The following is a 72,089-nucleotide window of genomic DNA, read 5'->3' as shown; positions in this document are numbered from 1 at the left end:
TGCTAAACCCCACCCACCCACGTCGCGGCGTTTGGGGCGCGGTAGCGGGCGAAATGGCGGTTTTGTTTGTTTGTATTTAGATTTACGATTAAATAAACGACTATTTTGCTGCTATAAGATAGTCATATGAGAAGTACACAGACACAATTTTTAATATTTAATGTTTATTGCGCTGATGGGAATAGATTGTTTTTTTTTTTTTTGTCTTTTTTGTGGTAGGAGATACAATTTTAATAAACAATTCAATTTCGTTTGATTTCAATTTCAATGTCAATGTCAATTTAAGTTTTTTTCAGTCGTGGGATCCACCTTCTTAATGTGACCAACCGTTTTGTATTCCAGAACGATTTTGATTTATTTTAGTCAAATCAAGCTCGTTTTGTTTACATTTCATAATATTTATCGGATCTTTTACATAACACAATTTCAAACTATAAAGATACATAGGTATGCATCTTTCAGTATAGGTAGTTGAAATGATTGAAATCTATGTTGAATTGTTGATGTCAATAACTTAAGACTATAAAGACTTAAGCTAAGGTCAAATTTGGACACTGTCTTTTCTATGAGAGGTACCCCAAATTTTCATCTCTTTACTTGCAATCTTGCAATAAGGCAAGTTTAGGATTCGTTAAAGAAATAAAGCCTAAACTACTGAAGCAGTTTTCTTTAAAATTGGTAGTTATAATTTTCTGAGATTCCTTAGAGGAGAAATTGAAATTTTATTTTTAGGACCAAAATTAACGGTATCAGCAATAAAACAAAAAAAAAAATGACTTTTCTCAAAAACGACTCTAACGATTTTGAATTGTGGTAAGGTCGTACTTTCAAAAAATATTTTTTGATTTTTTGAACTGTACCTCTCATAGAACCGTTTTCTGTATTTCTAAATTATACTCGTTAACAATTCAATCACTTTCAACGAAAATATTGGTCCAAAAGTGTATTTGGAACCGAAAACTTAAAATAAGTTAAATTTTCAAAAACACAATTTTGTATTAAAAAAAAAATTTTATTATCTGAAGTTTTTTGGAACTTTTATTTGTTAAATATGTTCTTTAAAATGGAATAGGTACAGGTACATACCAACTTTTTTTTTTCTTGAAAAATGTAAGAAATGTTGTTTCCCTACTTTATAAAAAAAATATTTTTTTTTAAAACAGTTCTTAAATTTTTTCCAAAACTTCTTTTTTGTATTAGAAATTACAAAAAAAAAATTTTGTAGGTTGATTTTATTAAATGGAAGTTTTTAAAATATCCACTGGTTCTTTTCATTCTAAGGCTGTCATTTCGTTTCCAGCTGTAAAAAAAGTCTACTTAAAAAAATACAAATTTTCTGGACACCAAGTGCCGTTATACTTTTCGTATAGATTTTAACCCGTAGAACTCTAAGATTGTGCCCAATTTTGTGGATACTTTTCCGAGATATGACTTTTCAAAAATTAGTTTTTCGTTGATTTTACAAGTATAATTAATATTCGAGTTATTTTGTGAGTTATAATTGATAAATCTAAACAAAAGAACCGATACGATCAATAAATAAGCAAGAAGCACTCCACGTCTGTGTTTCTAGAGTTCATAAGTCAGATATGATTCATAAAGACGTGTTTCTAAAAACTAAAAACGTGTTTGCTATACGAAAATATGGCTATAGAACATAATTTATTCATGAATATGTCGGAAAAGAAGAAATACTTTGCCAAACTCCAAAAAAAATTGAAAAAATGTTTAAGCAAAAAAAGTTATTTCATAAAAAAACATTTAATTTTTTTTTATTTTGGGAGAAGTTTTATGTAAACTTATAGAAGAATATTTTTTTAAGTACGATACACAATTATAATATAAGTTGGTACATAATAAATTAAAACACCATTAATAGTACTGGCGCGCGATTGAAAAAACAAATCTAGGCAAAATTGTAGAGGCATCAACACTTGAATGCAGGATAATAAAAGAGGCTTGATTATATGTTTTGTCTTGTATGGCTTTCCTCGGCCGGCCGTTTAAAAAAAAAAAACGTTTTGATCAATATCGCGAAAACGACTCCATCTTACCGAAAATTTGCAAGGACGTTTTTGACAGTAAATTTAAATATCTTTTTTAAATTCGCAATTTCTATAGAATGAATACTTTTTTAATAAGAGACCCAACAATTTTTATAATGTTCATATATGATTCATTGGACTTGTGACGATCAAAATCAAATATCATACGTCCATGAGTCATATATATGAGCACAAAACTAATCGCTTTTTTCGCCATTACTTTCTAATTACTCAGATAAGAAACCAATTCTAATTGCATTATTTGTAAATAGTAATGCTTATTTTTGAAAAAAAGTACTGGACGTAGAGATGATTTTTAAGGAGTTTGTATAGGGACAGTAAATTCTATTTTATGAAAATATGAGTATGTATCATATATGATTCATGGGACTCTAGCGGCCAGGGAAAAAATAAATTATATAAATCCAATGTGCTTCATGGGACGTAGAGTCGATGAGATGAGAATAATGCTGGTTCTAAGGTTCTAACTTAAAATTGTGTATTACTATTTCCATGTAAAATAATGTATTCAAAGTAAAATAAAAATCATGTATTTATTTAAGTACTCTTTCGTTTAATAAAATTTGATCTTTAGATTTGACTCGAATTCTAAAAAATCATAACTTATAGATTAAAAAAAAAAAAAAAAAAAAATCTTTAACCTCATTAACCTCAATCAATTATATGATAATAAATCAAAAGTTTCTTTTAAATTAATATTTTAACCTTTCTATGCCAACCTGAAAATTTTTTTGAGAAATAAAATCTTAATATTTCCACAGAATTACAAATATTTAGCCTTTGGGCACGTACACATTGAATGATTTACCCACTGGAATTAGATAGTAAAATAATTAAAAATATCAAAAATAGTATTGATCATTTTATATTTTTAAATTTTTAAAATTAAAACTATGAAATTCCGTTACAATAATTTAGCACATAACTTTTAAATGATGCAAGTTTCAAATATTTTAAATTCCTTATACTGAATTGTAGCCGCTCTACCTCCTCAGGAAAATCAATTCAAATCATCAATTTGTGGTTGTTTATTTGTTTCATTTCTCATTTTCGTGGAGAACTATACACAATTTTGTGAAAACCGCTCACATTGTAATTTGTTATTTATATCGAATATGGTATAATTATCTTGAAACTTGACAAAAAGTATCCATATCTTAATCATCAACGTGTTGTTTCGGTTCACTCGTTTATCGGTGAGCCCAAAGCTTCCGTTTAGTTTTCTCAAAGAAGAACATAAAGTGTCTCATTCTAATTCAACATCAGAGAGTTGACACCATGGGACGATAAAAACACTTTATGGTGATATGAATCACCTATATAAAGAATTCCCTTATATCCTATGTGTCCAAAGAGTGTGTAAGAGCATTCATTCAGACTCTAAAGAAAAATAAACCAAAAAAAAATCTAATATGGAACAAAGAAAAAATGAAAAAAAAAACTCTTTGAATCTATATTTACAGTGGTTTTTTTCGTTTTCCACTATCGAGCGGCTCTCATAAAGATAGATAAGCCGATAGATACATACATCTCGGTCCCGGGGGAGGCGACCATTTAATATAGAACCAACAAAAGAACGAAAAAAAAAAACACACACACAAAATCTGAATATAATGAAAGGCTTCTTCTATCTGGACCAAGATCATGATGATCATGCCGCTCGCTGATCGTTCTTTATGGAGGTAGCGCAGTGGCAGCATCCGTCCATCGTCGTTGTCGCCGTCGCCGGCAAATACGTGCGTGGTCGATCGTCAGCAGCGTTCGGTGGCTGTGTGAACTTCTGTTACAATCAGAAAGCATACATCTGTATCTGATATGTGATTTGGCATCTTCCGCCTTAGCCTTATAGCATAAGAGCAGCGGTGTGTCACCGGCTTGTTGCTACAATATACCTATCTTTAAGATGATGTCGCCTGCGTATGCTCCTTATCGCTCACGCTCCCTTCCGAATCGTAAATACGTTGGAAGATGTCTATATTTTGTATTTTTTTTTTTTTCTATCTCAAAATCAGATTTTTGAGATAAAACTTTTTTTTTTTGAGAGACAATTTTCTTGCCATTTGATTTTTCCAAAGAAAAATCATCTAGTCTTTTGCTGATCGTTGGATGGATAAGTCCAGGTAGCTTTTTCTATAAATTTTAAAAAAATTAAGTTTTACTCGAATCATAAGGTTTTAGCGTGGCCAAGTTATATTTTTTTTTTCCTCTATGATTTATTGACCGTTAAGTGAAATGTGTAAATTTGTCTCTTGTTTGAAAAAATAAAATTAATGATTATACATGAGTTCTCCGCATATATGATTCAAAAGTGATGATGGAGTTTTCGAAAGAAAAATATGTTGTGTTTTCTATTAATATTCTATACAATTAGCTAATTTTTGAAAAAAAAAATCATAAATTTTCAACATACTTTTTTTTCGTGAATAGAATATTAAAAAATTGTTTTTTATTTTTTAATTTTTAATTTTGCAAAGTGTAAATAGTTAACAAGTTTAATGGATAAATATTTTTTCTTTTCGATAAAAAAGGATACAATATGACACATCAAATATTATGGATAGTTGCACTATCTTTGCTGAGTGGTAAGTTCTTCTTGCGAATTCATCAATATCGTTTAGAAAAAGCTTGATAGTAGATAGGTAAGGTATAATCGATTTTTAAATAACACATATTTCAAAAGAACAGTATTGTACTTGCTGTAGATATGAAAATGAAAAAGGCAACCTTCTAGTCTGTCCAATTTAACTAGTGGGTCAATTTTCTTTATACTTGGTACCATGCGGTGTTTGTCCAGTCTCCAAAGGCCTTTTTAGATTTTTTGTTGTATCTTAAAATAACAATGCCTACTTCTTTACGCTTATACAAACTATTATTTTCTTTTTGAAAATTATAAAAAAGAATGTTTTGTAATTAACTTTGGCTAATACCTACATGGAACGTTTAGAAACCTCAGTAGACCTCAAATGCAAATAAATTTATAAACAAAATCATCAGAATAACATTTCAATTAAATGTGTACACCTACACTACCTACAGAATTATGCACAGTTACTAAAAAGTTTCTGTCTTAGCAAAATATTTTTTCTAGTTTTCTTAAACATAGCATTGTTGTCGAGTGAAAATTATTAAAATGACTTATGTTTAATTTGGGTTAATAGAGTAACTAAAGCAAATTATTAGGGAATCCGGCCGAACAGCTCTGATTTTGACGATTTTTTTTTTAAACGTAGGTAATTAAAAATACTTTAAAGTCTATAGATTAAAAATTGCCGGTGTTGCCGTATTGTTTTTTAAAATTAAAAATACAATTTTTTTTAACAAAACCATTTTTTTTGCTTAAATTTCATAAAACAAATGATAGCAAAAGATTCTCTAGGTAATTTAAGGAAAATATATAAAAGGCAGTAAGGGACAATCTTCCATCGTTTAAGCTATAAATGCAATTTTCTTACATTCTGACCTCAAACACAAAAAAAATATTTTGAAAACAACGGCAACACCTACAATATTTTAAAATACATTTTTAAAAAGCCAGAAGCTCATTCTTATCTCTTAAATTTAAATCCACTAAATTTAATCAAGACTTTTTGAAAAAATGGTCCTCAAACTCAGAATTAAAAAAAAAATGTTATTTGAAAAATTTAAAATGACTTTTTTCCAAACTTTGTCTAATAAAATATGAATTTATTTAAAAAAAATGTTTGGCCATAAATATTATCAGTTGAATTTCAAAGCAAAAAAGGTAAAATATATCACACTTTTGAAAAAAAAAATTAAAAATTACTTCAATTTCAATGGTTTTTTTTTTATTAAAACTGAATTTTTGCATTGCAATAATTAATTTTTTCAAAGACTGTGGTAAATAGGAACTTTAAATTTTTGCTATTTAAATGAATACAAAATAATTTTATGTTTAGATGTTGAACTTAAAAAAAAAAATAAGTTACATTTTTTTTCAAAACTTTTATTAAAAAAAGTTCTTTGAAAATGAAAAACTTTTTAATTTTTTTCATAAGCCGTAATACATATTGACATTTCCTTTTATAATTTGAAATCATAATAAATGCGGCCAAAAAAATTTGAAAATAAATGCATTTTATATTACGACCAAGTTTAAAAAACGACATGTTAAATTTTTTTCAATAATTTTTTTTTTTTTCAAAAATCTGAGTTCAATTACCATTCTTTCAAAAGCCGTTCTTTCAATTAACTTAATTTTAATTTTACATATATGACTAAGCTTCTAGCTTTTAAAAAATGTATATTTGAATATTGTAGGTGCTGCCGTTGTGTTCAAATATTTTTTTTTGTGTTTGAAGTCAATTAATAAGAAAATTGCATCTATCGCTTGAACTATGGAAGATTGTCCCTCACTCCCATATATTTTTTTTCCTTGAATTTCCTAGGCAATCTTTTGGCATCAATTAATTTATGAAATTTAAGAAAAATTTTTGAAAAAAATTTGTTTTTGTTCACAAAAATCTTCAATTAAATTTAAAAAATCAAAACGGCAACATCGGCAATTTTTAATCTATAGACTTTAAAGTATTTTTGATTACCGACGCGACGTTTGAAAAAAAAAGATCATCAAAATCTAAGCTGTTCGGCCGGGTTCCCTAATATTGCCAATTTTTGAACTTTAGTTACTCCACTATTGGTGTTGAATTATATATGGGTCATTATAAAGCATTTAAAATACTGTTTTAACTACTGTTTTTTTAAAATTCTCTATATATACAAAACGCTACATGTCCAAAATGCTGTAATGATAAACACAAATCATTTTGATAAGGTTAGCAAGTGCGGACTTTATCAAAACAATTTTTAGCCTATTTACAGTATACAGAATTTTAAAAACATATTTTTTCAAGACTTACATAGTTATCATTGAAATTTTACTCTGACTTATGAACTTCACATAAACAATTTGCAAATAAAAAATAAATATTATTGCATTATTTTCACACACAACATTTTTTTTATAGTTTCAAGTTTTCGAATTTACAGTAAATATTTTGAAATACACCATATTATACAAAATTTTAAAATAAATTTAAATAGTCTGTTTTGCTAGAACTTGCATAATCAATTGTTTATTTATTTCCTATAATTTAAAGTACAAAAGATGAGTTGCCGTTTATTATTATTTAACCTTTTAAGTTTAAAGTTGTGATCAGGACCCTTTAAATAGCATTGTTATTAAAAATTGTCAAAGTTATTTAATAGACTCATTTTTAAACATATTATTTTTTCTTCATGATTTTGTGTTACTTGCAATTAAAAAATTCTTATTTAAGAAAAGAATCAATCTCAATATTAGCTGTGTTTTATTTTCAACGTGATTCAGATCAGATCATTACATTTATTTGCTTAAACAACAAAAGCTGGATTTACTGTAACGCTAATAAATACATGATCTGATCTGAATCACGTTGAAAATAAAACACGGCTATTATGACGATATGAAAACACGATGAAAAAGGTTACAAAAATTTGTATTCGATTTTACTGTATTCGTGAAGTAGTTCTCGAAATCATAACATATTGCAGTTAATTTATTTATTTATATGAACAAACAATTAATTTTTGCAAAATAGAATTACCTGGTAACACAATATTTTAGTATTGGAATCATCGTTTCTCAATGTTAGAAATAATTGAAACATGGAATTTTGGCTTCAAAAAAAGTGAAAAATAAGTAATTTTAGGTTAGCTTACAATTCTGTGGCAATAAGGAAAAACAACATCAGTCAGTTTTTACAACTTTTCAGGATAGCGTTTTGAAAGTTTGGCATCCCATAAGAAGTCAATGCTAATGTCATTTTTCTTTAACCTGTAATTCATAAGCCGCTTAAGATAAAAAGATAAGATAAAAATAGAAAAAAAAATATGGTAGATAGAATCGCTTATTGTACATCAGATTTTGTGAAAATCTCAATTTCGACATAAGTTGACTTATGTTGTTATTCCTTGTTGCCACAGAATTTAAACTTATAGTCTTACCTACAAAAATTAAAAATTCTTGGGGTTACCAATACTTTTGTTTTTTCATTGAAGAAAGATAAAAAAATCACATATTCATTTACTGACAAACAAATCAATTCAATGAATTAATAACGACACTTTGTTATTATGATCAAATGCAAACAACTCACAAAAGCAATCAACTCACCAGTGGCGTACACTAACTTGGGGCAAGCGGGGCTGTGCCCCGGGGCCCCCGACCGACCCCAGGGCCCCCACTGGAGACAATGCAGAGAAGGAAATTGTTAGCATAAATTGAGTTACGAAGTAACCAGGGAGACAAATTATGTCATTCAGTGTAATGTATAATGCATTGGTAGCCACACAATATATGTTTATTGATTTTAAAAAAAGGTTTCCCCAGGGGCCCCAAAAAAAAATAAACTGCTTTTTTAAAAGAAAAATTATAATTTTATCTTAGGGCCCCAATAAATATTACTTGAAAAATCTTTGCCACCACAAATAATACATCAAAAGTGGTTCAAAACAATCAAATGTTCAAAACAATCAAATGGAAAATTAAATATAAATTCAGGGGCCCCAACATAAATACATCAGGGCCCAAAATAAAAACATTACGTTATTGGTGGCATTCCGAATATTACTTCAGAACAGAGGCCCCAATACCTATTAATTCTTGGCTCCAAACAAATTATATTATATTTTAGGGGCCTCTAAGCACTTAATTTTGAGGCTCTAAAAATAATTTTTCAGAAGCCCCAAAATAAAAAAAATTATGTCTGATGATGGAAAATAAAATATGTATGTATTTATTACTTCAGAACAGAGGCCCCAAGAACTATCAATTCTTAGCTAAAAAAATTTTATTTTAGGGGTCTCTAAATATTTCATTTTGAGGGCCCCTAGTACAAGTGTTTACTACTTTTATGAGAGACATTTTAAGTAAGTATAGCAAAGTGCATTACGAACATATTAAAACATTAAAATAAACCTAAAAATAAATAAGCCATACAAAAAAAAAACGTATGGCGTATACGTAATTTTTTTTTTGTAACTAAGGGGCCCCCAAATATCAAAAGGGCCCCAAAATTTAGTCTTACCCCGGGGTAATTTTTAAGTGGAGCTAGCAGGTGGCATTTAGCAGGTTTGCATTTCAAGCCGATATGGAATTTCTTACCCAAATCTATTTTTCCTTTTCATTTCAATTTTCAAAAGTGTCGCAAAATCTTTTGTTTCAATGTTAAATGCGAAAAATCTATGTATGTTTTCGAAATTTGACCTTGAATAACTTATGGACGTGGCATTTAAAAATCTTCAGTTGCATTTTTTTTTACAGCAAATGCCTTGCAAAAGCTATGTGTAAAAATGTGTATATTCTCTGTGGATTAATTTGGAACACTAATAAGCCTTAGGAGAAGAAAACTTCTTTAATATTTTTGTAACGAAATTTTTAAACTTGCAAAATATTTCAATTTGTGACAGTTTCGCGCAAAGATTTCTTAAGAGCGATTACATATTTTTGATTTTTATTTCACACTGTTACTATTTTTCTTTTATTTTCTGTAATGCTGTTTAAAAATCATTTTATTAAAAGATTCCTTTATTCTTCCTTTTTCGGAGCTGTTATGATCTCGATCTCAAGGGGATCATTGTTTAGTATATGTATGAGCATTTGCCAATTTAACATTTCACAGCAAATTGTGTATGTGCACTTATTTTAGTTCAAAATATGTACCTATAAATAGCTTCAATTGTGGAATTAAAAATTTATTATGAGAAACAACTGGTTACAAATAGAATTTTTGTTGTTACGGAACAAACCATAAAAATGTGTAAGTTTTTTATAATTTATGTTTCCAAAGATTTCTAAACCAAACCAAAAAAAAAAATCTACATCAATAAATTTAATTTTAATATCCGACAAACAAATACCTGAATTTTGTTTCACCTATAGAGAATATTATGTCAATTGTCAATTCAACTCTTTAAATTTGTTCTATCCCTTCCAAAGTACCAATTCATTTTCAAAAATATTTCAATTCTAATAATAAATATAACCGAGAGAGACAAGTTCCCTTAAGAAATAAAATAAATCTCATGTCATATTCTCAAAGTGCCTATATATTTTTTAATAACACAATTCCTCATCAACTCTATATGAGTCTATGAGGAGTATAAAAATGTTCCTTTGGGGCAGAAAAAAAAAAAGAAAACCATTCGTTGTCAGATTATATCAATAAATTGAATGAAAATATATAACACAAAGTGTTCTTCTTCTTATTATATTTCTTCTGATGATTAAGATAGAGGTGTGTATTTTTTTTTACATATGTATATTTTATTTATTTTTATAAAAATTGGTAGGCGTTTTGCTTGACTTGATATTATATTTATTTGTGAAATAATTTTTTTTTAATAATGAAAACAAAAAATTAAGATTTTTTTGTTTAAATTTTAATAAAATTCAAAATATTTTGAAAAATCATTCAGTTCATTCATCTCGAAATACGTAATTCTTCCATGAGTCATTTAAAATGAATAATATCAATTTTGATATGCTTTGATTATTTCCTTCATATTTAAATAAATAAATAATTAAAATTGTGAAACTATAAATATAGAAAGATTTTTATTTTAAATCCATAAATTCATCAATGACAAACTTTGTTTTAGAAATTTATAATAGCGGCAGATTGGCTTCATTTATCATCGAAAGATTCAAATTGTATCTTTTTTACGCAGGGCACAAGTTTAGGGCCCAGACTTTTTAGCTGATTGCAAATACTTAAAAGACCTATCGACTGACCCAATTTGGGACTTTGGTTTCGAAATCTCTTTTCATCCTTGAAAAAATAAAAGGTATTGATTCAATTCTATTAATTGATAAATTTCAAAGCAATACAAATATTGATGACTATTTAAAAGCATAACATTACTCAATCTTATAGTCAATAAAAATAAAAATAAACTTTTTGACACAAACTAACTAAAAGATACATTTTAAATAAACACAACAAAACTTAAAAGCTTCCTCATAATCTGTTTCTTTTTTTCTTCATTTATTTACATCCTGTTGGATTTAATACAAAACAGAAAATAACATTTTTGAAAGCCAAAAGATTTCCTGGTATTTTCACACTCATGTCAAGAATGTCAAATTTTAAAGCAAATAAAAAGAAAATATCTTCATTTCTGTGTAGGAAAATTTTAGAGATGGATGTTGACATTGGTGAGGGGGTGAGCCATAGGCGGATTTAGGGGGGGGGGCACGGGGGCACGTGCCCCCCCCCAGAACTTAAAGTTCATACTTAAAGGAAATCAAACTATAAGAGTTTTAAAAATATATGAATAATAACAGAAAGAACTTGAGTAAAATTCTTGTCTATTTCTGGCTGAAAATGCGAATTTTGTTGATTGTTTCATCCCTTTCCCATGAAAAGCTCCACCTCACAAATAAATAAACGATTTTTCGATTTAAAAAAAAGTGAATTTTCAAAGTGATTTTGGTGAAAAATTTTGATATGGACATCGAATGACATTGAATGATATAAAAAAAATAATTGTACCTATATGCAACTCTATTTTTTCATACAGAGGGGTTAAAAAATTTGCACTTTTTTCGTTGTTTTTTTTCAACATTAGTGTTTTTAAAATAGCGGAACACGTCACAAAATTGCATAAACTATACATTATAGAACTAAAATATGTGTAGAACACACTTGCATTTCAGAAGTTTGCCCAAGTTTGCACCCCGAAAATAAAGACCCCTTGAAAAAAAACTCCTCAAAAGCGACCCTTACTTATAGATTTTTATAAATATTATTTTATTGAGAAAATTTCTCCAGGGATACCTCTAAAAATATGTAAAAATAATAGTGTTCCAAATTTCAAAAGAATCGGTGCAGTAGTTTTGAAGTTATGAGGAGCACCGGCGTTGAAAACATTAGTTGTGGGCATAACGATTTAAAGCTTTGAACTCTGGACTAAAAGACTAAAACGTTCCTAAGGGTAGTATTAAAATACTTATAACTTGGTCAATTTGGCTCCAAGAGACCTACGATTTGAACACAATATTCTTGAGGTATAAAACAATTTAACCCCTTGTAGCCCCATGTGACATTTCTGTAACAAACCGAAAAAGATTGCATAAAAGCTCTACAAACTATTTTTTTTTTCTTTTGAAGCTTCTAATATTATAATCTTTAAGTATTGCTTTATCGAAATAGTACTTCAAATTTCTAATAAATAGCACCAATAGTTTTTAATTGACAGTTAATGTTGAAAGTTGGGCTTTTTTTGAAAATAAGCAAATTTGTATAAAAACTACGAAATTCAGAAAAAAAAATAGTTTTTGTTAGTAAACCCCACGGGGTTTTATTTTTGGATATTAGGAAAGTGCCTAAAAATTAATATTAGATAGTTTTTTGCTTGAATTTTTGAATTTTTATATAAAAATAAATTATTTAAACTTTTTTTTACTCCCAAAATATCGAAATAACTAAGTAAATAATGACTTTATTGAATTTTTAAAAAATACTTGTTTTATTAAAGATAAAGGCCAATCGATTGACTTATTAATTTTTAAATTTACGACCTTGGGTTACAAAAGGTTAATGCAAATAAAAAAAAAAAAACTGGGTTTCCCGGCAAAAAAGTAGGATTCAGTTTTTTTGTTATTCTTAGGAACTTTAATATTTATTAGAATGAAGTCTTTAGTATTTGACTAAAAACTACTAGGTCATTAACTAAAGGTATAATTATGTCCATAATATTGCAAAATTTTATACAAAATCAATTAAAAAACGTAAACATTTTTTTTTTTTTTCAAAATTTCATCTTTAAAACTTAATTTCTCAAAATCTATTTGGTGAAACAACTTAAGTCAAAAAATTAAACAAAGAATAGATTACTAACTTTAATATAGCACAGAATTGTACGTGCATTTTCTGATTTTTTATATTTTTTTTCTTCCAGCTAATCCAGGAGTAAGAGGGTTAGCACTTAAGTGGCTTTTACTGTAACAAGAAAATGAAAATTTTTCCTTCCGAATAACTTTTTGGTCAGTTGGTACCTATTTGATGTGGGAAATGTGCCTAAATATTTTTGGCCAGGTTTTAGACCACTGTGGGTCGTTAAAATTTTCTGCTTGTTAGTCAGTCGTATGGTACTTCACTTTATTTCTAACTGTTATTGCTGTTTTTTTTTGCCAATCCGTCCCTTGTGCCCCCCCCAGAAAAAAATCCTGGATCCGCCCCTGGGGTGAGCTATATCTTTATAATTGTGTGCAGCCTAAAACAATGTTACCATTTGTTTATTATGGCAACATGTGCTATATAGGTAACATACCTACATTCATATATAGAACGTGCTTCTTTGATAAACAATTAAAATAAACAAGACCAATTTTTTGTGGTTTTTTTTTGTTTTGGTTTTTATGTTGATTGGAAAATGCACTCTTCTCCAAAAAAGTTGACATTTCTATTTTGATTATCACAACATGTGGTTTTATAGGTTTTGGTTTGTAATAATAAAACTTTATAAAATTCGAAAAAGGTGTGTATTCTATTTTGAGATAATATATTTTCAAGATGAAATCATTTAAAAAATATTATAATTTATACATTTTTTCTAGATATTTATGGAATTTATGTTTTTTTTTAGTATTCCCTTAGGACAAGTGAAATGTTTTTGTAAAAATATATTGTCGAAAATTTGATTAAAACGTTCATAAAAATATTAACAAGTCGTAAACTTTTTATGACTTTAAAGCATTATAATCCTAAATAATTTGAATCGGATGGGAAATTTGAATTTATTTTGAATAATGATTCCCCGAACAAACTTGAGTATTTCAAAGAGAATCAAAAACTCGGAATCTCAATATAAATAAAATATAAGAAAAAACTTCGCTTCTTATAGCTACATTTTTATTCACTTTTCCTAAGAATTTTTGAGCAAAAAACAAATAGGTATAAACTATATTAAGTTTTTAAGAAATACCCTTCAATTTTCGAAAGTTTCTTCATGAAATGTTCTATCACCAAATATTTAAAACAGTTTTGATAAATCAAATTTTTGGAATTTTTTTTTTTTTTTTTCATTTTAGAAAAATTAATTTACGTAAATTAATTAAAAATAAGTTCTTAAAACAGAGCTCGCATCAATTTTTTAAAAATTCTTTAAACAATTTTCAAAAAAAAAAAAACTAAATTTATAAAATAATTTTCAAATTCTATTCACAAATGATTTTTATAAATAAATAATTGTTAAGCACATTTTTAACCGAAATACTTTCAAATTAGAGAGTTAGAGGTTTTCGTCTTTCACATAATTTTATGAAGAAAGAAATGACTTGCTATTTCTAAATCAAACAAAAATAAAACGGACGACTGGGTTCAAGGAAGTCATAAAAACATGCATGCAAAACTAATTTTTTTTATTTTAAAATAAAAATTGAATGTCTTATTGTGAGAAACCAAAGCCTAAGACATTTAAAAAATAAAATCCACGACCGGGTCGCACGAAATTGCTCTTAGGGTTAAAGTTGCTAAAATGTTTAAGAGTTCTTAAATACCTATAAATTTAGAAAATTTTATGAAAAAAATAACAAAAAATTCGTTTTTCAAAGGTAAAAAAAACATCTGAAAACAAATTGAGCTCCAAAACAAGTATGGAATTTGATTTCTCTTATTAAAATGCATCTTTAGAAAAAAATTTTCAAAATCGTTACAGTCGTTTTTTAAAAAAACTTTCTTTTTACTTGCGATATAGGTACTATAGTTCAAGTTTAGGATTCTTAAAAAAAATCGAACTCGAGATAACAATTTTACATGACATTACGATGATGGAGAATGCCAAAAAAGTGGGTCCGGCAATTCTGTCTGTCTGTCTGTGTGTCTGTCTCTATCTGGAGCTGCAGCCTACACGAGTGAAGTGATTTTCTTCAAACTTGGTAGTTAGCAGTTTTTGGTGATTCCCTAGAGGGGAAATTGAAATTTTTTTTTTTATGACCAAAACTAACGGTACCTGCCATATAACGGAAATAGAAAAGTTAATTTTTTTCAAAAATGGCTCTAACGATTTTGATTAAAATTTTTGTGTGTAGTACTACACATAAGAGTCAACTTTTTAAATAAAAAAAATATTTTTTGTACCGTTATTAACGGTACCTGTCATAGAACGGTTTTTTTCGTTTCTGAATATCTCGTACAACATTAACCCGATTTAAATGAAAATTTATATACAAACGTGTGTAAGTAAAGATAATATTAAAAATTTAGAAAATTTTCAAAAAACGCAATTTTGGATTTTTAAAAAATATTTCAAAATTTTTTTTTGAAAAATCAATTTTTTGAAAACTTGTAATACATGTATAGTACCTATATCGCAAGTAAAAGTTTACGAACAATTTATTTAAAAAAAAATACACTGAGTAATGACAAAATTATATAGGTACAACTTTTGCAGATAAATTAAAAGGTCTAAAACTCTTATTTCGATCATTTTCTTACATAACCATATTATTTTTATTTATTAGGTATTATCTATAAAAAAAAGTTTTGGATTTTGATAAAATTTTGTGTAAATGAACTTTTTTATGTTTCAAGTAAGCTTAAATTTTATTTAAAGCAATATATTACCTAGAGTTTAGTTATACAATTATTTTGGGATAGGGTTGTTATTTTTTTTAACTAGGAAGTAAATACGGATATAGATCCTTATTTTGAAGTTACATATTTCCATTATACTTTTAAGAACTTTAGTGAGTTTCATATGTCCTTGGACTTGTGTTTGCAATATTAAATGGTAAAAGAATTATTGATCTCATGATAAAAAAAAACTTAACAAATTCCGTAGGTTTTTCTAAAATTTTAAAAACAAAAATCTTTGAGGACATTGAATTGAAAGGGTATTCACTGTGTATAACTCTTATCACGGAATGACTTGGTCGATCAAATTTTGCATTTTGCTTCTTTTAAATGTAAGTTTATCATGAAAATCAATAAACCTTTTTTTCTTTCAATATAATCAAGGTTGAGTTTTATTTTTTGACTTATGACAAAATTTGCTCCTATTTTTTAACAGTATCATTTTTACTACTACCGATGCATCATTACTCAACCAACAATTTTACTTCTTTGCGCTTGTTATTTGGGTAGGTAGAGTTTTTTTATAGAAAAGTTAAAAGCGAACAAAAATATAAAGGACATTTTAAGTACACTTATTTCCAGACATTATTGTAATTCCGATTGTTTTCCTTTTCAAAATTCAATCTCATCTAAAGTCAAATTTATTTCAAAAACTTAAAAAAGAGCCTTTCCCTTAATTTATGTTTCTTTATCTTTTAATTTTTGGTTTTTCAGGAACCCTAGCTCAATATGAAAACTGCGAAGTACCACCTACTGTGAACTTTGCAACAGTTCGCATGGAAGATGAAGACGATAGTGTACGAGCTATTTATGCCTGCAATAGTGGCTACACTTTGGAGGGTGAAACGGAATTAATATGCGATTTGAATACCGATGAATGGAATAAAAATCCACCAAAATGTGTTAAAAGTAAGAAGAAATATACCTGAAAAATTAAAATAAATATTAAAAAACACCTTACTAAAGATTCTCAAAGAATAAATCAGTCTTATAAATTTTTGAAACTTTTACCTAAAACTTTTTCATAAAAGATCTTTTCATCTTATATCCCCACTAGTCCAATCCGAAGATGATGCTGATGAAAATGACGAAAAAAACGACATAGATGATACCAATTCCCAAGCAACTAGCCAAGAAAGAAAAAAGAAAACTCAAGACATACAGGAAGATCCTTACATCACATCGGACTATGCTGAAAACTTGGATATGACTTGCGTCAGTGCCAGAGTAAAGGCACCAGAAATCCCAAATGGATTCGTGCAGAAATACGATAGGTAAAAAAAAAGTTTAAAAAAAAAAGAAAATATAGGCTAATTTTAAAGTATCCTTTTGAATTATTCATAACCACAAAATGTGTGTCTGTGTGTCTGTGTTTCTGTCTGTTTTTGGTTTGGGGGGCAAAATTCTTCTTAACAATTTCAGAAGGCGCAAAGGCGAAAGCACTTTCATAGTCGCATTTTACTCGTGTAACGATAACTTTGAACTGGAGGATTCCGAACGAAATACCGTCTATTGTAGTAAAAAGAAATGGATTGGCGAACTGCCAAAATGTATTGCCTTGAGTGACTACAATGAAGAGGGTAAGGCAAATTGAAAATAGCTGCGGCTGGCGGCCACTTTATGGGCAGTTCCTTTGTTCCTTTTTATATATTTGACTTGGCACATATTTAGATTACGAGGAATATGATGATGGTGGTGAAGAGGAAGAGGATGAAGATGATGAGGAAACAGTAAGGAAACCAACACCGCCCAAGACTGAAACGACAGCCATCACTGAGCCTAAAGTTGAGTATACCGTTAAAGTAAGTGGAGAGGTTCTAGATGAAGTATCCACTGCAGCCACAAAAGTTGATGCAGTTACCGACGTCAATATTGTCGTTCAGCCCACTGTGGATCCTTATACTCCGAGGGTGCTGAATCAAAGTTGTGGACCGGAAAAGGGGGGCTGTGACCATAATTGCGAGATGGTCCTTTATCCGGGAGAGAATGAGCCAAGGGTTGTGTGTTCTTGCTATTCGGGATTCACATTGGATCCTTATAACTATCGAGGATGTCACGGTAAGAAAAGAAGGTTTTCTCGTTTCGTGCATAAGGTTTTTCTCATTTTTTATTTTCATTTCCATCAGATATCGACGAGTGTAGTATCAACAATGGTGGCTGTGAGCAAATTTGCAAAAACATCCCCGGATCCCTTGAGTGCACTTGCCAGGAGGGGTTGCAAATTGATACAGTCACGGGCAAAACGTGCATTGGTAAGTTCTTAATTATAAATTTATTGAGGTCATAAAGACTTTTCAAGCTAATCTGGTGGTGATGGTGGTAGAGTTTTTTGGTTGGAGAGGTTGATTCTGAACTAATTTTTTCCCATTTGTACAAAATGTGTTATCCTTCCTATTTCTGGTGCTGTGTCTACTATTGTAAATTTTAGTCTCTGTCACTCTCTGCATGGTTTTATTTTTGTTGGTAGATAGTCCTTTTGTTAAACGGATGCATTGTCCACAACATCATTTGGTATAAATCTTCATCGATTTCTTTCTTTGTTGTTTTTGGTTGGTTGTTGAATCTCATAAAACACACGACACACATACACTTACAATGCCTCTCTTAGATGTTAACGAATGTTTATTACGAAACGGACACGGTCCATGCCAGGATACCTGTTTCAACACTTGGGGTAACTATACTTGCTCTTGTGATGGTCTACCTGGAACTAAATTAAGTGACGATAGAGTTTCGTGTGAGGACAATGGTGAATGTGCAATAAATAATGGTGGATGCTCTCACATTTGTTTGGCAACTTTAGGACGAGTATTTTGTTTGTGTCCAAGTGGTTTAGTATTATCGAAAGATTGGAAAAATTGTCAAGGTTTGTAAAAATTTATTATGATGGTGAAGGTAATATTGTTATTATTTTCTTTTTTACAAAGTTTGGAGTCGAAATTTTTGAAAACTTATGAATAGATTTTACTTTCGATAAACTCAAAAAAATAAATTATTTCAGCTTGTTTGGTGGAACTAGAGGAAATTTTGAAATTTTTTTTAGATTTTTTACACTTAAAATTTAAAAAATTTACATTAAAACTTTATTTTTTTTTCTCAACTCAAAGAATGGAAAATTGCCTTTGTTGTTTTTTGTTTAAATTGACGTACATATCTTGTTTAGCTTTTGTGATATTTCAGTGATGACTCAACAGATTTTGTGGATAACATGTGCTCGAATACTTTTCAATATTCTAATAAATATATTGTATGTTTATTTTTTTTAATACAATTTTAAAACAGTTTATAAATTTGTTGCTACTTTGTATATTACATTAATAAATTTAACGAAAAACTTACATGCCAAACGAATAACTTTTTTTAAACTTATTCACTTAATTAGGTAGGTACCTAAAGCGAAAATGACTTGATATGCTGCCAGTGCAAAGTCTACTACCTACGTTTCTTAAATAATTTTTCAAAAATATATGTCTGTATTAACAGCGAAATATACGCTGATGTTAATTAAAAAATATGTCAATTTTTGCAAAAGGCCGCAACGCCATATCCGTGAGATTTTGAGAATGCGAGTTTTTGGTGATTAATTATTATTTGTGCGAAAATTGAGTATTATTTCACACATCTAATTAATTATTTTGTTTCGTTTTTTTTTCGCCAATAATAAATTAAATATTAGCTAATAGAAAACATAACCTAGAAAAACATTTTGTTTTTTTCTTTGTCGTTATAAGTGGGTCAATACTTATTCAATACCTTGAGTTCAGTTTACCTTAAAACTCCAAATCTTACCAATTATGTATTACCTTTTTACAGCATTTTAAAATATTGCTTTCAACCAAAAAAGTTGATAAAAACTTTTCTTTTCTAACAACCAGTTTGATTGATTTTCGAGTTAAATAAAAAAAAAAAAAACTGAAAACCGACCAGTGTTGCCGTTTTCTCAGAAATAAACAAATTGATTTAGTAGCATTTTCGGTTCAAGCATACTTTTATGGCAAGAAATCATATTCAGCAATAAACATATACATATTTCCATATCAGGGGCGTACACTCCCTTGGGGCAAACGGGACGGTGCCCCCGGGGCCCCCGACCGACCCCAGGGCTCCCACTGGAGACAATGCAGAGAAGGAAACTGTTAGCATAAATTGAGTACCGAAGTAACCATTCAGTGTTACCCCAGGTTACCCCAGGGGCCCAAAAAAAAAATAAACTGCTTTTTTAAAAGAAAAATTATAATTTTATCTTATGGCCCCAAAAATATTACTTGAAAAATCTTTGCCACCACAAATAATACATTTGAGGATCCTCAAAAGTGCTTCAAAACAATCAAATGGAAAATTAAATATAAATTCAGGGGCCCAACATAAATACATCAGGGCCCAAAATAAAAACATTACGTTATTGGTGGCATTCCGAATATTACATCAGAACAGAGGCCCCAATACCTATTAATTCTTGGCTCCAAAAAAATTATATTATATTTTAGGGGCCTCTAAGCACTTAATTTTGAGGCTCTAAAAATAATTTTTCAGAGGCCCCAAAATAAAAAAAAAAAAATTGTCTGATGATGGAAAATAAAATATGTATTTATTACTTCAGAACAGAGGCCCCAAGAACTATCAATTCTTAGCTAAAAAAAATTTATTTTAGGGGTCTCTAAATATTTAATTTTGGGGGCCCCTAGTACAAGTGTTTACTACTTTTATGAGAGACATTTTAAGTAAGTATAGCAAAGTGAATAACGAACATATTAAAACATTAAAATAAACCTAAAAATAAATAAGCCATACAAAAAAAAACGTATGGCGTATACGTAATTTTTTTTGTACATAACTAAGGGGCCCCCAAATTTAGTCTTACCCCGGGGCCCCGCCGACTCAATGTACGCCATTGCTCCATATGCTTAAAAATAAAAATAATTTTCATTATTCCTTTGTAAATTTAATAGATTTTTATAAAAAATTAAAATTCAAAAACTAGTTTTTCAGTGCCGATAAAATCTTAATCCTGCGAAATAAATTGATCTGCAAAACAAACAGGAGTAACTTTTCAAAAGGCCATAAAATCACTTTTCACTTTTTTTCCAACGAAGTATGCAGTTCTGTTCTCCACATTCCAACGCTTAATTTAACTAGTCCAAGTTAACTGAAAATAGCAATTGAAACTGAAAATCTTTGAAAAATCGCAATGTTGTTTTTTTTTTCTATTTTCTGAGAAATGACAAATAATTTTACATCTCCTTTTGAAAAGTCACTCCACAAATGCAAAATTTTGGAATTCGCTTTTGATTTAAAAAAAAATTATATTTGGACCGTAAAAAGTTTTCTCGTACTAGATAGTATCAGATTCAGGCTGCAGTAAACCAATTCTTCTTCCTAATTGAAACTCAGTTTTATAAAATGTATCCTTTAGTTCATCATCCATAAATCGATATTTCTTCTAGTATTTTTCCAATGAAAATGTCAGCACATTTTGATATCCAAAGCTGTCCACTGCATAAAATCAAAAGGTTTAGAACTTCATAAAAATGCATTGAATTAAGCCCGTTTCCACGTATTCCCTATTCAAAATTGTAACACATGTGAAAAGTTAGACAAAAATTACGCCAGTTTACGATTTAAAACTTTTGAAGCCATCAGAAAATTGCAATTGAAGTCTTAAAAATATTTAGATTTTTTTAAAAAGCAGTTTTTACAACATTATTACAATTTCAAAAATGTAACTAAAATTTTAACTGATCTCTTCCATTTCCCTCAGATATCAACGAATGTGAATCTGCTGACATCGCTTCCAAGTGTCCTGGAGGCTGTGAAAACACAGTTGGTTCATACAACTGCCTACCACAACCAACCGAAGAAACTCGAACCAACGAAGTCGAATCCATACCCAATCCAACTCACACCTTACTCTGTGAAGAAGGCTTCCGCCTTAGTCCCGATGGCAATTGTGTCGATATCGATGAATGTGCTGAAGGTATTGCTAAATGTGACAATTGCCGAAACAATCATGGCAGCTATGATTGCCTTTGTCCAACTGGCTACGAACTTTCTGATGACGAAAGAACATGCGTCGATATAAATGAATGTGAAGCTTACGCCGAAGAAAAAGGTCAAGCTGCATGCTCACATGAATGTGAAAACACACAAGGCTCTTTTATTTGTAAATGTGGAGATTTACATCATCTGGGTGATGATCGACGAACTTGTGTTAAAGATTCTTGTCAAGATATGGGTGAAAATAAAACTCAATGTTCACATTATTGTGAAGACACTGCTGAGGGACCGATTTGTAAGTGTCCCGATGGGTTTGATTTAGCAGCTGATAAGGCCAACTGTGTTCAAAAAGCAACCGAAGCTTGTCAGGAACTTGGCGGAAATGAACGTTGTTTCCCAGGAACTTGTACAAGTTCAGAAGATGGAAAGTACAAATGTAACTGTCCAACTGGATTCAGAGATGAGGTTTATTTCTGCAAGGACATTGATGAGTGTTCAGAAAACAAACATAACTGTTCCCATATCTGTTTTAATACTGAAGGCTCGTATGTTTGCCAGTGTCCTATCGGTTTCCATGAGTTGGAAGGAAATTCTAACAATTGCCTAGACATCGATGAATGTTCAGAAAAAGATGGAGTCTGTGGGGATAGGGTCTGTAAAAATACAGATGGTGGATTTGAGTGCGTATGTCCCGATGGCAGTGAACCAGATTCAAACAACAAATGTCCAGAAAATGATCTCTGTTCGTCAAACAATGGTGGTTGTTCTCACACATGCTCTTCCGAAGATGGAAGAGCTTTGTGCCTCTGTCCAGCTGAAATGAAACTCTCCGAAGATGGTTTCACTTGCATCCATCTTGACCCCTGCGCCAACGCCAATAACGGCTGCTCTCAATTTTGTAACAGCGTTCTTCAAGGAACCTGCTCTTGTGAACCAGGTTTCGAGCTCCAAGAAGATGGTAAAACCTGCCTCGATTACGATGAATGCATCGAAAACAATGGCGGATGTGAACATATTTGTGTCAATAAGCTTGGTGGGTATGATTGCTTATGCAAAAAAGGCTATATTCCTAGCGATGGAAATCAATGCTTTGATATCGATGAGTGTGCTTTAGATACGCATAATTGTGCTGCAGGCTTGCTTTGTCAAAATATTAACGGCTCTTATGCTTGTCAATGTCCACGGGGGCTAGCTTTTGTTGGAGTCTCATCTACAGAATGCTCTGATATTGATGAGTGCTCTGTGAATAATGGCAATTGCTCTGATTTTTGTATAAATTTGCCAGGAAGCTTTCAGTGTTCTTGCCCGAGTGGGAAAGTTTTGACAGATGATGAAAGAACTTGTGACTATGTTAATGGTTGTCTTATTCAAAATGGCGGGTGTTCTCATTCATGTGTCTTCGATAAACCTCTTACAACTTGTGCTTGCCCTTATGGTTATGCTTTAAATTCTGATGGAAAGACTTGCAACGATGTCGATGAGTGTGCAATGGGTTTGACAGCTAAATGCTCGCATTTATGTGTCAATACTATTGGTAGCTTTCAGTGTGCTTGCCGAGAGGGTTATGAGCTTGATGCAAACCAACGCGACTGCTTTGACAAGGACGAATGTATTGACAACAATGGCAACTGTTCCAATATTTGTATTAATCTTTTAGGTTCGTTTTCATGTGCCTGTGATTCAGGCTTTGAACTTAAGGATGACCTTCGAACTTGTACCGATGTTGATGAGTGCTCTCAGGCACTTCATGATTGTTCACACTATTGTATCAATACTAACGGAGCTTATGACTGCTCGTGTCCAGCTGGATTTGTCCTAGGACCAAACAAACGTACTTGCATTGATGTTGACGAATGCCAAGGTTACTCAAGCTGCAGTCACATGTGTCGAAATACTTTAGGTTCGTTTGAATGTGAGTGCCCGGCCGGTATGATTTTGGATGACGACAAGAAGACCTGTGTTGATGGAGACGTCTGTACTCGCTTACAACCCCAGTGTTCTCATTTTTGTAAAAATGTTGATAAAGGTTTTGAGTGTGGCTGCCCTCAAGGTCTTAAAATCGGAAGTGACTCACTCACTTGTGTTGATATAAATGAGTGTTTGGTCAATAATGGTGAATGTTCCCACACTTGCACCAACTTGGAAGGCTCTTATAGCTGCCTTTGTCCAGATGGGTTTAAGCTAGGTGAAGACGGTAAAACCTGTCAGGATATCAACGAGTGTGAAACTGACAATGGAGGATGTGCTCACTACTGTCTTAATGCAAAGGGAGGTCACTCATGTGAATGCGCTCAAGGTTTTGCTCTTCAAGAAGATGGAAAAAGCTGTCGGGAAAGTGATCCATGTCGTCAAAATAATGGAGGATGTGAACAATTGTGTGTGGCTGATGGAAAATGTGCTTGCAGGGCTGGATACGTCGTAAATTCTTCAAACAGTTCTAGTTGTTCTGATGTCGATGAGTGTCAAATTGACAATCCATGCCCTAAACAAAGTTGTCGAAATACTCAAGGTTCCTATGAATGTTTCTGTGAGCAAGGCTTTACCAAAGATGCTTATGGTCACTGTATTGATATCAACGAATGTGAGTATCAAAATGGTGGCTGTCCAGGTGAGTGTGTCAATCTGGCAGGAAGTTTTGAGTGCAAATGTCCTCGAGGACTTCGTCCAAGTGATGACAAAAAGTCCTGTGTGAGAGTACGAGATCAATGCCAGCCATTCCGTCCTCCCAAATATGGTGAAATCCATTGCACTAGGTCACGTCATAGGACCCACTTGTACTACAAGACTAGATGTTCAGTTTGGTGCATACCCGGCTACCAACTTGAAGGACCAGCAATTAGACATTGCAGTGCATCTGGACAATGGGATAATTTTGAAAATCGTTGCATTCGTAAGTTTCTTTTGTTAAAGTGTCATTATTATTCTTCATTTTTTATATTTCCCTAGCTCAAATGTGTCCCCGTTTGCCTCGAGCTGAACATGGAACAATACTACCAGCCAATTGTTTGCTCGGCAAGACTTATGTCGGTGAACGTTGCCTGTTGCATTGTCATCCTGGCTATATGCCAGCTGGTCGCAAAGTCAACGTTTGTAATGTCGACCAAAGTTGGTCATTTAATTCGACATTTGATTGTATTCCCATTGGAACGCCTATATTTAATGCACCCCATCAAAGGGTTGATAATAATAATAATAGACGTTATGGAGTGCCACAACCACGACCATTTATTAAATGTCCTCGCAATACAACTGTTTTGCTACCATTGGGACACAAGACGGCACATATAATTTTACAGAAGCCAAAAACAAATATGGACTTTAGGTATGTGCAATCGTTCCCAGCATGGTCGAGGAATTTGCAAGCACATTTGGAAGCTGGAGTGCATGTTATAACATTCCGGGGACATGAACCGACCACGAGACGAGGTGCATTGTGTCGGACAGTGATTACTGTGAAGAATAGTGAACCGCCAAAGGTGACATTCTGTCCACCGTCGTTTGAGGTTACATTGGCAAGTGCTCAGGAGAAGCGGTCCATTGTGTGGAAGGAACCAGAATTTGAAAGTACAAGTTCCATTAAGAACGTTCAGAAGTCAAATGTAAGTTGATGGAAGTTTAGAAGAATATTGTTAACTTTATTTGAATTTTTAAAGATCCCTGGGCAACTTTTCTCAGAAGGTGTTCATAGAATTTCTTATGAAGCAGTTAATGAAGATGATTTAACAGCAAGATGTGAATTTAATGTTGTTGTTAAAGGTAATTGGTATTATTTGAAAATTGAGTATTTTGAGACTTTTATGATTTTTTGTTTACATATAGCCCCTCAAGTTCAATCAATGCCATACACATTCAGTTATCCTCAAGTTGCTGCTGAGAGAAGTTCCAAGCTATTGGCTCATCATGATTCTTACATCATTTGCACTGGACAATCGCCAGTAAAGATTTATGGCAATCAACCTGTAAGTATTCCGTATTGGGTGTTGCATTTATTTACTGTTGGTCATTAACTATATTAATAATTGTGTTTGTCTATGTTTTTTATGTGTTGATTTTAATAAATAAATAAATAACCAAATATTTTTTTGATATTAAAATAAATAAATGTTTTTTGTAGTTATGTGTTTTTTGTGTTGTTTGTTTTATTTTTAAGCGGATTTAATTTTTAATATTTGTTCGAAAATCCAAACAAAATTAGCCTTAAATTACTTAATTACAGCCAAAGAGTCAACTAAAAAATGTAATGCTTCATGGTTAAAAAAAATTTTTCACAAACTGTGGAATTAAATTCAAAAAAATGTCAATATTATGGAAATTTTTTTCAATTTATGGGTTGCCGCTGTTGTCATATTGTTCTTTCAAACTAAAATTAGGATTTTTGAGAGCAAAAGCAATTTTTTTCAAAAATTTTGGCAAAATTTCGTACAATAAATGATACCAAAAAAATGTCTAGATTAAAAAAATACATGGAAGTCAGGGACAATTTAAATTTAAAAAAAAAATATTTGAACACAACGGCAACACCTTTAATATCTAACATTTGCTGGTTATATTTAGTGTTAGTTGAATTCAGAAGAGATTAGTTCCTGTGTATTGCAGTTTATAAAAATAAGTCAAAGAATTTTTCATTTTCAAAAAAATATTAAACTATTTTTTTCTAAGTTTAACATTTAAATATACATACCTACTTGTAAAGTTATATTTTCTTCATTGAATTGCCTTCATTAAACAAAATTAATGTCGTTTTCGATTGGAATCACTCAAGGATTCACTCATACTGAAATCCAATAAAACAGTTTGAATTGCTTCCACTCAATTCTATTTTTTTTGTGTTTGTGTTTGTTTTTCTGTGAAATTTAAAATGTCAAATATGGCATAAGACTTGAAAACTAATTAATATGTGAAGAAAATAGTACCTAATATTCAACAAATTAATCGGGAATTCGTATTGCAAAATATTTTAAAAGCTTAATTTATTTGTTTGAAAATAAATAAACAAATTAATTTCAGAAAACGAAAAAAATTTGAATGAAAAATAATAAAAAAACAATGATTGAGTGTATCTTTGACATGTGAGTATTCATGTATTAGGGCTTCTTGATTGGAAATCAAGAAGAGAATTTCTCTTCTGAGAAGCGTTCTGGTTGTCATTTTCATGCCAATAAAACGGTTTCAGAAGTCTTCTGAATGATTCCCGACGCTTCCGGAGAGCCAATCGAAAACGACATAAATTAAAAAGTTTGAAGGTCTAATTTGTTTTAGGAAAAATCAAAAGTTCTATATTCATCAAGAAAATTTACTAAAAATGAAATAATTAAAAAAAAATATGTGTATAATGGCGATTGATGTAAAGAACCAGTAAAAATAAAAATTTCAAACATTAAACAGTCTCATGTCTAAAGGACAGGGGCCCGTTTAAAAAGTGCAGGTCCAAAATCGGATTATTTGAAAGTTTGGGGCCCCAGAGGTTATATGTTTAAAACGCATTGCCATTTTGCAGATACAAGTTCAAGTTATTTCGCTTTTTAATAAATTTTTCAATTTAGTTTGTGAAGAACTTTCAAATTTTCTTAAAATTTATAATTTTGACGATTATCTTTTGACTCCACACATAAATAAACTCCACAAATTTTTAAAAGGAAAAATTAAGACAACAAAAGTCTTGCCGCGGGGCCCAGGAGCTCAAAGTACGCCTGTTGGGCCAAAAGAAGGTGTGTGCGAAAAATATATGCGATAAATTCAGTTGAGAAACACCAAAAATTTTGATAAAAGTATATTTTTCTTTTCCGAGACAAAAAAAAAAATTAATATTTTTGTAGTATTATAATTTTTGTTTGAGTTCCGTGGAACGAGCAGCGGCGGCGCTCGGCTGGCCCCTATTCTCCTTTTGCCACCCGGGCCTCTTTGCCCCAGTTCGACCCTGTATACTGTAACAATATGACCTTTACTTCTTCTGAATTCAATGAACAATAAATATTAACAATAAATTTTGAAAGATAAATTTATATTTGTGCCCATGATTATGAAAGTGGACTAAGTCACTTTTTGCATTGTTTAAAGAAAAACTTACATTATAATTGAGGCGCTCAGCGCCAAAACGGCCTAACCCACAAAATTTCGTTTTGAGAAAAACGAGTTTAAAGAAAATCATATTTTCAAGGTTTCTTTTTTGTTGGCTTGTAAAAGTTATAAAAAAATATTATTTAATTTTTAGTTTGTAATTTTTTTTAGTTAGGAGTGTTGGCTATACTTTTGGGCTAAGGTCTGATATTTTTTTATTCCGAAACTACATTTGTTATAAATGATTTAGGGAATTTTGTCGCCGAGGCCAAAATGGCGTCCACTAGCGTGACAAAAGTTTTTGGCTCTAATTTTAACTCTATTTAATATAATTTAATGGGAATGTATTTTTATACTATAAATTTTTTTATTGCGGTTCGATCTGTGTACTCAGTTTGATTTTTTTGAAAATGTGGGTTAGGCCGTTTTAGTTCTGAGCGCCTCAATTTTCTTATAACGATTTAATTTTATTTCTTTTATGAAATCACTAGAGGAGCAATAAAGAAGTTTATTTACTGCAATTTCGCTTTCAAATAAACTTTACCCCTTAAATAATAAATATATTTAAGCTAGATTTGATGCCATTTTTAGGAGTGACTTAGTCCACTTTCATAATTAAGGGCACATTTCATTTTGAAAATTTAGAAAATAAGACAGATACATTTTACAGATAAGAAAAAACTTCAACTATCCAACCAACTATCTGCATAACTCTTTTTCTCCGGTGATTTTGACTTTGGTCACCATAGTACAAAGTGATGTAGGTACAACGTACAAGAACTAGCTTTCATATAGGACTAATTTCATTTTTGGTTCATTGGTTCTACGTCCAATTATTTGATCATCATCCTATTATAAGTATTAGTTATGAAAAAAAAAGTAAAAGAGACTATCACCATATAGCTAAGTTAATATATGTTTTGTTATATTTAGTGTAACTGTCACAACTCACAATAAGTCCAGTCAAATTGTATTTAAAAAGGAAAGTTCTGGTGCAATTGTTTTTGGTGTCTTACTTTTTGGTTGACGGATTTGCGGAACACGAAAATATGACTTTTTTTCTTGCTTTGGTGTATTATTTGAAAATTGATCTTTTTTTCTCAAAAACGGTTTGTGTATTATACATAAAAACAAGAAAGAATATAACCAAAAATAAATGGCCTAATCATTTTATTACTTTGAAAAAAATTTAAAGACCGTTCAAAACTTCATACAAATAAATATAATTTTGAATTGCAGACAAGTTAAGCGGTTGTTTTTTTTCCTTTCAAAAAGTACTCATCTGTAAGAATATTTCGACGGTTTTGTGCTAAGAAGAAACAGAAAAACAATATACAAACCGTTTAAAAAAAAAATATCACTCTTTAAGCAATACGCTAATAACAAATAAAATATTCCACTATAATTGAATACAATTAAATACATATTAGTTTGAATACAATTTGACTGGACAAAATATATCAAATTTTAAATTACCTCATAGAGCAAAATAAAAAAACAATTTTAATTTGTAACTTAGTTAATTTTTTTTTATTAATAAATAAATCACCAAAAATAATGTCTAGAAAAGATAAGGTCTTGAGAACATCCGCAACAATTATATCAACGTTCTAAAAATGTGATTTGAACATAAGTTTCATTCAAAAAATTCCTCGTCTAATTTTTTCTTCTCACTCCAATCCAAAATCAAGTGAATAACACGCAGTAAAAGTATGCAAATAAAAACTAAATCGAAGCATAGAAACATATACCAACCTATACAATCAAAATTGTTTTCCATTGATAACAGAAACAATAACAAAATATATTTGTAATTTAGTTTTTGTGAATGATTATAATTTTTCTCTGCTGGAGGTAAAATGAAATGCGCACGTTTCATCTCATAATTATCTCTTAAGACAAAAAAATAATTCTTTAACAATAATATACAACAAAAGACAAAACCTTATCTTATTATAATAAATCAAATTTAACGAGATAATATTAACTGGATGAGCGTGATTTTGTGTGACACTGATTGTTTTTTTTTTTTTAATAAGAGTTCTTTAACAAAAAATTAAATGCATCATTGTGCTTTTTTGCAGATTAATCTACCTCCTGGTTGCGTCATTAAGAACATTCGGGTCAATCCAGTAAGACATCAACAACAGTATTTGAGAAGAAGATTAATAACTCATCGATGGACACCATTCAGCAATTTTTAAAATTGCTACGATTAATTTATACACATCCTTTTTTTATTTCATTAATGTCAACTTGTAAAAAATAACTACATTAAAAATACAGCATTTACTTTTTACTTTTATGTTTTGTGGTTGTAAGAAAAAACAAGATTTTTTTTTAAGATAGGTAAATAGACAAATAAATATACATATCTTTAAAAATTTTAAATTATTATTTTTTGCAAAAAAAAAATCTCAGAATTTTGTTTTAATTTTCCAGTAATCCAATTGCTTATGCAATTTTAGGTAAGTATTTTGTCATAGAAAATGAAAAAGCTATAAAAACCAATTTTTACGATAGTGATGCATCTTTGAAAAACATAAATGTTCTTACATCAGCTTTTGTTATTTTATTTGTTTACATTTGTTTGTTTACATTTCAGAAGGTTAGGGTTTATCAAGAAATTAATTTGAAGCCATTAGTCATTGTTAGTAATTCCTAAACATAAACAGTTTTCTATGTAATATGTATAAGGTTTAAAATAATTTTGTTAATTGAATGCACAAGCAGCTTCATTGGTGGTATACACAACACCCTTTTAATTTTTTTTTAAATCCAATGAAAATAAGTGGAAGTGGAGTGTTTAACTTTCTTGTGATTTGTATTAAAAGAACTGTTACTTTTGTGATACAATTGCGTTTTAAAACAAGCATAAACTAATATTAATAACAAACAATATTGATATTTTCTTAAAAACTTTGAATCTAGTTAGAAAGAAGTTATTAATCTTAAAAGATTATAAGAAAGTCTTAATAATATTGCATTAATATAATATTTGCGGTTTAAAATAGAAGGTCACTTTGGCGTATGTGACATTTTTACTTGCGATATAGGTACTATATATCAAGTTATGCATTCGTACAAAAAAAAAAAAAAGGTTGAGATAACATTTTTCCATGACATTACGATGGTAGAGAATGCTAAAAAAGTAGGTCCCGGGAGTCCGTCTGTCTGTCTGTCTGTCTGTATAAGGAGCTACAGCCTAAACGGATGGACCGATTGACTTCAAACTTGGTATGTAGCATTTTTTGGAGACTCTCCAGAGGGGTTTTTGGAATTAATTTTTTTGGACCAAAAATAACGGTACTTGTCATTTACCGATTTTAGTAAAGTTCAAATTGCTCAAAAACGGCTCTAACGATTTTGTTTAAAAAATTCAAATATAAGTTTTAAGATAAGGTCTATTTTCTAATGAAAAATTTTGAATTTTTGAAAATCATTATAAACGGTACCTGCCATAGAACCATTTTTTTTAAATCTGATTTGCTCCGAAACTGCTTATTCGATTTCAACGAAACTTTTTGCCAAGAAGCACTTATATTACTCAAATATAATTTAAAAACAAAATTTAAAAAAAAAATAATTTTTGGATTTAAAAAAAAAATTTCAAAAACGGTACATTGAATTTTTTTGAAATTTCGGATTTAGATGTTGATTAGTGATTTCTACAAAATGGCATACCAATTTTATTTTAAAACTTTTTTTCCAAAAAATTATTTATAAAAAATTAGGTTTTTAAAAAACGGCTCTAACGATTTTGAAAATTTTTTTTCTAAAAATGCATCTTAATATATCAATCAAAACTACATACTTGTTTTGGAGGGCAATTTGATATCTGATTTTATTTTATTTTTTTTTTTAAACGAATTTTATTTTTTTTTCCAAATTTCTATATAAAAGTCTTAAAAATTTAAGCAACTTTAACTCTAAGAGCAAGTTCGTGCGACATAGTCGTGCATTTTATTTTTTTTTTTTGGCCGATAATGCAAATTGTTCTATTCTTGAGCAATCAATCAAGTTTCAAAAAACGAACTTTAAGTTTGAGAAAAAAATACAACAAAAACCTTTATTACAGTAGGTACATTTAAAAATATATGAGATATTGGCTACTGAGTCCTCCCAAAAATAATTTTCTTTTTTGTCGATAAACCTAATGTGTTTTTTTTTTATTTAATAGAAACAGAATTAAGTTATAAAAGAGTTATTTCCCCAATATATAATTATTTTAAACTATAATATCTCTTGTACTGATAAAGAAATAGATTTTATGATCATATAAATAAAATATTACTTTTTCATTGTAACGGATGTAACACATTTACTTTATTTTTTTCTGATTTTTTGCCTCGGTGACTTTTAGAAGCCATATAGTAAATTTTTGGAATGAAAAGTCGAAGATTTCGAATATTAAAGAAACTTATAGAGTGGAGAATGCTGTAATTTTGTTATAATAAAAATATGTAACGGGTGTGACATTGTAAGATAAAAAAAAAAACATTTAAAAAAATTAATAACTTCAGATTTCAATTAACTGAATATTATTTACCACCGCCAATATAGTTGAATTAGGCGTCTTTAAGATAATAATTATTATTATTTATAATAATTATAATTGATGATTTTTAAAAATGTTTATATTTTTTCCATTTTTTTTTTTTGTTAAAAACTTTTAATTGTTTTAAATGAAAAAAATTAAAATTAGAGATCAAAGAAAATCTGAGACGAAAAACTAGACGTTACATAAAACACTGTAACAAAAATTTAATCGATGAAAAGATAGACAGTTATAATGTGGGAGTGCAGGTTTCTCATTGAAAACATTTGATAACCCAATTGACTCAAATAATAAAATTATCATTCTCAAATTCCTAAACACCATAATTCCATCATTATTAGATAGAATAAGTTTTCCGATTTTATTTTTCAAAATATTTTGCATTGATAATAATCCATTGAACTCGAAAATGTTAAATAGGTTAAAAACAATTTCAAATATTCTAAAGCGATAATTACAAATTCCATCTTATTATGTAACTTGTAAAGTTTCCTTATAAAGTAAAGTGATTAATGATGATTCTATGTGTACTTGTATAAGTACCTATTAATAAACGTGTTTTATTATTGTTTATTGGAATTGCACTGTATTTTTTTCTTCAACTACTTACACTCTAACCAGTTTTGCAAAAACAAAAAAAAATTAAAATAAAATAAACAACTTTATAACATCAACTACAAGCCTTATAATAAGATTGTTGGAAGGTGTGTATAGTATCGTACATGCCTTCAGATTTAATTTAAATTAAAATTTTAATATGCGATTTATTTTAATGGTTCCCATTCAAATTTCGATTTATTGCAAAAAAAAAAAAAACTTAGGAGTATACCCTATCATTTCATGAATGATGTAAAGGACGGTTCACTCCAGTTTTTATGTAAATCTGGAAATCACGTGTTTGCAAAAACAAACAACAACATATTTGTATTTTACAGAAACAAAAATACAACAACAAACGTCATACTGGCGAATCAAGGGACATTAAGTCAAAAAAACATGTTTTATTTTTGTTTTCTTTTAAAGTAGGTAATTAAATTGTAATAAGAATAACAAGCAACAAAAAGAAGGTCTCAACATTTCTGTTATTAAAATGCTTGCAACAGGTCCGAATGAAAAGGTATCTTCGCCTGTGACCATTAGTTTCCCATATCCCATTTGTATCTAGATTTTTTAGCCCAACCAAACCAGGATTGTAAAATATCAATTAAACAAATGCATTTGAATAAAAAAAAATGATTGCAAATACAAAAAAATTGCATTAAAAAAACACGTAGATATTTATGATATACTTATATTTGCATACAAAAATTGTTGCAAAATAATTGTTGAAAAATATTTGCATTGAAAAAAAAAATATTTTGCATTACAAAAAAAAAATGTAAATAAAAATAAAAAAAATTGCATTCAAAATAAATATTTTATTGCAAGTAAAAATATTTTGGATTTAAAAAAATGTATCGTAAACAAAAAATGTTCTAGGTACATTGAAAAAAAATTCTATGCAAAATATGTTTAGGTATTGAAAACTTTTTTTTTTAATATTCGTCAAATATGTTACAATTTTTTATTTTTAATTTAAGTAATATATTTAATAAAGATTTTTTTTATGTAATCAAATTTTTTTTTTTATTTGCAATACCTAAATATTTTTTTAAATTTTTAATGGGAATCAAATGCATAAAATAATTTTGTACAACCCTGGTCCAAACAACTCTCTTCGATCTATGTGCGGTTTTCCTTCAAAGAGGCTTGCTTGCTTCTTTCAATTTCTCAAAATTGGGGGTCAACTTAACCCGAAGAGTAGCTTTATGGAAATCGTTCTTTTGCTATCGAAATCCATCAAAATCTATATTTCCACTTCCTGCCATTGCATTTGCCAGAAATGACTCTTTCTGTTCAGCTTACTAACTAACTCGCAGTTAATTCAAAATTGGCTGAAAATCTTTCTTTTAAAAGTAGAAGCATAGAAACGTATAATGTTAATGTGATTTTTTACCGGACACAGTGCCAGGACCCAATAATTTAGTTAAAATTTAGGTCGAAAACTCAACTTATTTTTTTTTTAATTATACTTTTTTTCAAACTATTGATAAATGTTACTTTTTCACATAAAACTTCAGCTTTTAATAATGAAACGTACTTAATCCGCCTCTGATAACACAATTGAATTTATATACTATAGCTTCGATTTCTACCATTCACTGATGATTGTTATTATTAAAACAGGATTACTTGTGGCTTGCAGTAGTTGACGCTGGCTGTATATTGTGGTGATAATTTACCCCCGATAACCTACGGGGAAACCATTATCACTAAACTAGCTTCATACGTATTCGTATTTCGAGAGCTTGAAGTCTATTTAAGTAGAAGCACTCGTGTTTGATTCTTTTAGTGTTTGATTTATGGTCCATAGTGACAAAAGCGTCTTCGGTAATTTCGTGTTTTCGATTACTACTAGTGAATATATTATAACTGAGAAGGAAGGATTTTAAAGAAACTGAGAAGGATTCAAAATTTAAAAACACAAAAATATTGGATAAAAAAGGAAAACAAAATAAAATTTATCAACAACATGTATAACAGACAAGTATCCTTTGAAAAGGTAAGAACCTTGAAAAAAAGTTTTGTATAAGGTGTAAAGTGTGTTCATTTCAAAAATTAAGTTTCAAGAGTATTATTATGTTCTTAATAAAGTTTTTAATGGAATAAGTGTTAAAGAGAATTCCGGAAAAGTGTTTACTTCAGGACTTCAATTCGTTTCAGCTAAGAAAATTTAAAAAATGTCTATAAGGATGGTTTTCCGCTTTTGCTTTCATAGAAACTTTTCATCATTATTTCATCATTATTTTTTTGTTGAGAGCATTGTATGTAATTCGTGGTAGAAAAGTATATCTTTTATGGCTTTTTAGTAATTGAAGATTGAATATAATGGTTTCTTGTTGTGCAAGTAGGTAAGTGGTGAGGTTCTTACAGTTGCAAGATTAAAAACATTACCGTGTGATAGGCACACGGGTGCGAATTTGGTTTATACTTTTTCATGTCGCTAGAACTTTTTTCGGTCACAATATTTTATAGAGAATCAAGTATGAAATTGATGTAGAATATTCCGAGGAATTCGAATATTGTATTCAAAATTCCGAAAAAAAATATTTTCACCCTTATAAAGAGACTTTTTTGTGACCACTTTTATTTTTTTATTTTTGTCCTGCCAAATTCGCATCCGTGCGCCGACAGAGGGTTAACTAATCTTCTTTATGAAAATTGTATGAGTGGAGAGTTGGCAAAGATATATAAAGGTTGGTACAAATGTCCACCACGAACTAGACTCTTTCAATTAATTTTTTTAATTTTTAATTTTTAGGTCGAAAAATATATATAAAAAATGAAAACACGCAAACGTGCATCTTTGGTACACATTGACAGATAGAAATTTCACCACAATGACCGTCAGTTTCTAAACTCCAGTACAAGCGTTGATCATTAAATTAGCAAATTTATTTTGTAAAAGTGTATTGATCAATTATTATGTGCTAGTTAAAAACACAAGTGGGAATAAACAGCCAATTGTGTATTTTAAAGACCAACTCTTGAATTTATCAAACACTCAATGACGAGAGCAAATACATCACCTACATAGATAAGCTACATTGCTACATCCAACTACATCATTGATCTCAAAAATCTCAAACTCAAACTTGAGTTCCTTTGAACCTTAAAAAAATATTTTGTATGGTCTAAATAGTGCAAATGTTCTAAATGTGCTTCGAGAAGTTCATGAGCTGCACCTTATGATGCTTAAAGCAATTGATGTAGCTGATATAATACATACATAGCCAAAGCCCAAGGGGTTAATGGTCGATCTCCAATCTAAATATGAAGAAATAAATGAGACAAAATTTTTTTGTTTGCTATAATGTTGTTTTTTTACCGACTTCCAAAAAGGAGGAGGTATTCAATTCGACTGTTTTTTTTTTTTTTTTTTTTTTTTTTATGTTTGTTACCGCATAACTTTGGACTGAGTGAACCAATTTTGATAATTCTTTTTGTATTGGAAAGCTGGTGGCTGCAGTGTGGTCCCATTTTAATTTAGTTCACTTTTAGCCATAGGAACTATTTTAAAAACCATAAAACCCAGTTTTGATCCATGGAAGTCGGTTTTGTTTTTTTGCTAAAAATGATTATTTTATATATATATATTTTGCATCTAAAAGTTAGTTATTATGCAAAACAAAATCTTTTTATTTATTTCACGTGATTTTATAAGTAAACTTTATAAAGTGATTAAAAAAAATTTAAACATTTTTAAGAATGTGTCGTACTTTATCTGTTGTTTGTTACTATTTTTTTTTATGTTTTATGTTCTATTAATTCAGAGTTCCACTCTCAGAATATTTAAAACAATGCGTTATGAACTCATGATCTTTTCTATTGCCACTTATTTTAAGGTTATCATAATATAAACATTGAAATCATAAAATATTGCAAATATTTTGTTTAGCCTCGTGTTCATAAACTTATTGACAAAAAAATTTTTAATTGGATTTAAATAAGTAATCCGATTCAATTTAATAGGAGCGCACTTTATAAATTTATTTGTCATTTTTATTTTTGTGCAAGTAGCAGCTGCCATCTAAGTAGATCCAGATTATTAGAAGTGCACAGCTCTACCTAATATGTAGTATTCCCCCAGGAGTTTTAATTCACAATAGGGCTGATTCAAATTTTCAAAAACTTAGGAAACAAAATTTGCTTTTCCAATTAAAAAAAATATTAGTCGAAACATACATAAAAACACAGTTTTAGTGAAATTCGTGGAGTAACTAAAGCTCAAAAATTGGCAATATTAGGGAACCCGGCCGAACAGCTTAGATTTTGATGATCTTTTTTTTTCAAACGTCGGTAATTGAAAATACTTTAAAGTCTATACATTAAAAACTGCCGGTGTTGCCGTTTTGATTTTTTAAATTTAATTGAAGATTTTTGTGAACAAAAACAAATTTTTTTCAAAAATTTTTCTTAAATTTCATAAATTAATTGATGCCAAAAGATTTTCTAGGAAATTCAAGTAAAAAAAATATATGGGAGTGAGGGACAATCTTCCATAGTTCAAGCGATAGATGCAATTTTCTTATTAATTGACTTCAAACACAAAAAAAAAATATTTGAACACAACGGCAACACCTACAATATTCATATATACATTTTTTAAAAGCTAGAAGCTTAGTCATATATGTAAAATTAAAATTAAGTAAATTGAATGAACGGCTTTTGAAAGAATGGTAATTGAACTCAGATTTTTGAAAAAAAAAAATTATTGAAAAAATTTTAACATGTCGTTTTTTAAACTTGGTCGTAATATAAAATGCATTTAGATTTCAAATTATAAAAGGAAATGTCAATATGTATTACGGTTTATGAAAAAAATTAAAAAGTATTTCATTTTCGAAGAACTTTTTTTAATAAAAGTTTTGAAAAAAAAATGTAACTTATTTTTTTTTTAAGTTCAACATCTAAACATAAAATTATTTTTTATTCATTTAATAACCCTTACTGTTGAAAATTAAATAGCAAAAATTTAAAGTTCCTATTTACCACAGTCTTTGAGAAAATTAATTATTTCAATGCAAAAATTCAGTTTTAATAAAAAAAAACCATTGAAATTGAAGTAATTTTTCATTTTTTTTTTTTTCAAAAGTGTGATATATTTGACCTTTTTTGCTTCGAAATTCAACTGATAATATTTATGGCCAAAAATTTTTTTTAAATAAATTCATATTTTATTAGAAAAAGTTTGGAAAAAAGTCATTTTAAATTTTTCTAATAACATTTTTTTTTATTCTGAGTTTGAGGACCATTTTTTCAAAAAGTCTTGATTAAATTTAGTGGATTTAAATTTAAGAGATAAGAATGAGCTTCTGGCTTTTTAAAAATGTATTTTAAAATATTGTAGGTGTTGCCGTTGTTTTCAAAAAATTTTTTTTTGTGTTTGAGGTCAGAATGTTAGAAAATTGCATTTATCGCTTAAACGATGGAAGATTGTCCCTTACTGCCTTTTATATATTTTCCTTAAATTACCTAGAGAATCTTTTGCTATCATTTGTTTTATGAAATTTAAGCAAAAAAAAATGGTTTTGTTAAAAAAAATTTTATTTTAATTTTAAAAAACAATACGGCAACACCGGCAATTTTTAATCTATAGACTTTAAAGTATTTTCAATTACCGACGTTTGAAAAAAAAATCGTCAAAATCAGAGCTGTTCGGCCGGGTTCCCTAATAATTTGCTTTAGTTACTCTACTAATTGATTGATTCCATAATTCCTTTTTTTTTTAATATAAAAGAAATGATTTTTTGAAAAACTTTCTTAATTTTAACATTGAGGTTACTAAAACGTTTTTCAACGCTATACCTAAAATATTCATTGAAATCAATAAAGTCGTTTACGAGAACGTCAGAAATCAAGAATTCAGATCTATAAAGGAGTACTGAGGATTGCGATGTTGTCAAACTGAGGCCTATCGAAAGTAAAAACAATGGAATTTTTTTAACGAATTTTTTTAACTATGAAACCAGGAGTAAACATTTTAATTGCGAATCAATTAATAATAAATGATTTTTTGCAAATGATTTGTAAAAATGATTCGTCTTTACCAATTTATAAATGTTTGAACCTCAAATCAACGGTTCAACTGATTAAAAATTATGACCTAATGGATGCGATAAGAACATTCAATCGAGACGACTCTTAATTACGAGTAGCTTCGTCTTAGATTTATTACGTGTTTTAAATTTTTTATATCTACAGTACTATTGTAGATAGCCTATTGAAAAATGTTAGTCTACTTGTGTGGTCTCGGTCTTTTTTAATTTTCAATTTGTAAAATCCTTTTAAGGTACTATTGGCTTGAGTGTTTATATTGATCTTTTTGTCAAATACTTGAAAAAGAACTTGAAGACCCCAAAATACATCGTTCGTGACTGATTAATATTTTTGAAACAAAATAAAAACGTGCCAGAAATGCCGTTCTATATCCTTGCAAAGAGTCAAGGTTGACATGTGCTAATAGTTTTCGATGTTATATTTTCCTTATCAATATTTTTATTTTTTTTTCTCTTCTTTTAACATATCAATTGTTCCTTTTTTTAAATTTAGATTTTTGTATTTAAAGTTCACATAAATGATATGTTGATAGGACACATAAGTGAAAATAAATCGGTCACTGTGGTGTATGAGTATTTTTTTTTTTGCAAAAAATTACCAGCTGTTAACCTTAACTGATTATTCATTAGGTACATATGTATGTATACATAAGTTGATAACGTCTTGGATTCGAAACACACTTTATTTACCATTTTCTGAAAACCATTTATCTAAGAATATTTTTAAAACCTTTAAGTATTAAAAATAAATGTATACTCTATAATTTGATATCCATTTTTATTTTACAGCCCACACTATCTACAGTACTATTGTAGATAGCCTATTGAAAAATGTTAGTCTACTTGTGTGGTCTCGGTCTTTTTTAATTTTCAATTTGTAAAATCCTTTTAAGGTACTATTGGCTTGAGTGTTTATATTGATCTTTTTGTCAAATACTTGAAAAAGAACTTGAAGACCCCAAAATACATCGTTCGTGACTGATTAATATTTTTGAAACAAAATAAAAACGTGCCAGAAATGCCGTTCTATATCCTTGCAAAGAGTCAAGGTTGACATGTGCTAATAGTTTTCGATGTTATATTTTCCTTATCAATATTTTTATTTTTTTTTCTCTTCTTTTAACATATCAATTGTTCCTTTTTTTAAATTTAGATTTTTGTATTTAAAGTTCACATAAATGATATGTTGATAGGACACATAAGTGAAAATAAATCGGTCACTGTGGTGTATGAGTATTTTTTTTTTTGCAAAAAATTACCAGCTGTTAACTTTAACTGATTATTCATTAGCTACATATGTATGTATACATAAGTTGATAACGTCTTGGATTCGAAACACACTTTATTTATCATTTTCTGAAAACCATTTATCTAGGAATATTTTTAAAACCTATTAAAATATTAAAAATAAATGTATACTCTATAATTTTATTTTACAGCCCACTCGCATCGATGGCACCTCTTACATTGTCGAAGGCATCGATGCCCAAGAAGCACGCAACACATGTCTCCTCTTCTCCCCAAAAACTGAAGCCAGTGGTGCATTGGCCAGTATGTTAAAGATCTTCAAAGAACACAATGTGAATTTAGTGCACATTGAATCGAGATCATCAACTCGTGTTCCTGGTTATGAATTCTTTGTTGAATGTGATGGACGAGTTGGTGCATTGGGAAAAGCTATAGATGATTTAAAAGAAAATGCTAGTTACTTTAATGTTATCTCGAGAGATTACCTTAATAACACGTCAGCGGTACCATGGTTTCCAAGAAGAATTCGTGATTTAGATCGTTTTGCTAATCAAATTTTATCATACGGATCGGAATTGGATTCTGATCATCCTGGATTTACTGATCCCGTTTATCGGGCTAGGAGGAAGTACTTTGCTGATATTGCATATAATTATAAGCATGGAGAACCTTTACCGAAAGTTGATTATACCAAAGAAGAAGTTGCTACTTGGGGACAAATTTTTAGAAATTTGACAAAGTTGTATAAGACTCATGCATGTCGGGAATATAATCATGTGTTTCCACTGCTTGTGGATAATTGTGGTTATAGGGAAGATAATATCCCACAAATGGAAGATGTATCCAACTTTTTAAGAGGTAAAGTCTAGACTTTTAAGGTTTTTTTTATCATTTTGTGTACTAATACTAATTTTCTCTTCCTAGATTGTACTGGTTTCACCCTTAGACCTGTCGCTGGTTTGTTATCCTCCAGAGATTTTCTCGCTGGTTTGGCATTCCGTGTTTTCCACTCAACCCAGTACATCCGGCATCCAAGCAAACCCATGTACACCCCTGAACCAGATGTCTGCCATGAACTGATGGGACATGCACCTCTTTTCGCCGATCCAGCATTTGCTCATTTCAGTCAAGAAATCGGATTGGCTTCTCTTGGTGCTCCAGATGATTATATTGAAAAATTAGCAACGGTAATATTAGTTACAATATTTTTAAGACCCATTTTCAATTCAAATTTTTTTTTTTAGATTTTCTGGTTCACAGTTGAATACGGACTTTGTCGGCAAGACAACGAGATTAAAGCTTACGGAGCTGGTCTTTTATCATCCTACGCTGAATTGGAGTACTGCCTAACAGACAAACCACAAATTAAACCTTTTGATCCAGCGGTCACTGGAGTAACAAAGTACCCTATTACAAAATTCCAAGAAGTTTATTATGTTGCAGATAGCTTTGAAAGTGCCAAGGAGAAAACAATGTAAGCACAAGAGAAAATCAGTAATAGAACTTTAATTTATATTTTTTTTTTTATATATTTTTAGTAAATTTGCCAATTCAATTCCCCGTCCATTCGGTGTCCGATACAATCCATACACCCAAAGTATTGATATTTTGGATTCACGGTTTCAGATTCAAAATCTGATGAGTATAATTGGATCGGAATTCCAAGTGCTGCAAAATGCTATGATGAAGCTTAGGGTTTAAGTTTGATTTACATATATTTTAAGTTTTTTGTATAAGTTTTTATTTTTTAAACATGAAAATATATCTTTTTAAAATGTATGTAAATAGTGTTTTTTCGTTCAACTCCTAAAGAGGCCATTTGAGCGGGAAAATGTAAATTCCCTTCGGGTGAAACTCACGGTGCCTTTAAAAATTCCGGGCGAACAAAAATTTTCCGTAACTTCAAAGAAACCTGTTTATATAAATAAAATATAACTCTGACCTCAAAGAAACTTTGGGTTTTCAGTTATGAACAGAACTTTAAGAGATCTTTCTTTAGATGTCTTGATCGATGAATTTGGAAGAAATATTTTTTTTTAAGCATTTTTTTTTTTTCGAAAAACTGAAAAAAAAATAATTTGTAATTTTGTTTACCTGAATACATAATCCTGCAACGGCGGATCCAGGGGGGCACGGGGGCACGTGCCCCCCCCCCCCCCCCTCCCAGAACTGGTTCATACTTTAAGCAAATCAAATTAATAGAGTTGTTAAAATATATGAATAATAACAGAAAGTACTTGAGTGAAACTCTTGTCTATTTCTGGCTGGAAATGCGAATTTTATTGTTTGTTGCATCCCTTTACCACCTCACAAATAAATAAACATATATTTTTTTTTGTTGGGTAAACACGAATTTTTTTTTCGATTTAAAAAAAGTTAATTTTCTAAGTGTTTTTTTTTAACTTCAAAGTGATTTTGGTGAAAAATTTTGATACCTATGGACATCAACAACCAAGGTATGAATGGTATTCTAAAAAAAAAATAATTGTAAGTGCACACTTAAAAAATTTGAAATTTTTTCGTTGTTTTTTTTTAACAGTAGTGTTTTTAAAATATATGGAAAAAGAAGACCCCTTGAAAAAAAAAACTCTTCAAAAGCGACCCTTACTTATAGATTTTAATAAATATTATGTTTTCGAGAAAATTTCTCCAGGGATACCTTTAAAAATATGGAAAGAAATAGTATTCCAAATTTTAAAAGTATCGGTGCAATAGTTATGAGGTGAACCGGGTTTGAAAACATTAGTTGTGGGGAGAACGATTTAAAGTTTTGAACTCTGGACTAAAACGATCGTAAGCAAAATATTAAAATACTCATAACTTGGTCAATTTGGCTCCAATAGACCAACAATTTGAACATAATATTTTTGAGATATAAAAAATTTTAATGCAAACAAAAAAAACTGGGTCTTCCGGGAAAAAAGTAGCTATGTTTCAGTTTTTTTTTAATTCTTTGGAATGTCTTTAGAAGTCTTTAGTATTTGACTAAAAACTACCAAGTCATTAAATAATGGTATAAATATGTCCATAATCGTTTTCTAATAATTAAATAGTCAAAACGTTAACGTATGATCGTAATCGTGTGCCGTAATTCGACCCCGATCACTGTGAAATCGTATCTGCAAAACAAAACTTATTTCGAGACTTTGATTTGGAGATATGTAAGAAAAAATTTATTTGGTTGCAAATAAATCAGCCTCCAGACCTCAGAGAAACTTTTGGGTTTCAGTTATGAATAGAGAATATGTCTCACTTGATTAAGAGAAAAAAAATTGTTTTGTCCCAGAGCGCCCGGCAGCTCAAAGTACGCATCTGTCTCGTATGCATTACCCAGTTGGGAAAAGGAAATCGTATAGATTTTTAAGATTCTAAAAAAAACAACGCTCTTAGTATCTTTAAAACGAAACCGTTCCACTTTGCCACTATCCATGAGTTGATCTCAACAGCTTTCGATTTTGGTTGTGTCCATTACAGATTACAAACACCACCTTCTGTGGAATGAACACCTCCGAAGATGTAAGAAATTTGTCATCCCTTCTGATCTATCTACAATTTTTAAACATACATTCGTCTAAAGCTCGATTATAATGCTTCTAAATCGATTTTTTAACGATTTAACGACTTACCTTTTAACATTGCTTTTTTTTACACTTTTACAGTTAATTCTGTTGGCAGAGTTGGGAAATCAAGTTGTGAAAGTTGACCTATTTAGACAAAATTCAAAATAGGGCTTTAAAAATTATAGGTCCATTAAAATTACAATCTCATTTCTTGGGCACCGCTATAATGTATTATTCCTTTACTTTTTCCATAATATTTTTAAAAAAATTTCAATTGATAATGTTGTCTGCATTACTCCCCTGAAACAATTCAACCCTAATATTCGTACTTTAAGGAATATTCCATCAGTTTACACTTGAGCCCAATTTCGAGCTTACCGTCAACTATAGAAATTCTTTCTTAAGTTGTACTACGAGAATTTGGAATGCACTACCCACTCAAATTTTTTTTTTTTTTTCACCCATTTTAATGTTCAGAACATCAAAACCAATGTGCATCGGCATCATAAGTGGGGGATGTTGGATTATTGGAATAACTTACTGTGAATAGCTCTACTCGTCTGTGAGTAAAATACTGCTTAAAATCTAAAAACGATAACTCCGTTAGCTTAGAAACTCCTATGCAATTTATCTTAGAAATTTTTATAACGGTTAATAGCTTTTTGTCAAAAAAAAAAAAAATAACTCAAAAAACATTTTGCACAGGTTTTCTTTTAGCATGAATCAGTTTTACAAACCTATTAAAGAAAAGGCAAAATTTGTGCTTGAGATACCACACGAACAGAGCTATTCACCAAACTTTATTCCAATTAATAACCAAATATCTCCGACTCATGATGGGTTATTCTAAAAGTATTTTTGAGATTCTCTAGAGAAAAGTTGAAGAAAACCATACAACATTCGAAAATAAAAGAAAAATCCTTTTTAGGAGTAAATAAAAGTTTAAATAAACTCAATTTTTTAATATTTTCATGATTAATTACACAATACATTATAGTATAATACATAATAATAAAATATTTTTATATCTAGAAAAAAAAAAAATAATTAAAATATAAATGAGAGCTTTACATTTTTCCTTTGTTTCTGTTTTTTGGTCAAACCTCTCAGTCACGTCCATTTTACATACTTGCATTACAATAGAAACCACTTTAGCCAGCCTTTTAGGTTAATTTATATTATACAGTAATTATCAGTTGGGTCCTTGATTCGGAGCCATTGGATAGCCTTGAGGTGGTGGTCCAACTTGTCCCATTTGTGCCATTGGTGAATGCATCATTGGTCCAGGACTTGAGCCAACTGGCGATGGGACAATTGACTGAGCTCCAGGCATTTGTGCACCAGGTGGAGGCACATCACTTGGTAAAGTCAAATTTGTTAGTAAATCTCTTACAGCTGGGAAGAGTGAACATTCTCCAGGTTGTGGGCCATAATCGGCAAATCGTCTCAGAAGATTACCAGCTGCATTAGCTGCTTGTGATGGAGCTTGTTCTCTCCGTTCAGCCAACTGTGTTATATTCGAATTCAAATCATAGATCATGGGCAAAACTAACGATGGGCTATTGCTACGATCCATTCCAGGGTATGGAATTCTTGTTACTTGGAGCTGAAATGAAATAAATCAAATGAAATTTAAGACAGCATTTGGATGGAAAAAACAACTTACGAAGAAAAGTATCTTAAGTCGACAAATCAAAACACCAGGACTTCCAATTGGAACTATTGGAGGAGCAGATGGTGGAACTCTCATACACAATTGCACTGTCCACTTGAGACTACCCTGAGCTAATTCCGGCATCATTTCCAATCTCATTATCTGAATGAAATCCTTCAGCACTTGGATGGGACAATTTAAAGCACGACAAAAACCATGCAAAGCATTTGGTCGATATGGTGGAACGGCTATCCGCGTCTCAAAGAACTGCTCGACCACTTGCAAATCATCCGGATTCCATTGGAACGTAGGTTTTCCATCTGGCAATGGCTGGACAGGTATTTGCGATACCTTCAAATGCAATGACTGCATGTGGATCTGATTCAAAACCACTTGACACTGTAGACCGTCAACTTTGAACAGAACTACACCTGGTTCATTGGAATTCAAGGCCGTGAGTGATTCTTCGGCTTGGATGTTGCGTTGTAGCTGCCTGCGCATATACACACAACCCAAGAATCTCTCCAAAGGACACACTTCTGGCCCACCGATTTCCTTATTCGGATGTGGACATGGTCGACATAGAGTTTCCATAGCTTCATGGGTGAGAAGAGTTGGAACAGCTCCAGCCCATGATCGATTTGGCAGTACTCTGGACAAATGTGTTGTCGACACTGTTGTCTGTGATTTGTGCTCTGGACTCTGACCAGGTCTGGGCGATGGTCTTGGCATGCTCGGTGATCCAGGCCAGTTGGATGTGGCCGGTGACATTGCAGTAAATGGACTTCCATCTGTATGCGGCTGCATGTACATATTCGGTCCCGGCGAATGTGCCATTGGACTGGGTTGTGGATTTAGAGGCGATGAAGGCATCAAACCACTTGGTGATGGATGAGGCATATGAGGAGCTGGTGGCGATGTCATACTAAAGTTTGGATGATTCTGCTGGCCTCCAATTGGGTGTGGACTAGCCGGAGTGTGAGGATTTGAACTTGTTGGTGGAGTTATTGGTGGGGCAAATCGCAATCCACCATCACGAGGACTTTGGGGTCCTCGGATGTTGTTGCCGCTCAAGAATGGCGACGAACCTCCAGTTCCTTGTGTGTTGTGTGTGTCTTCCATGGGCACCGGTGATGGAGGATTATCATCTTCGCTTTGGGAACGCCTTCGGTAGACTGCATTTTCATCGACATATTTCGATAGGAACCCCTTGAGACCTTGTGTGGGAGTGAATTCATCGATTACGTTACTCCGATCGAAACGACTATAAGCGCCGTCTCGAATGGACACCAATCCACCAGCTCTGAAACGGATTTCTAAACAGTACATGGCTGAATATGCTAGACGCAATAGAGTTGGGGATTGTGGAAGAATACAGAACGATAGAACTGGCACTTGAGGGCGCTGTAAGAGAAAATATATTTTTTAGAATGAATGTTTTAGGGCTTAAACCTGAAATCTTACTGGAATACCCAATTGTGGAATAATAGGCAACTTCGATATCGAACTCAATGGTTGATAGGTTTCATGAAGAATATGCACGATGTGGGTTAGATCCTGATGACGATTAAGATGTGATTGCAATTGTTCCCTCATCATGGAGTGAGCATTGATGGCTGACAATCCACCGACGAAAACTAAGCGAAAACCTTTCAATTGAGCTGACCAATACACATTGCATGTGACTTCTTTGTTTGGTCCATAACCCATCAGGAGATTCACATAACTGTATGACTTGACACTCACCATGGTGTGAAGGTTGTATTTTTCTAGAAAAAAAATGAGGTTTTATTTTTTTTTTATTTTCATTCCTTGGATTTTGGAAAAAGAAACAAACCTGATTTGAAATGTTCTGAGAAATTATAAACCAGCGTGTAGAGATAGACAATTTTTGACCAATCTTTTAGGAGCTCCTCCACTGTCTTGCCGAGATCATTGTGAGTTTGTTCATAGGTCAGATAGACAGTTCGTCGATTTCCTTGTTCTTTTTGATGGGTACTCTGGAGGGGAGTACTGTAGAAGACAAATTCCACAACCCATGCACGACTTTGATTATTCTTGTTCATCTGGGAACGGATGGAGACTGAGAGCAGACGCTTTAGTAGATCATTCCAGACGTGTTTCTCGATAATCGGCAGAGTTGTTGTCGACTGAAATGATTCACAAAAAGATTATTATTATTATGAGGCTTAAACATTCTAAACTTATTCTAACTTAAAAAATACATGGTTATAAAATCATGAGAAATAGATTATTATAAGATAGACGTTACATTCTGGAGATGGTTTCAAATTGGCCATAGTTGGTGCGGTGAAGAGGAAGATAGAAAAGGGAAACAGATCCTAGGTGACGTTGGTAAGTGTTCAATTGGAACATTTCTAGCAAAGCTGGATAATCAATTTTGCCGGTGAGCAGTTCGTGGCAAAAATCATGTCCGCGATATCGCGACGTTAAGCAAGTGTATGAAAGTCGATAAGCTTTAACCGCTTTGGTAACATAAGGATTAGAAAATTCCTTGGCCCAACGTTTTATAAAACCAAGGGAAGAATTGGCCAAATTTATGACATTATATCAATGTGGGCATGGCAAATTTAGCTCCTTATCACAATTCACAAATGATGCCTTTATCACAGAGGAGACAATCAGAATGGTTAGATAACGGAAATAGTAAATCTAAGGAGATTGGATAGGCGCTTACGAGAGAAATGCATGGTTTCGCCTTTACTTATATTTAGTTTTTGGTGCACCATACAAGAAATAAATTTAAGTCAATTTTGAGAAAATGGAAAACACGGAAAAAGTGATAATGGTCTTGATTATCTTCATATCATTAGCATAAATGAAAAACGAAAGCTTTGAGTTAAAGGTTAATATTTTTATGCGAAATTGTATCAATACTTGTATTTATTTGTTGATAGAATGTTAAATTTGAGATGGTTCTTGTATTAAAAAAGAATTTTCAAGATTTGTTTATTTTATAACGACGAGATTTCAAATTCATTATACCACAGGGGAGATGGCGCACAACTTTTAAGGGACACAGCGGAATATACAGTCAAAAACAAATTATCGTAGAGGCCCTAACTACATTTTTCATACTTCTTCTTTATGACGACCTAGGCTAAAAAAAATAAATGAGAATAAATCAGAGACAATGCCCTAACTCTAAATATGCAAAAAAAAAATCAAAATCGAAACTTTTGTAGTAAGGGCCCTTATGAGATTGTGGGCAGAGTAGTGTAAAAGCATGTTAGATCAATATCGATTGGGGTATTATTATTTAAAAAGGAATTAAAATCGATCTTTTCAATAAAGTCGTTCAGAAGATTAAAAATCAGCTTTACGAAAATTAAATTCAAGGCAGTCGTCTGAATCGCCAGTAAAAGTGTAGATTTCAAAAGAAAAAATAAAGCAAAAAGCGGGGTGAAATTGATGGAAGAAAGAAGGTGATGTCTATCTAATGAATTGGCGATATAACTCATTTTAAAAGAACCAGAAAATCGGTCGATGACAAGATATTCTTTATCTGAAAGATCATTAAAAGGAACAAAAAGATTTCTCATCATCTGTTGGCACCCAACGTATATTTCGTAAATTAAAGTCACCGACAATAATGAAATCAATTTCAGAAGCTGGTTTCTCATAGAGAGAATCAACAATCAGTTGATAGGATTGAATAGGTTAGACAGAGCGAATATAACAACAAAAGACTAATACAATACATATATTTCATTTTGAAATAGATATTGTTGCACAGATCAACCTTAATGAGAATACCATAAAAATGTGGATTGCTAGAAGAACACCGCGACACGAGAGTGCTTTTATAGATTGCGCTGTCGGCTTTAAAAACTAGGAATTCAGATGAAAAAAGTTTTTGATCAAGAAAAGAGGGAATTTTATTTATTTCAGTGAGCGCTAAAATGTCGTAGAGAAGGAAGGAATGTACAAACGAACGTTTTTTAAAAATTAACTATCGCGTAGCCGTGCCATGGTATACCGACCGTTCATATAGTTAACAGAGGAGATTGGATTTGAGAATCTAGAAGAGAGTTTATCAAATGGCGGACAAAGTGGACCAAAGGTTGTAGGAAGAATGGTTATCTGTAGTATGGTAGAAGATATGATGTTCTTCTTATTATATGATTGTGGGGTTTTAAAACTAAAAATAAAACTTAAAACTAAACTTAAAAACTTATTGATTGTGGGGTGAATCTTAATTATGAGGAAGGGGAGGGAAAATGAAGTTGTATTAAAAGACATCTCAAATTGTACCTTTTGATTTGGATCAGCTGCAGCAACCGGCATTGGCAGCGTCAATAACTTCAAAACCAATGAAGTAGCATTTGATTCAACTTGCAAACCACTATGTGGAATATTATGTTTGGCAAATTCTTGTGCCAAATTGAGGAATGGTATCTTCTCATCACACATTGCAACAACATGTGCCAATTCTGGGATGAAATAAGCTGGGAAGATGGTTTTTTGTTGCTTCGATGGTGGACCCACCAGTTCAAGTGATGATTTACGTTTATGTGGTGGAACATCTGAAAGGGAAAAATCTTAAATTAACTAAAATTTATTCAATTGGGACACAAAGGGATTTGTCTGCTTGCATATGGAAGGAGATAAGGGATGACATCCCACTTGATTGGTATATACTTGCTCCTTACCGTCAACATGCGTGCCAGGACCATGTGTTGCAACAAATGTATCAAATTCAATTAAACGCAAGAGTTTTGTATACATTTTGGGAATATCCGGTGGTGGTTGATTATTTGGATCATCAGAATCAACAACGTTGTGGCTAACAAAGCCCAAATGGAAGGTGTATTCCATTTCACTTGGTGCTGAAGGTTTCTCTTTCAGTTGGACAACCTAGAAGATAAAGGGTTTTGAAAGGGTCTTCTATTTAAACCTTCGATTAAACTCACCAAAATAACATTTGGATGTCGATTCAGTTTGACAAAGATTTTATGGCGCCCTGCGAGAAGGAGTGGATTATCTGGAACGACCAAAAATGGAAGAGTTTCTGTTGCTGTGGCGGGTAGATGCTGCAATGTCTTTTCACAGCGACGATGGGTTATCCAGAATCTAAAATATAAAAGGTTATTTCCTCGTCTCTTCTTTCTGTCTCATTAAAACTTACCTCAATTCCGATATAAGATTTTGCAGCTTACTGTGATCACCATTGAGAGTTGTCTGGAGTTCATTCATAATCGGACAGTCCAAGTGTTTGGGAACATGGCATTTCAACATTCCGGTGTGTGTATCGATGGTGATATGCACCTGTTCAGCTCTGAGACATGGATTAAGGACTGGAACTGTCAAAATTGCCGGGGTTCCTTGTAAATTGACTAGAAATTCAAAAAGATCATTAAAAACTGAACTTTTCTTCCAACCATCTAAAACTTACAATCAACATCTTTTAAAAATGATTGAAATTCAAGTTTCAAATCACTCAAACGAGACACAGAACGAATATAAACTGTGTGCACAATCAGACGTTCCATTGATAAATGTTCCGTTCTAACAGCACGATCGGCAACTTCTGATGATTCTTTAGCACCTAACGATGGAACATGCACCACAGCCAATGGGCGACCAATTTCATTTGGATCACTTTGAACTGTTAGACGATAACCAAGTTCAGATTTTGGATCCATTCGAGTCAATTCACGCCAGTAAGATACAGTGACTTTGACTCCAGGGACATATTCCTCAACATAAATGTTATCTTCTAAACGTTCATAACTTAAACGAAGTGTTTGGGTGTAGAGGACTTCTAGTTGCAACGATTGACAGAAATAATGCAAGCAATTGTAGACTTCACTTAGAGCATTTGGGTTTTCGACGAGACGAGCTTGGATCAAACGGTGAATGTAATTAACTTGCAACGAGTGAACAAGAGCTTTTCCATCTAAAACGAAAATAAAAATTAAATGAATGTTTAGTACCCTGTACCCATTTCAATAGGCCCAAAAAAATACATCTTTTTGGTTTATGTTGCTCAATTTTTAAAGTTTTTACCTTGAGCAGCCATAACTTCGAGGTAGTAAATTCCCTAGGCACCGCTATTAATACAGACAATAACACCAGCGCAGAGCTGAAACTACTGCTTTGATTTGAGAAGTCAATTGACCAACAAAGCCCTCTCTCGAGCAACTAAAGTGTCCCTACACAACACTCTCATCGTCCTAGTAAAATGCTATATACTGCAGAGGCATGGATTTTGAAGGAGGCGGATGAAAACTCTTTGCATTGCTTCGAGAGAAAAATCCTTCATTCGATTTTTGGTCCCGTATACATTGATACTGATTGAAAAGTCATGCGCCTTGTGGAACTAATAAAATGTTTCTCATTTCATTGATTTTGGCTTTAATTCGATCAAGATTCTCGATTCAAAAACTCTTTATCATCAATAAAGAGTTTTCGAAAATCGACTGCATTTATTTGAACCATGATTGCGGTTTTAGTTCAATTTTTTTGTTGTGTTCAAAAGTCGTCATTTTTTTTTTTTTTTTTGTTATCAGGAATTCAATTAATTTGAAAAAAAAAAAAAATCTTTTAAGCGAGCTATCTAGAATTTGTGAATTCGATCTCTTATTTTCTAGACCCAGAACCGTTTTTTTTTTTTTTTGGTAAATGTTTTCCAAATAAAATAACATACCAATACTATACGAAGTTTAAAAATCAGGTAAGTCCTCACGAAAAAAAAAAATAATTCCAGCCAAAATACTTAGTGGGGACACAAAAGTTAACCAAAAAAATAACCATGGTACAAAATCTCCTAACAAAATAATCTAATTTGCTAATATCTCCAAGAGGAAAATACTAATAATTTTCAAATAAAGTAGTGCATCATGCTTTCAAATCGCGCGATTTGATCGTATGATTCATTACTTGACCATATATATTTTTTTTTTTAAGATTTTGGCATGGAGATTTTCGCCATGGTGATTCTCTCTTTGGAGATTTCGCTGCTGGAGATTTCAGTTTGGGGATTTTAGGTTTGGGAATTTAAGTTTGGGGATTATGTCTTGGGAAAATCGTCACCAACCCTATAAATTGATGACAGGCAAGCGCGAATGAAAAAAGTAAAATTAAAAATTTCTTTGATGACGTTTTGTTGGTATTAAAAGCTGATAGGTGATAGCTGCAAGTCAACATCGACACTTTTGTATCAAATTCGCAATCGCTTTGAGAGTACATTTTTTTGCATGGAAAATTTGACTCATAGCTCTTTCAAAAATAAAGACTCATTTATCTAAAGTCTACATATTTCACGATACTAAAAACCCATTTAACCCAGTGAAAGGATAACTCTCGGTTAAATTAAATAATTGAATTTCCTAACTATAAAACTTAACCAAATGGCTCAAAATATACAATGAAGATGAGCACAACGATATCACTCCGCTGTATTCCTCAATAAAATAAATTGCACGACTGGGGTCGCACGTACTTGCTCTTATGCTTAAAGTAACTATAATGTTAAAGCTTTTTATTCAAGAAATTTAAAATTCGATATTTTGAAGAAATTTCATAAGTAGTATAAAAAAATTAAATCTGTTTTTATAATTAATAAAACTCCGTTTTAAAATATCTTAAAAAAAAAAACAAATATGCCATTTTATTTCTCGTATAAAAAGGTATTTTTAGAAAAAAAATTTTGAAAATTGTAGGAGCCGTTTTTTAAAAAAATAATTTTTTATATATAAAATTTTTTTAACATTTTTCAAAAAAAAAGTTGGTATGCCATTTTGAAGAAATAATTAATTTACACATAAAAACTAAATTTCAAAATTTTTCATTGATCCGTTTTCAAAAAATTGATTTTTCAAAAAAAAAATTTGAAATATTTTTTAAAAAACCAAAAATGCGTTTTTTGAAAATTTTCTAAAATTTTAATATTATCTTTACTTACACACTTTTGTATAAAAATTTTCATTTAAATCGGGTTAATTTTGTACGAGATATTCAGAAACGAAAAAAACCGTTCTATGACAGGTACCGTTAATAACGGTACAAAAAATATTTTTTTTATTTAAAAAGTTGGCCCTTATGTGTAGTATTACACACAAAAATTTTAATCAAAATCGTTAGAGCCGTTTTTCTAAAAAATTAACTTTTCTATTTCCGTTATATGGCAGGTACCGTTAGTTTTGGTCATAAAAAAAAAATTTCAATTTCCCCTCTAGGGAATCACCAAAAACTGCTAACTACCAAGTTTGAAGAAAATCACTTCACTCGTTTAGGCTGCAGCTCCAGATAGAGACAGACGGACAGACAGACAGACAGACAGACAGACAGACAGACAGACAGAATTGCCGGACCCACTTTTTTGGCATTCTCCATCATCGTAATGTCATGTAAAATTGTTATCTCGAGTTCGATTTTTTTTACGAATCCTAAACTTGCCCTATAGTACCTATATCGCAAGTAAAAATGCATATATTTCTGACTCTAAAAAAAAAATATTAGATACGCATTTGGGAAGCTTAAGGATTATATTTTTATTGTTTAAAAATATAAGTTTCCTACTCTAAGTTGCTTAAATTCACTTTTGAATTTGAGCATATATACAATTCTCAACTTTTTTCCTCGTCAGTGGAATGCCTTATCTCAAAACTTCAAAAAGGGATATACGCCTTTTTTGCTTAGCACGGCAGTATTGGTCCGTTGTGATACGATAAGATTCCCTCACTAATTCAACCAGTTGAATCTTTTTATAAGGCGGTGAAGATTGGAAATTTGTGTGTTAGTTAGATCTTCTAAAAAGTAGTTCTCCGGATATAATATACGTCTACTGGAAAGAGCGGGTTTTATAGCGTGTCTGCCTAGAAGATAGTGCTTTCTTAGGACGTCTATTACGGAGCTATAATGCATCTATAGAGTAAACATATGTTTTTAACTTTTTGGATTCAGCTTAGTGCTTAGTCCAGCTCTGCATAGTCGTTTGGCATGATTTAATGTTTGAACATCTCTTGTTTATTGCCTCTATGTCTATAGCCTTTTGTTTACTTTATTAGGTAAAAATTCTCATTCTTAGCGAGTCGGACAACATCAGAATAAAATAGCCGCTTTATGGTTTATCAATAAACTAAATCTCAGAGATGATCAAGTACAACAACGGTTTCGTTAAGCCCGTGGTATCAAAGTGAGTGGAGAGTACAATAGTACAACTTGGAGAATGAGAATTACATTCACACAAGTTTGCCAAGTGTTCCAGTTGATGAGTCACTTGAAAGGTAACATTTTTCTCAGATGAAAATTTATTTTCATTAAAATGATGGACAGAGTAGAATGCCAAAGATGCCAAAAGTTGATACGGAGGTGTTTTTTAAAATACAATTTAGAAGCAGTTATTGAAAAATAAAAATGAAAAATCTTATGTAAAACTTTTGAATAGAATCAGACTTAAATTTAAAAATACACTAAATTCTGCAGCCTAATGCCGAGTGTGAAATGTAAAATGTACCAAATTAAGAACACATCGACCATCACAGTGTTTCAAATACAATTTGCATCTTGTTTAAATTTAAAAGTTTATACTTTTGCTAAAATTTACCTCCAGTTTCCTTATCTTCAACAAGAATATCAATATCCAACAATCTCCATGGTACAGTTGGACCATCTCCCATAACAGTCAATGAAACATTAAATTCATGTTTAACTTCAAACGTAACACGTCCATGTTTAATCTGTAAATTAAATTAAATTCCCATTAATCATTATCTATCATTATCCTCCAAATCCTAAAACTCACTTTAAAGTCTCTCATTTGTGGCAAAAGTTTCCCAGTAACCAAACGATGTTGAATGACTTGATTCAAACGCAATAGCGTTTGTTTCTTTTCAATTGGTGTAATCGGATCTGGTGGAACGATTCTCTCTCGAATGCATGCAGGCAAACGATTATACGTTCCCGTTGTAAGAATCTCAACAGCAGCTGGAATATGAAAATTTGGAAGGCGAGCTCGAACAAGAGTTTCTCTCGACATTCTAGCCAACATATCGGCTGTTTCAACAAACAACATATTTTGTTTGTCTAAGATGCTCATTATGTGCTGGAATGTGATGAAGATTTATTTAAATTAATTTATTTATTTATCATCAAACAGAGATATATACTCGTTTTAGACTAAAACAACAATAGTAATATTTAATTATAAAAATAAATAACAAGAATTTTTTATGTAAAAAAATAAACTTCATAAAAATAATTAACAAAATTATTAAATTACATATTGATTTTATTTAAAACATACATATAGTTTGAAGGTATCACTTGTACAGCTTCTAAAAATATCAATTCTTAAGCATACAGCATTAGTTTTCCTGATGCAACGTGAAATTGGATTGTTTAGGCAATAATTTATTTTATGAAAATATTCATATAACAGATTTGATTCCCGAACATTTCTTTGAGGAACAGGAAGATAAATTTAATTTAACAAGTGGGGACATTTTTGTGATAGGTTAAAATATCCCTGACAAACATAACAGAAAAGTTAGTACCACGACTTTCTAGAGTTTTTATATTAAAATAATAAGCATCTTGTATTGTAAGTCGGCATTTCTATTTACCAATTTAATTTCTAAATTAAATATCTTGTTAATTTTCGCTGAATTTTTTCAATTCTATTACAAGAGTTTCTATAGAAAGTTAAAAAGTGACTTGAGTGAATAAGGATCTGTGAATTCTCTTATGTTTCTCTTCAAGATACCAAGCATTTGGTTAGCCTTATTAAGGGGGGGAAATCCCTCCAGACGACACCTTTTTCACTATTTTTTTATGAAAAACTGAAAGCACTTATTGAAATTTGGAAAAAGACAAGATATTACTGACATTATCAAGAATTGAAAAAAAATTGTTTGAAATGAAAAAATAACAAAATGGCGGCTCTGGAGCCTTTCAAAGTTGACGCCTCTAGTTTGCGCCGTGCAATGTAACTTAAAAACTAATGAAGTTATCGACTTGAAATTTGAAGCAAATTACTCCTTAAATTATTGGCCACAACATAAACCTAAAAGTTGAATAAAATTTGTACAGTAAATATTTTTTTTAACTACTTCTTTGTAAAAAAACATGTTTTTTTTTCGTTTTTTTGATTTCTAATTTTTATTTTTCATTTAAAAAAAATAAATTTAGGTTCATGCAATGCGTACTAATATCATCTAACGGAAAAAAATTTGAAAGGCTCCAGAGCCGCCATTTTGTTATTTTTTCATTTCCAAAAAATTTTTTTCAATTCTTGATAATGTCAGTAATATCTTGTCTTTTCCAAATTTCAATAAGTGCTTTCAGTTTTTCATAAAAAAATAGTGAAAAAGGTGTCGTCTGGAGGGATTTCCCCCCTTAACCATGTAAAGAAAACTATAGTAAAATACATTAAAACAAATTTATACGTGTTTTGTATACTAAACTTTTCTAAAAGTTTTTTTTGTTTGCTGAACTCGGCTCCGCAAAATTAGGCCCCAGGAAATAAGGCCCCAAAAGAAAAAATGAAATAAAGCCCCAAATTGGGGTATTTTTTCGTAATGAAATTCTGCCCCAATGAAATAAAGCCCATAACAAAATGAAAAAAATGTCTCAAAAATAAATGAAATTAGGCAATAGCTTATTTTGACTTTTTTTGGAAAACTGAAATAAATCTCCAATTTTTCTTTTGATAAATTGCGCTGTTTTGTCGGCTATTGTTACTTACTTATGATTTTCAATGTAAAAATCTTGCTGCAAACCATAACCGAGTCCACAATAAGCGGTACTTTGACAATTCTGGGGCCTTCATAAGCGGAATTTCACAAAACTGTTTTGAAAGACAATTCAGTTTAGCATTTTCATATAAATCTTAAGGCCAATCAAAATTAGTGTTTTGGTCGGCTCCGCGAAATTAGGCCCCAGGAAATAAGGCCCAAAAGGAAAAATGAAATAAGGCCCCAAATTGGGGTATTTTTTTATAATGAAAATATGCCCCAGTGAAACAAGGCCCCATCGAAATGAAAAAATGCCCCAAAAATAAATGAAATAAAGCCCCAACTTGTTTTGAACTTTTTTAGAAAAATGAAATAAGACCCCAATTTATCTTTTTCATAATCAATTTATTTTTGGTAATGAAATATGACCCCAAACCAACAGAACCATCTTTATGGACAGAACTTTTAAAATTGTTCCTCAAGGATGTTTCAAACTGTTAGTGTTTTTTTTTTCGGTTATTCTGTTACTTATTAATGCTGTTTTAATGATCCCTGATGGTTTTTTACATTGAAAGGCATTTGTCTGCAGTGCAGCACGATGTTTACATTGAAAAGCATTAGAAAGCAAACCATCAGGGAGTAACAGAATAGCTGCAAGAAATCGCGCGATTTCTTGTAGATATTCTGTTACTCCCTGATGGTTTACTACACAGTCTTAACATGGAAAGGCAATAGTTTGCAGCACGAACTTAACATTGAAAAGCATTATTAAATAACAAAATAGCCGAAAATATCGCGCGATTTTTTCAGCTATTCTGTTACTTACTTTGTCAATTCTGGGTCCTTGATAAGCGGAATTTTACAACAATTTTTTTGAAAGATAATTTAGTATAGCATTTTTATGTAAATTATGAAATAAAGTCCCAAATTGTTTTTAAAATAAAATGAAAGTAAGCCCCAAAATAAGTCTTGGGGTCTAATTTCATGGGGGCCTTATTTCGTAATGAAATTATGACCCAAAAACAAAATGAAAGAAGGATCCAAAAAATGAAATAACACCCCAAAATTTGAGAAATTTCGTTGTTGTTGTTGTTTTGTGTGTATTTTTTTGGGGCCTTATTTCATTTTTTCTATTGCGGCCTTATTTCCTGGGGCCTAATTTCGCGGAGCCTTTTGGTCTTATTTCATTGTGGCCTTATTTCATAATCAAATTATGCCTCAAAAACAAAAAAGAAATAAGGCTCCAAAAATGAAACAACACCCCAAAATTTGAGAAATTTCGTTCTTGTTGTTTTGTGTGTATTTTTTGGGGCCTTATTTCATTTTTTTTATTGCGGCCCTATTTCCTGGGTCCGCTGAACTCGAATCCGAAGTCAAAATATTTAAGTACTTTTTTCGTTTTTGAAAAATAATAACGCTGTGCTGGAAAATGCAGCCTTTTTGAAGTTAGGACATTTTAAAAGCTAGAGCATTTTTGAAAGTTAGACATTTTAATAACTAGGGAATGTTTTAAGGTGGGGCATTTTTAAAGCAGGGAATTATTGAAGGTACGGCATTTTTATATGAAGAGTATTCTTGAAGGTAGGGCATTTTTGAAGATAAGCCCTTTCTGATGGTAGGACATTTTTTAATATAGGGTATTTTCCAAGGTAGGGTTATTTTAAGGTAGGGCGTTGCCTTTCAATGCCACCCTCCCCCCCTGTCTAAGGTTCTAATAAACAATGGACCCTATGTCAAAAGCATTTAAAACACTTGGTAATTTTTGATTTGATAATGTACGTATCCTAAGAGTAAACAGACTAAAAATGTCTTTCAAATAAGTTGCATATTGAATGAATATAACAAATAATGTAATCTTGGAATCTTATACAGCTAAGATAATTAGTTGTCTTGCGTTTAAAATTAATAAAGTTAGATTTTTTACGAACAAAAAAAAAAAACTTACAGCAGATTTGTCAACTTTAGAAACTGAATTAGCCCATTTGACTAAAGCAATTAGTCTGATGAATAATTGTCTGGTTCTTGCGGAGAAATTGTAAATTTCAATTTTTCTTTCCATGTCTGTTTTTCGGGGAAGCCTATTGGGAACAGAAAACAAAACAACAATTTTAACCAAAAAATCTTTAATTTCCCTTTGCAAACTTACAATTCAGCTAAAACAGTTAAATCATGATATGTCCTTTGAATAATAAAGTCTATTAAAACAGCCAATGATATTGTATTGCGACAGGAGCCACCACCTTCTTGTCCGGGTGGCAAAAATCCAGACATTGGGCCTTGCATGCCCTCAAGTGGTTGTGGTGCCATTTCTATTTTTCTTTTTTTGTTTATTTGGATTTTTTTTTTTGTTTTTTCACGAAACTAATTCAATTTCTAGTTAATATAATATGGAAATTATTTGCTGGTGGATAAATATTTATTAAATTTTCATTTGTTTTGTTGTTAAATTTGTAATTTATTATGAAATAGAAATTTTGATTTTCTGCATCGCAGATTCACTTTCACAGCGGCATCGATTTGATGTTAGTGACAGTTTGGAAAAATTTGTGACAGATGTCAGAAGTAGGAGTGCGTTTCAGGGTGTGGATATTTTTTTGTCGGTAAGGAAGTACGAATGTAGGGTAAACGCACAAATCGTCGGTCGGTTGGATATAGCATAGTTTTACTACAGGCCATTTTTTTTACGAAATTAAGGTAGGTATGCAGTCTTCATAATTTTGGGTTGCTCTTATTTCGTTTGTCGTAAATCATTTTGTTCTATTTTTTTACTTTACAGCTAAGCCTAGTACGCAGCTGAAGCGAAACGAAATTGTCCATACAAAATTTCGTTAACGAAATCATGAACGAAAAATTTCGTTTTACTTATAGTACAGTACGCATACGCAGTTCTAGCGAAAAATTGGAGTGTTTTCACTCATTTGTCACTTACTTTTCACTGCCCTGTGAATTTTTCTTGACTTCAAGAGCAGACTACGGTTTTTTCACTTTTAATTCATTTATTTCTTGCTTTAAAAATTATTTTCTGTTGATTTTTCTTGATTTTCAATTAATTTTGAATTTTTTTATTTTGACTCTGACAGAATACTCTATGATATTTTTTCGTTGGTATTTTCGTTGTCGACTTTGGAGACTTAAAAATTTTTCGTTTCGCATCAGCAGCGTACCATGACTTGACAAAAAAAAATGTATGGCTTCACTTCACGACTTGCTTCACCAAGTATGTACTAGGCTTTAACATTTTCGTTGTCGACTTTGGAGACTTGAAAATTTTTCGTTTCGCTTCCGCTGCGTACTAGGCTTAAGAGTAAAAAATTTTTTCGTTCAAGATTTCGTTATGCTATTTTTGTATAGAAAATTTCGTTTTGCTTCAGCAGCGTATTTAGCTTAAAGCCCCCAGAAAAAATATGTGTTGCAATTAAATCTTTTAAATATTACTGGTGCTTCGGACCTATGGGAAAAAAGTAGATTATCTATAATACTACGTGTCTTGAAAATGATATAAAAAAAAGTATCATATTGACTTATTAGCCCTTTAACACTGAGCTAAAACGCGGTTTTGAAAAAAAAAATCTAAAACCTCCACTAAAACTCGGGTTTTACGACACATTTTTGCCGAGTAGATTCGTTCGTAAAACACAAAATTTATATAAAGCCACTTAAAACCTGAATTGTGAAACAATTAAGCTTTCGATTTCGGTGTACTAAAAATAAATTTGGGTGAACTTAAATTATTTTTGTCCTTTTTTTTTCATTAAAAAAAAGAATAACAGGAGAAGAGATTGTCGAACTACGACATTTGGAAGAAAAGGTCGTCAAATTAAACGCTACAAAATAATTTCACAAGATTTTATTTATTGTTATAAATACAAAAGTACTCTTTTGTTTGCCTTAATAGGACATTTTCTTAACGGTTTATCATGTCATTTTTGTTCGCGCGTGGATCACTTTTGAAAAGTGACTTGGGTCACTTTTGAAAAGAGATGCGTGTCACTTTTCAAAAATGACGCGCGTCACTTTTGGAAAGTTACTTTAAAAGTGACGCACTTCACTTTCCAAAAGTGACGCAGTCACTTTCAAAAAGTAACGCGTGTCACTTTTCAAAAATGACGCGTATCATTTTTGAAAAATGACGCCCGACACTTTTGGAAACTCACTTTAAAATTGACACAAATCACTTTCCAAAAGTGACGCCCGTCTCTTTTAAAAAGTGACGCTCATCATTTTCAAGTAACTCCCGTCATTTTCAAAAGTTCTGACTGCACCAATTTTAAAATTTTCTTTTTCATTGTTTTGGAAGTATACACATAACATACCTATATCGATGACTCCTGAAGCTTCAGATAGATATTAACATTAATTTTCTCGAATTAAATTTTGAATTTAAATATTTAAGATATTGCTCAATAATTTAGTTAACTAGAATTTCTTGGTTCTGATTTCCTTTGTTTCACAATCTTCATCTAGATATACTTGCATGGTTATATTTTTCCATTCCTGTAATATTGGCTATCCAACTCGATCTTCTCTAACATTTTATTAGTTTTCTAAAAATAAATCGAAAATGTAAATAAAAGCAAACCATCATCATCATTTTAGTAATCCCAATCCCAATGTCAATTCAACCACCACCCGGGAGCGCGTACATGGTTGTTTGCAACCACCAGCACAGTGCTCTAACCGAGCGAACAAGTCGCCAGTAGGAGGGAGTTTAAGGCTATCGCGCTATAGTCCCGATCGCATGATTCCGATCACTGTGCGTTTTTCTGATGCTTCATTTATCCTAAAATCAAACCTTGCCGCTGCTACCGCTCGCTACGTAGGCATTTTCGAATCTCAAAATCTCTAGTTAAGAGTTAGTCGGTTTGTGTCGTGTCGTCTTTGCTGAAGAATGCACGGCAGCCGACAGCAATGAACCGAAGCCAAAAATAATTTTATTTGCCTGCTTTCTTGTTGTTTTGTTTTGTTGTTGGAATTAAAACAGTGAAAATGTACTTCTTCTTTTTTATTTTGTTATAGTCTCTGCGCGCTCTGCATCTTGCCAGCAGATACCAAGATTTCTATCTTTTTATAGACTTTTCATCACAGCGAGGAGTTCATTACCTCCAGGAGATGCTGAATACTGATGCCAGAGGCTGCTTCGCTTGCTGCCACACAGAGTTTGACTGAAATGTCGTCGTCGTCGTCGTCGCCTTGCAACGATTTTTCTGTCGTTTTTTGAAAATTTGTATTTATTTTTCTATTTTGCATTTGAATATAGTCGTACTTTCGACAGATTTATTGCTCCAAGTTGTATTTTTTTTTTTTTCGAAATTGCAATTTTCAATTTCGGATTGTATATTTTTTTTGCATTTGGGGTAAAATCACTGTCACTTTGGGATAAAAGAGATCAATATGCCAGGAATTTGTGAATTCGGACAGAATTCACTTTGTAAATGGAGTAGGTCTTCTCTTTGCGCTCGTATTATTGGACTTTTTCAATTCGATTGTTTTTATTTTTTAAAAGCTATTTTAAAATTATTTTCAATTCATGTTTCAATGTTTCATTGAAGATGCTTTCCATTATCGAAAGTTAAGAAAATCAACATAGAATTTCACAATAAGTGTTGAATTCCTATGAATGTGGCATGTGTTATCTCACTTTTATTTTTAGCGTTTAATATTCCTGAAAAAATACTAGCTGAAATCTACTTCTGAAAGCCAGTTTCGCATTCGTGATTCAAGGTTTACTCGGGAGCAAGAGGGAGCAAAGGTTATTATGGCCTCTGTGAGTAATATGGCTCCAAATACTTCCTACAGCATAGAACTATCAATGGGAGCGTATCGGAATCCCGCTTTTTAAAATCCCGTTTTTCGAAAATCCCGAAAAAAAAGTTTCAAAATCCCGTTTACTAAAATACCGCTTTTTTAAATCCCGTTTTCTGAAATCCCGCATTTTAAAATCCCGTCAAATCCCGAAAATCCCGATTTTTTTACAAAGTACATGCTTAATTCACAAATAAAAAAATCATGAGAAATAGACAAAAAATTAGTAAAACTGATTTTTTACGTTGTAAAGCCCACACAATATGTACCTTCAACACATTATTAATACGGTATTTCTTTTATAAAAACATAAAATGATTAAAGCCTTAAATTGAGTTCACAAGTAAAAGAAATTTCATTTATTTAGATATCAAAATTGTTGAAATGCATCCAAATATAAGTTGAAATATATTTAAATGAAATTTCTTTTGATTATGTAGTGTGTACTTAATTTAAGGTGTTGTGATCATTTCATGTTATTATTAATCTATGGGATTATCACGATTTGATTGTTCTTCTGAAAGTAAATATTAGTTTGTTAATTGATTTCTTTTTAGTATCACATTCCTTACTTTTTCTTATTTTTTTATATATTATATTTTTTGTTAAAGGTTTTAATTAAATGCGTTTAAAACAATGTCTCACTTTTTAATTTGTTTCAGTATCCCGATTTTGCAAGCAAAAAAAATTGTTTTATTTTAAAAAATCGTGCGATTTTTTAAAATAAAACAACTAATTTTGGTTGAAAAATCGGGATACTAAAAAACGGGATTATAAAAATCAGGATTTCAAAAAGCAGGATTATAAAAAGCGGGATAATGAAAAACGGGATTTTAAAAGCGGGATTTTAAAAAACGGGAATATAAAAAGCGGGATATCGAACCCAACCCACTATCAATACGATTCGATTTACGCTTATCTTTCCAATCACTTAATTAATTACATCAACCCCTCATTAAGAGTTACCAAACAGTCCGAAGATGTTCATAATTCGATCTTTTACTTTAAAGAAGTCAAAATTTTCACTTTGACAAAACTGACGTTTATTTATGAGTGAATACGAAAAACTTTTCTATATAAAAAACAAATCAAATACAAGAACTTTACATTATTGAAGTCATACTTTTCTTTTGGCCCGTTATAAAATAAAAAAAAAAATTGAGGCAAACTTCTTTATCATTTATGAGAAACGTCAAGTTTGTATGAGAAATAAAATTTTTCAAAAACAGAGTTTTTGTATTTTTCAGACTTTAGTTAGGTACTTTGTTTTTTTAGTTTGGTTATGTACCTACAAGAATTTATTTTACGAGTACCTGGAAAGAGAAAAAACATTCTTTGTTGAGGGAAATTTCTAAAATAATGAGGGAAATTTTTTAAATCTTCGCAGAAAAGTTTGTTAATAAAATCCTTTTTAAAGGCTTGGCCACACCGAAGGGTACATGCAATAGCGGTACGGGTACTTGTATGAAAAAAATTCCAAACTGACACATCAACGTTCAGATGTGGAATTTTTTTAATACAAATATCGTTACCGCTACCCGTATCGCTACCGCATACCCTCCAGTGTGGCAAAGCCTTTAAGGCAATTCACACACCAAATGGCTTAATTTGATCCCATTTCAAACCAAAGGTCATATTTGAATCGTGGTACAAATATTAAACCCAAGCTTTTAACGCAGTTCACACACGGCCTTAGAGATAAAGGGTGAGTCTGAGTCTATTGTTTTTGGGACCATTTGAAAATTTCAAGAAGACCTTCATTTATTCCAACTATAAGATTCTCTTGCAAACCAACTGAGTGAGACGAATAGATTTGTACGTCAAGTGCATCCTAACATTCGGTAAAAAGTTAATAAATACCTATACACAAAATAAAATCGGTTTCAAAATAGTGCCTTGTGGTTTGTGGAGCTCTCACACTCAAATTTCTAAATCCAGAAATCAATTGATTAACCTTGACTCGATTTATTAACTCTATCAAACGCCTTTGACAAATGTAGCAAACAAAGAACAGTCATTTTTCAGGTCATATTGAATCCGTATATCACCAAGGACTTTGATCATTGCAGTTTGACAACTGTGATCTGTGATGAACACATAAACCATCAGATTGCAGTGATCTGAGCAAATTAACACTTCTATTCTTCCCCATAGTCACGACTTGTGCACATCACAAAAATTCTCAAAGTTGTGATCTCTTATGGAGCAGATCACAACTCACAACAATAACTTAACGAAGAATTGATGACTCTCACAAGTTGTGACTATGGGGGAGAATCGGGATATAAACCTATCAAGGTTAGTAGAAATTTGACAGGTAGGGTAAGATACCTACTTACCGGTCGAAAATTAAGAACAAGCAGTTGGGTTATTTTTTTTTTTTAGCCACTGGGATAATTTTGGCAAGAATACGAACATCAAAAAATGTCACTAAACGCCGCACCGTGCCGTCATCCAAGTGCCTCAATTATTTTCAATATAATTTGTACGAATAAAGTTTTTTTGACTAGACTTATAGAAGCTACTTTTCATTCGGTTTTAACAAAATGCTTCAGACTGTTTTAGATAGTTCTGCCTTAAACTTAACGAAAGACTATATTTGGGTCGAAAAAACCTATCCTAGCTCTTTTATGAACAATTAAATTTCTTACTAAAACAATAAAACAATAAATTGTATCTGCTGGAATGCATTAATTGATTTATTGTCTTTTATCTTGCATTATACCAAATTATTAACTTACGAAAAAAATGTTAAAATTATTCTTTCAATTATTCTCTTATTTAAATAAAATAAATAAATTCACTCAAAAACCAAAATGAATTGCCTTTTTTGTTTAAAAAATTTTAAACAAAACTACCACCTGACCTAAGATTAATTTTTATTCACCGTATTTGACAGAACAAGGTCATTTTCGTTGTTAATTTAAACGGCGGCGAACAAAGCACCATCATCACATCACAGACCAACTTCCTCTTTAGACAATTTATTTGCCGACCACAAAGGATCACCGGCCGTTTATTGTTTTCGTATACCTATGATCTTGAGACGAACAACAGGTGATCGTCAATTGTCGAGTTACGATTTCGCGCACCTCGTGACGTTTATTTTCACCGATAAATTTTATGAAACTTTATTTAGAATCAGGTGAAAACCACTGCTCGGCTCACACCCACTTGTATGTTGGAATATTTCCGATTTGAAAATTGAAGATTTTATATTATCGTTGCTAAAGATGAAAGATGGTTCGCAGACATAAAAAGAATGGAAATTTTCCGATGAGTGATTATGTGTCACAATTAAACAGAGTGTTGTCACCCGGAAATAATTTTCTAAAATAAATGCGGTAATTTGTGTTTGTCAACTGAATCATTTCGGGTCTCTTCTTTTACGATGTTCTTTCAAAATCGAAAAAACTTTTTGAATTTATTTAATTCGAAAACAAAGAAAACTTTTAACATTTTCTCAGTGCTAAAATATGTCGGTCATTAAGTAGGCGGGTGCGTTTTTTTTTCGCCGAATGTGTGTAATGGCTGGGTCCATTCAGCGAATTTCACAATATTACTGTCGACACGACACACGACTTAAATGTGACGTGATGCGATTTTTTTGTTTTAAAAACCAAACAAAACAAAAAATTTAAATTAAAAAAACCTTGCACAGACAGCAAGAAAGAGGATGCGATGATCATGTTTTTTTATTTATTTGTTTCCGAACGGATCAACCAGAATGGCACGCGCTAAACATTTTTTTTGTGCGCTCTCCCCCGTTTCGATGTATGAAAACATCTGTCGTAGTCTTTAAGGCCCCAGCCCATAGAATCCGTTGCGTCCGTTCTGTCAATCCATCCGTTGAAGTTGAAGTTTGGGACAGAAAGGGGTGACCCATAGAATACGTCGTACGACGGATTGCTTTTTGACAGCTCACTTCAAATTCCGAGGTGTGTTCGATATTTTATCGCTGAATGTGCACTAAGGAAGTTCTGATGCAAGAAATTTTTAACTATTATTGTTGTTCTTTTTTTTAATAAGATAAAATGCGCGACTAGATTTCATGTAGGTACTTGCCCTTCAGTTAAAAACAATTTTTAATAACAGATTATCATTTGTAGATATGACTTTGGCATAGTAAAATTGAACTCTACAACAGAATTTTAGTATTTAATTGATATAATTTATTAGATATATCATTAAATGTTACTTTTATTACAATTAATTCACTAATGAATACTGAAAGTTCACAACTCATAAAGTCGGAGAAGAAACGAGCGCAGTTCATTTAGTTCTGAAATTCCCCGGTGTGCACTCTAAAACAGAAAATTGAACAGATCTATTGTTGACAACCAATGTCAAACCATACGACGGATGAAAAAGTAGAAAGTTGGGCAACTTCTTCCGTCGAAACCGTCAGTCTCCGTCCAATCCGTCGCTTATGGGTCGCTTCCCATAAGAACGTGTGTATTTTATCGAGCTGTCAGTTAAAAACTTCGACGGAACGGACGCAACGGATTCTATGGGCTGGGGCCTTTATGGGTGAGGACCAAATAATTCTTCTAAATTGTTTTCTGTCTTTATGACTTTGTTAGCGGAAAAGCCAGAAATAGATGCAGTTTATCGTTCATTGTTTTGTTCCCAAAAAATTATAGATTTTTGATTTATTATAGAACAAAAGAATGCAAATTACAATAATGTAGGTAATTTTATTTCTCTCTAAATTATTTAAAGAATATTTATAAAATCGAATTTAAATAACTTTTCAGAATAATGTAAATATTCAATAAAGTTTTTCGCACAATAGGTATGTGACCGGAAACAATTGTTATTTTCCCCCAATCGCTTTCTTTAGCCAGGTCCACACTATGATGATCAGCACGTGAAAGATACTTTGCATATCATTGTTCTTCGTTAAATGCTTTCGGTGGTGAAGAGAAAACTTATAACCCTATTCTTCCCTACAGTCACAACTTATGACAGTCACAAAAATTTTCAAAGTTATGATCACCCGTGGAGCACAACAACTTAACGAAGAATTGTGAATCTCACAAGTTGTGACTGTTGGGGAGAATCGCGTTATTAATCTCATTATTGAGGATTTGTCAATTTGACATTTCGCAAACTATCTTTTTCGTTCGGTTCTGTCAACCCCTCAGATACTACCTAATTGTAGTTTTTCATAAGCAGCAGAACTTAACGAAGCTACTTGCAATAAATTAAGCAGTACAAATTGCCAAATTACATTATGAGTTAATGACAGCATAAATGTAATAAAATTAAATAAATTTTTTTTTGTTCTAAGAATCGATAATGGTGTTTAAAAATGTTATACTTCTTTTTGCGCGTTGTACACGAGTAAAATGCCATTTTAAAATTTAAATAATGGGTTTCTTTTTGCTATTGCACTGTCAATTTCCTTTTGACGCAGACATTAGATCTGTTTGCTTCTCAGTATTAAATAAATTATGTTTAGGAGCCCACCCATTCAGTTCCATTTTTCAGTTGTGTTTCACGCAGAGTGCAGATTTTTGAATGTTATGATTTAAGGCCGTGTGTGAATTGCGTTAAATAGTTAACACCGTGTAAAATGTTTGACACTATTGAGGTGAACAAAAAAATTAAAAAAAAAAAATGTATTGTTTAAAATTTTTTCTGCCTCTTTTCTGCTATGATACTCCTTTTTAATAAAAAAAAAAAAACAAAACAAAACCATCTGCAAAAAAAATTTAACTCAAATTTAACCAGGTCCCAGAGCCCAATAAATTTTTAACAGCTGAAAATTTTGTATTCACCTCAATAGTGTCAAAAATTTTACACGGTGTTAACTATTTAACGCAATTCACACACGGCCTAAATTGGTGAAGAAACTTGTTGATGATAATTATAATTATTATTATCTGTCTACATTAGATAATAAAGAATTATAACTTTTACTTCTAAGCGTTTACAGTGAGATGGCAGTTGAGCTCAAATCTGATAAATAAAAGTGACAACTTGCTAGCAATTTGGACACACAACAACTGTCAAGTGCTCTTTTTATGAAACTGACAAAGATTGAGCGATTTCATTCTTTTATAGCGGGTTAAAATTATTTAAAAAATGGCAGAGCATTATACGAAAAATCTAATGGCAAAATTATAGCAAAAATACTTGGAAGTTGTCACTCACTTTATTTAGAAATAATATACCATTTATGTTTTTTTAATAATGACAAGTCGCCTCGAAAATATGTACTTGCTTATTATTTGCATCTTTTTTGACAAGAGCATTTGACAGCGAGTTGTGTGACAAAATTACTGGCAAACTGTCACTAGTGTATATTCGGTATTAAGTTTAGGAAGGATAAGTTATTTCTCATTTTTCTTTTTCTTATATCTTAAAGGTACAACTACAATACTTGAAAGCTAATCTTGAAGAAGTTTCAGGTCTTAGGCCCAATTTATTCACACTCCATTAAATTTAAAGTCTCCATTAAAAACGGGAAATTTTAAAATTTGTATGTGATTTGACAGATTTTTATTTTTAATGGGGCCTTTAAATATAATGGAGAGTGAATAAATTGGACCTTAGGTCCAATTTATTCACTCTATTAAATTTAAAGTCGCCATTTAAAATGGGAAATTTTAAAATTTTTATGCGATTTGACAGATTTAAAATTTTTAATGGCGACTTTAAATATATTGGAGACTGAATAAATTGGACCTTATAAAGAAGACAGTAAAATTTTGAACTACTTTTATTTTTATTCACAGAAATTTAGATAAATTGATAAATATTCAGCAAATTCATCAATCAATTAAGAAGATATTATATTTTTATTAACAACCATTTTATTAGATTTTCTGTTCAATCCAAATTTTGATTAAATAAAACCTTAAGTCGTCAACAAAATCATATGTTTACCATATGATGATCAAACTTCAATATACTACAATTCAATTAGGGTGCAGCCACAAGTGGGCACGTGCTCTCTGTGTATAATGTACAGATATTTTCCTTCCTGTCAGCAATTAAGTATTTAATATCCACTTTTCAATTTCCACCGAGAGGGCGATCGTTTTCATAATTTAAATTCACAAGTAAAAACATAATTCCCTCTCTCTCGAAAATGTACACGAATATCTTTAAAAGTGAATAATATTCCAAAAATATAATAATTTCTACATGTTATATGGGAGTGCGTAATGAGAGCACGTCGAGATGCATTTTTTTGGATTTAAACTTAATGCAACAAGAAGATCAGAGCCTCAACGGATCTTCAAAACCACCCACCTTACAAAGGGGAGACAGCTGCTATAACTTACGGCAGGCTACAGCGCTACGTACCGTGGATAGCAGTGTAATTAAACGAAGGAAGCTGAATCACATACATAAAACGTGTGTTATTTTTGTTCTATTTATGCGTTTTTCTGTTTGAAACGTAAAAATCGTGTAAAACTGGAATTCGTGGAAAGTTTCGCCTTGCGCTCTTGAGCCTGTTCAACATGTGTCAGAATTTTGATTTTTTATTATTGACGGTGTTTTTGTTTTTCTTTTGTTTTGATTGTAAGATCATTTTTGAAGTTCCTATGAGTTAGGGTTACATTTCTGATCTCGGAAGCTTTTTACTTGTTAAACTGTCATTCTGACGGTAGCTTGTGTTAGGGGCTTAATGACAGTTACATAAAGAATTGCAGATTTTCGATCTTTTGCAAATGTTACATAAATTCCCAATTCCTATAATAACACTATAACATCCCCATATTATGGACAGGTGAAAATATAATTAATTAACACACAATGAGCACGAATAGGTACATAATTTCGAAGATAATAATTTCATGCTCAATTTGAAAATATAAAAATATCTAAAATTTGACATAAAACATATCGCTAATGATGACAACCCGACAGAAAAAGGGCAAACAACTCACAAGCTCACTGCCAAAATGCATAATATAATGTAATGTTTCTCTATACATTCGTTGAAAATAAAAGCAAATTAAAAACAAGCAAAATTTATGAACGTGCTACAAAAAAGACAGATGGTAAAAGTCGTCATCGGCATGCAGTACTGTCAGAATATCATGCCATGCAGTCAGTGGCTCCCAGATCCCAGTGTATGTAAATGTGGTATTGCCTTAACCTTGCTATAGGATTTGCTATATAAAATATTTTCATGTATTCTCTTCTGTCAGATCCTTTGTTAGGAGTTATTTTGATTTGAAAATTGCATTTATTTTATAAATAACTTCTACATGTCTAGTCTCTGTCAACAGTGATTTAAATTTTTTTAGTCAAGTGGAATCAGTTGTTATTCTAGCAAAATTATAAATTATAGGTACCAAAGTGTTTGGAGAAGTCTCCAGTCTATACTTGTGCGGAAAATTGATGGAGACACTGATGCTGATTTTTCACGAGTCGATTTTTGACATGTGGCGAAGCTTTTCGGCGTAAGTCTACTCGTGTGAACCTAAGCCGCAGGTGGCTTAAATGACAATCACCATAGAAGAATCCTTGTCGATATATTGTGCGGCTAAAATCGACTCGTGAAAAGTTGGCATTATATTCCGTTATAGTGAATGGTTTTTTTGCTTGTTTTTAATTTTTTTTTTTGAAATAGCATTAAGTTAAGAAGATATGTTTTCGGGGGACATACAATTTTAAAGTTATAGCTCTGCATACAATTATGAGCAATAAAAAAATATCACGTACGACACTTTTTGACAGCTGTTTTAGGTCCAATTTAATTTGGAGAGCTCTCCAATGTGTTCAGTATAATAGTCATATAGTCAACAGCAACTAAAACGATGTTATTCAATCACTGTAGGTATTGCAAAAACACGAATTGTATCTGTTTGATATTTTCTGTCGTGCAGAGATACCCAGAAGAAGATGGGAAATTTTCGTATATTTTACCCATCAAAACCCATTTGGTTTATTTGGTGTTGTTGTAATTTCGTTTGTATCAGTAAATAAATGTGAAATACACACATAGTGTAACCACAGTGTTTTCACGCATACATATGCGACTTTTCACGCATACTTTGCCAAAAGCCGCAATCTGTTCACGCATACTTAGAAAAAAGTATCAATCCGAGGCAAACCAGTGTGACGTCAGAAGTTTTCCATCTCCTTCTTGGTATCTCTGCTGTCGTGTGAATATCAGGCGCGTTGTATAGTCTTAG

At 31.2% G+C, this 72,089-nt stretch overlaps 3 protein-coding genes across 5 annotated transcripts; 2 read left to right on the top strand and 1 right to left on the bottom strand.

Annotated features, from left to right (window-relative positions):
- The first annotated feature begins 4,132 nt into the window (after window positions 1-4,132).
- On the top strand, window positions 4,133-30,104 carry LOC129912247 (fibrillin-2). 2 transcript variants are annotated; one of them, XM_055990399.1, is made up of 14 exons: window positions 4,133-4,186; window positions 4,595-4,648; window positions 16,415-16,609; window positions 16,758-16,974; window positions 17,123-17,280; window positions 17,372-17,758; window positions 17,827-17,952; window positions 21,459-22,727; window positions 23,352-24,584; window positions 24,641-25,293; window positions 25,348-25,450; window positions 25,514-25,653; window positions 25,911-25,977; window positions 29,835-29,946. In XM_055990399.1, the coding sequence occupies exons 2-13, from the start codon at window positions 4,603-4,605 to the stop codon at window positions 25,947-25,949; spliced, it is 4,566 nt and encodes a 1,521-aa protein (XP_055846374.1). In that variant the 5' UTR covers window positions 4,133-4,186; window positions 4,595-4,602; the 3' UTR covers window positions 25,950-25,977; window positions 29,835-29,946. The 2 variants fall into 2 exon arrangements, with proteins under 2 accessions (XP_055846374.1, XP_055846373.1); XM_055990398.1 differs by lacking the exon at window positions 25,911-25,977 and having other exon boundaries at window positions 29,836-30,104.
- Window positions 30,105-34,788: 4,684 nt separating this feature from the next.
- LOC129912251 (protein henna) lies at window positions 34,789-41,929 on the top strand. The gene is made up of 5 exons (XM_055990405.1): window positions 34,789-34,911; window positions 40,408-41,074; window positions 41,141-41,403; window positions 41,461-41,690; window positions 41,755-41,929. Exons 1-5 carry the CDS (start codon window positions 34,882-34,884, stop codon window positions 41,915-41,917), a joined length of 1,353 nt encoding a protein of 450 aa, XP_055846380.1. The 5' UTR covers window positions 34,789-34,881; the 3' UTR covers window positions 41,918-41,929.
- Window positions 41,930-44,703: 2,774 nt separating this feature from the next.
- On the bottom strand, window positions 44,704-59,665 carry LOC129909863 (mediator of RNA polymerase II transcription subunit 14). 2 transcript variants are annotated; one of them, XM_055986980.1, is made up of 13 exons: window positions 59,276-59,665; window positions 59,075-59,207; window positions 55,200-55,499; window positions 55,002-55,134; window positions 50,847-51,350; window positions 50,580-50,787; window positions 50,365-50,524; window positions 50,047-50,308; window positions 49,706-49,977; window positions 47,268-47,580; window positions 46,895-47,199; window positions 45,443-46,834; window positions 44,704-45,382 (listed from the first exon to the last, which is right to left on the bottom strand). In XM_055986980.1, the coding sequence occupies exons 1-13, from the start codon at window positions 59,434-59,436 to the stop codon at window positions 44,969-44,971; spliced, it is 4,557 nt and encodes a 1,518-aa protein (XP_055842955.1). In that variant the 5' UTR covers window positions 59,437-59,665; the 3' UTR covers window positions 44,704-44,968. The 2 variants fall into 2 exon arrangements, with proteins under 2 accessions (XP_055842955.1, XP_055842956.1); XM_055986981.1 differs by having other exon boundaries at window positions 50,104-50,308; window positions 59,276-59,490.
- Between the last annotated feature and the right edge of the window lie 12,424 nt (window positions 59,666-72,089).

The sequence above is a fragment of the Episyrphus balteatus genome, chromosome 2, assembly GCF_945859705.1.
Source record: "Episyrphus balteatus chromosome 2, idEpiBalt1.1, whole genome shotgun sequence".
NCBI classification, from domain to species: Eukaryota; Metazoa; Arthropoda; class Insecta; order Diptera; family Syrphidae; genus Episyrphus; species Episyrphus balteatus.
Note: the sequence above shows the minus strand (reverse complement) of the source record. Positions and strands in the feature narration are given on the sequence as shown.

Coding starts and splice junctions, on each gene's coding strand:
- LOC129912251 (XM_055990405.1), top strand. CDS start 34,882: ATGTATAACAGACAAGTATCCTTTGAAAAG. Junction 34,912..40,407: donor GACAAGTATCCTTTGAAAAG/GTAAGAACCTTG, acceptor TTTATTTTACAG/CCCACTCGCATCGATGGCAC. Junction 41,404..41,460: donor ATATTGAAAAATTAGCAACG/GTAATATTAGTT, acceptor TTTTTTTTTTAG/ATTTTCTGGTTCACAGTTGA.
- LOC129909863 (XM_055986980.1), bottom strand. CDS start 59,436: ATGGCACCACAACCACTTGAGGGCATGCAAGGCCCAATGTCTGGATTT. Junction 50,788..50,846: donor ATTTTTAAAAGATGTTGATT/GTAAGTTTTAGA, acceptor TTGAATTTCTAG/TCAATTTACAAGGAACCCCG. Junction 45,383..45,442: donor GACTTAAGATACTTTTCTTC/GTAAGTTGTTTT, acceptor ATTTCATTTCAG/CTCCAAGTAACAAGAATTCC.
- LOC129912247 (XM_055990398.1), top strand. CDS start 4,603: ATGACACATCAAATATTATGGATAGTTGCACTATCTTTGCTGAGTG. Junction 4,649..16,414: donor TGCACTATCTTTGCTGAGTG/GTAAGTTCTTCT, acceptor TTGGTTTTTCAG/GAACCCTAGCTCAATATGAA. Junction 22,728..23,351: donor TATTTGTGTCAATAAGCTTG/GTGGGTATGATT, acceptor TTAATCTTTTAG/GTTCGTTTTCATGTGCCTGT.